At 38.6% G+C, this 68702-nt stretch overlaps 2 protein-coding genes across 3 annotated transcripts; both read left to right on the plus strand.

Moving 5' to 3' along the window:
* Positions 1–2807: 2807 nt before the first annotated feature.
* LOC146468885 (kinase suppressor of Ras 1-like) lies at positions 2808–31405 on the plus strand. 2 transcript variants are annotated; one of them, XM_085123950.1, is made up of 20 exons: positions 2808–3377; positions 8658–8843; positions 9623–9766; positions 11145–11289; positions 13902–14228; positions 14559–14726; positions 15615–15681; positions 16439–16525; positions 17726–17820; positions 18185–18502; positions 19503–19533; positions 20819–20909; positions 21120–21215; positions 23010–23042; positions 24386–24483; positions 25791–25964; positions 26484–26580; positions 27154–27425; positions 28095–28224; positions 29120–31405. In XM_085123950.1, exons 1-20 carry the CDS (start codon positions 3147–3149, stop codon positions 29276–29278), a joined length of 2949 nt encoding a protein of 982 aa, XP_084980076.1. In that variant the 5' UTR covers positions 2808–3146; the 3' UTR covers positions 29279–31405. The 2 variants fall into 2 exon arrangements, with proteins under 2 accessions (XP_084980076.1, XP_084980077.1); XM_085123951.1 differs by lacking the exon at positions 23010–23042 and having other exon boundaries at positions 2810–3377.
* Positions 31406–42742: 11337 nt separating this feature from the next.
* Positions 42743–52112, plus strand: LOC146468886 (uncharacterized). The gene is made up of 5 exons (XM_085123971.1): positions 42743–43040; positions 45796–45958; positions 47094–48054; positions 48792–48920; positions 50417–52112. The coding sequence occupies exons 1-5, from the start codon at positions 42770–42772 to the stop codon at positions 51149–51151; spliced, it is 2259 nt and encodes a 752-aa protein (XP_084980097.1). The 5' UTR covers positions 42743–42769; the 3' UTR covers positions 51152–52112.
* Positions 52113–68702: the final 16590 nt, after the last annotated feature.

A 68702-nucleotide genomic window follows, 5' to 3' on the forward strand; every position in this document is an offset into this window, starting at 1 on the left:
TCCCTTTCTTCCAGAAATTTATTTTTGTGAAAGATTGCATTGAAGAAATTACACGTTTTGTTGCCGCGATAAAATAATTTTCCGTGGGAAATAAATTCATCGAACACGACAGCGCAGCACGCCGCGCCGGTTGTACATTTCCTCGTGTCAGAAATAGATTTCAACCGCAAACTAACCTGAGGAACTACGAAAACACCATGCTCATCAAAATAGTTGCCGTGTTCAGAAACCTTTTAATCTCCTCATTTGATGCTACAAGCTAAAGAGGGCTTTCCACCCAGCCCTAGCTTCGCGAGGTTTTGCGAGTCACGTATTTCTAGTATTATTTATAGAGCGAATGTCGAAAGTAAGTTCGCGTTTGTTTCGGTTTTGCATTACTACGCTCTGTGATTGGTTAACAAAACTCGCGCCACTTTCTCAACCAATGGGAATCCAAACTAATCCAAAAATTCTGGGGGGGGGGGGGGGCAAGACCCCCCTGCCTCTCCCCCTGCTACGTGCCTGTTATACCATGCCAGCAAGGAAGAAAAGATTTTATGCGATTTGTTCAGATGAATTTCTACCGTGCTTTATCGGGGCAAAGAGGAAAACGCCAGTAATGATCATCCCGGTGCAATTGTGGTTGTCGAAACAAATGCAATTTATTATTATAGTTAAATCGACCTTTTTTCAGCACTCGTTTGTTTTGCACCTCTTGAAAGTCTGGCGAGGTACATTAAATCAAACGGAGTACATATTGTCTATTATAACCCACCGATTTAATTTTTATCTCTTTTTCTTTTCTCGGAGATATTAGCTTCCACAGGTATTCTGTAAGGTGATGTGATGTGTCACTGATGTGTCCACAAGCTCCTATTATTTTTTCCTAGGTGATCCTTGTATAACCCGCTCAGTGTTGTGCTTGTACATGAGAGGAGGGAAGATTGCTTTCTTCTCCTAAATTGCACTTATGCCTTTCTCTGACTTCGAAAAATTTCGGAAATGGTTCCGTTGAAATGAAATTTCAATTTCATTTTCTTTGAGACACAAACCTTCAAACAAAAAACTTTCTTTGTCGACCGATCCTAGCTCAAAAAAACCGTGCCTGATATCGGAAAGAACCGATATTCCTTGGAAAGTGAAATGAGAAAACGTTTTTGGTCTAATGCCCTCCTTATTACAGCAGTGACGGAATAGTTTATGTGAACGTATAAAAACAAGAACAGTTTATTAGACTAGCAGGGAAACGCCAAAGCAAACAAACCAACGAAAACAAAAAAGTCGGATATATAAACTAATTATTCGATATGGAAAAAAGACCTTTTTCGTGGGCTATATATACAAAAGTGAACTTACATCTTGTAGCCCCCAAAATACCAGGACTGTTCGCGGAGGCTGAGTTTCAACTTGCACTTTCGTGCCAAGGTCCCCCGCTTCCCATAAAAGATCGAATTGGACCGGTTCAAACGGAAGACGTACTCAAAGTTATGAAAAAAGGTGTCACTGAGACGCTATCACTTCCCTGCTAGCACAGGCCTCTTTTCCGTTGTATTCGCTGGACTGACGGGCGCGAGGAAAAGAGACCTCTCTTTCCTCTGTCTCTGGGTCGAAACGGACTTTGATTCAACCACTGTCCGTAGTCGTGGACAACGCTTACAAAACGCATGCTCCCTGTATTGTTTGCTGTCCGTGACTTGAGCCCACTGTCTCTCGCGCATTCGTTTACTCCGCTGTCATTTATTGAGCTCGCATAGTAACATGGTATCACGTGACGGTTCGATCGCTAGGACCTCGTGGCGCATGCTCAACACAGTCCGTTTCGACCCAGGGCAGAGGTCTCTTTTCCTCGTGCCCGTCAGTTCAGCGAATACAACGGAAAAGAGACCTCTGCTAGCAAGGAACGCTATCACGGTCTTTGTCGATCACTCGATTGACAATTAACGGCGACGACAACGTGACCCCTCGAAACAAAAAGCTTAACGAGCCCAAACAATCGCTCTGCACGCGTATTACATATTTTGGAACTTTTTTTGCCGTTCCCGCGAAACAACAACATGTACATGAAATTATCAAATTGAACCAATTGTGGAGAAAGTGTGCATATACGGTGAATATTTTCTTCTCTTCCTCAATTTCATGAACGCCGGTTGTTAGAAGGCCGTTAGTTCCAGGATAAAAGTGGCTAAAAGACCATGAATTTATATTTTCAAAGGAAGTTTTCGTTGGCTTTGCCGTCGTCGCTACTTAAGTTCCCTGATATTAAACCTGAAAGAAGACTTTGTAATTGAAAAGGGTCTGGGGCAAGTTACTATCTCATTCCCAGGCTTCACAGGACGGGAAGAGTAACAAAATTCCTGGGAATTAGTAAACTGAGTTGAGGGGTCCTTTTCTGATGTGATACAAGCTGGCAATGGGTTTTAAAATACAGGAGATTAGCCAATGAAATCTGTTTGTTAGCCTCAAATTACGTCAAATAGTTAATTATAGTCCAAATGACTTAATTGAATTTACATTCTAGGTTTTATAAACTTGAGAAAAATATTAAAATCATGCAAAATTGTTTGTCCGAAACCGGTTTCAATAACTGCAAAACTACTCATTTACCAGGCTTTTCAGTAGTCCGAGGATCGTTATTTACATTTAATAGTCGTCTGTGAAACTGAAATTATCCACCTTCGTGGTTACGTCAGCGTCTCTCCATTGCACCTGCCGGACTGACTCAATCTCTTCGACCAAACAATCGCTAATTTACTTTGCAAATTAACTTGATATTAGCAAAGTCATCAATGCAAGGACCGAAATAGGCTGACATTCGCTTACCATTTCCGCGACTTGCCATTTGATTAGACAGTAAGTGAGTCTTTAAGTCCTTTATCACAACACTCATCGATATATCATTTACTGATCTCATTCACTTTTAGTTGAAGAGAGATGTAAACTGTTTCGTGTGACACAGAGTTGATTTTACCACAAGATGCTGCGTCAGTTAAAGGCCTTTCATTTGCGGCAATCTCAATCTTCCGTTTATTCAAGCAGCATAATTAGTCCAGCTGTACCGACATAAAGATTCCGTCCTTCAAAGATATATAACAGTCGAACGGAGAACGCACTCTACATACATCGCGAGCAAGCGGATCGAGAAAGGAGAGGAGCTCCATTGGGAGCAGATGATCTTAAATTTAGGACGGCAACAGGAGTCACGACAACGTGGAAAGAAAAACGGCTTTTCGACGATGGAGGCGCTCAATTTATTTCACAGATTTGTGTCAGTCGGTCGTCGACAAAGACAATACAGTTTGAGTTCACAGGCCGTCATGAGTGTAAATCGTAGCATGGATAGCACTCTGGATGATCTTGAAGGCAGTTCCGCTCGGCGATCATCATACCCAAACTTCGAGGTAAGCAAATAAATAAAGCTCATTATTTGTTACCGTACCGAGTTAGTATATTGTTCCAGTATTCTATGATCCAAACTGACGTGATGCTTTAGCCTAATGTTTCTGACTGGCAGCTGTTTAAATGTCCCCGCTAAATGTATATGTAACTTTAAATGCATTTTTGCTGGCCTTAATTTTCACTGACATACAGAAAGACAAGTTTACACTAGAACCGTTGCGAATAGTAAGCGCTGGCCGGGTATATTGTGCTTCCTATTTTAGTATTCTAGTTGTTTCGAACCTGGGATTATATACTTAGTTATGATACGATATTTGCTCATTGTTGTTCATTTCAAATTTTCTGGTATCAGCTTGTACAAATACCACTCCAGGCGTACTAGTTTTGACCCGCGAAGTAAAAAAAATCGATTGAACAATTAAACTCATCTACTCACGTTAATGAACTTCATCGGTTTTGCCGCAAAAATAATAAAAACAAAGCGAGAGAAAACAATTGGACCTGACCAACAGAAATAAAAGGACAAAAGTGAGCCTTAAACATAATTTGGGCTTTAAATCACAAGTCTTATATGATATTTTTCTAAGTTGGATTCCATTTTCTTTAGCTCAAGTTTCCTGGTTCGGTTTGCCATATAAATGAGTACGTATACATCATTGCATTTTAGGTGTCCCGGACTTTCCTGAATTTATATTCCGAGTCGCTGCATTGACTTTCAATTTCCGATTGCGATTCCGAAAATAAATCCATTGATCAAAGTCGAGTCCTGTCCGGTTAATAAAATAAACCCCCGTGAGGACTCAGTTAGAGTTTGCAGGCCTTTGCTGACAGCTGTTTATAACAAAAAGGTCTTCAAAAGCCGTCGCCGCCGTTTACATGAAAAAAAATGATACCAGTTTCATCACACTTGCAGGATCATTGCACAGATGTCGATCTTTAAACCGCATGATTCACGCAGTTGCAGTTGAATACACATGTATTACAGAATTCAACTGCCTATTTAGTATGCAGGGTAAACGCGAGGTATACCGTGTGTGGGCACCCGCATCCATTCAGACAAACTTTGTCAAACCCGCCAGACTGAACTCATATAAACATTCATTTTTCATTAGGATAGTTAAGCTAAATTTCCGCAGAGCCAGCAGGCAGGAAATAATTTTTATGAAGTTTCATCCTAAACATTTTTACTATAAAAAAAAGTTGCAACCTTAATTCATAAAGATTGTTAAGCTATGGAATAATCCACCAAGAGACATTAAGCTGACAGCCTTCAGCAAGAGAGGCTATTTAAATCCAAGCTCAAATCGCACCTGAATGCTTTGCCAAGGATCTTTTCTTTCCTTTTTTTTAGAGGGAGTTTTCACATAGGGTTAATCTGAACTTCCTGTTCAAGATGCCTTTTTGTAAATTCTGTTTTATTTGTACATATATTTATCCGTGTCCTGTAATTTCTGCATCTTGAAACGAAAGTTTGTATGTTTATGCCGTGGTTCAATTTTATCCTTGGTTTAAATTTTATTTTTCAAACTCATTATCATACATTACCATACCCAAGAACAATTAAGGAAGGTAAAATTCAAAACAACATATACAAAAATATGTATGTATGGCATCACACAGCCGAACGCGCGGTACAGTGTAATTATAGAACGTTCTACTATTTTTGTGGCCCTGTTTGGTTTGTTTGTTTTTTTTCCTGGTTTCAGCTAAGTCAACAGAAAATTTGTCAAGAACGGTTTCTCCTATATATCCATATTAGCCGACACTAAATTTACACTGAATATCTTCTGCAGAGCAAACATTTTGTTGTCGCTTCCGGTAAAATAATAACGAATGAAGAGGTCGACTTGAAAATACATCGTTTTCTTGATTTACATGTCAAGGGTAATTTCGGTATTCAGAATTGCGGAGGCGCGAAGACCATCGATAAGCGAATAATGAACGAGGCCCTTGCTAGCTATCGCACATTTATTTATTAGAAATTCGATCATCAGACTGATTGCAATTCCAGAATTTTGATTGGTTTAGCGGCCATGGTATATGCATATATCAGAAATTATACCATGCCCCACAAACATGGTAACTGGCATGTACACGTCAGCAGGAAAAGAAAACATGTGATTTCAGTGAAATTTTTTTAACAAATCAGTAATTAATCCACTTGCGCTTCTTCGATAAGTTGATTATCACCAACTCGGATTCAGCTCTTGGGGTAATTGTTAATTATCGCACACAAAAGCTGTAAAAGCTCGGACTCACGATTACCATTTGCCTTAGGTCTAGTTCACAACTGAATAATTGCAGTAAGAAAAGAAAACATTATTTATTCCATTCTTACAAAAACAAAGTTAAAAGAAATTTCACTTGAGGCCTGTCGAAGACAAAGGGTGTGCGATCCGTAACTGTGATGACGTTCAACTTGAAAGTTTTACGGGGATTTAGGATTTAAGTCAAGTCAGTCTAGTAATCCCGAGTGTCAGTGGCTAGTGATCTAATACAAAGCTGGCACTTGGCTGAAGGGAAATCAATCGGCCGATATTTCCAAGTAGATCAAGGCTTTTAATTAACTGCTATAACGAAAAAGAAACTTGTTTGTATATATGTGATAATAATGGCTTCTAAAATTTGAATTGAAAATATACTGTACATAGTTAACCAACTGCAGTTAAATTACGAATCAATTACGTATACTACTTGACGTCTATCACATATCTATGCGCAGAATAGCCAGAAAGGCCGTGTTTACAAGCGTACGTTTTAATATAAACGCAACATTCAATCCCTGTCATGTCTCCATTGAAATCATATAAGTTGCACTGATCAACTAATTGATTCCTGTAATAGCTACGCCTCAATTCTCGTGTCATTGGGAACTGCAGCGTAAAAATTCTAGAGAAAAGGCTGCCCCCGTGTCTGGCTGGGACTTTTTTCGGTTTAGCTCGACTGAATAAATTTACGGCGGTAGGGCGCGGTATTTGATCTTTTGTAAGGGAAACTGGTCTGTCACCCTTCACGTTTAACGCAGATCAATCCGTCTTCCCGGCTCTTTAGATCGTCTAAACGAAATTTCAAAGGAACAACAGAGTCGTAGCTACAACAGCGGCCACTTGTGCAAACTATGATCTCGGCGCCTTTATTTTCTATCATTATGATAAAAAATACTGAAGGTGCCGAGATCATAGTTTGTACAAGTAGCCGCTCTCGTTACCATGGCCCTCAAGAAGACTGCTTGTCAAACACTGAACGGCCAACAAATGCTTATCACAGTTCTATTGCCATCAGCGGCCCCATTTTTGGTACCATTTCGGCGACTGTTTGCGGGTAATATCAGCAGCATAAATATGTACATGGCTGAGAGTTTTGGCCAAAATTAGGAACTGCGTTGTTTAAATTTGAATCATTGCATTCACTAATACTATATTTCAAATGTATCTCCCGAACAAGTGCACTCGGCCGCAACAATCTACTCTCGTAACATGGTGAAGTCGTGGCACGGTCAGTTTTTCAGCCTTTGCTTCAACATGCGTTCAACACTTTGTTGAACCAAGAGAGGATTGAACCAAAATGATCGAGGGTGTTTGAACAGGTCGTTCAACATTGTTGAAAGAGTAGAAAATGTCGAAAGCGTCTTGAATCAAATTTAAATTGGTTTAAATTTTCATTCAACATCCATAGAACATTTCCTTTGTTTGTTCTCGAAAAAGTCGAATCAGTTATCACCTGAGCCGTTTCACTTTGAACACTCCGTTCAACATTTCTCCAACATTTAGGACATTTTTTTCAACTTTTGTTGAACGAACGTTGCCGCAGATGTTGAAACCGTTTAAACGGCCTGTAATCCTCTGTTTTGCTGTTTTTGTTGTAAGCGATCAAAGCTTAGTGTCATTTATTTTTTTTTGTTTTTTGTTTTTCCAATTGGAAGGTCACGTGGTCTTTTGTGACGTCATTTTGTATACCCACGAAAGCCCTGCCCGGGACGAAACCCGAGGTCACATAAAAGTGATTCACTGCACGTGCGCGTACCTTGTACTGTATCAGTTGTTTATTTCACATCTCGTGTCATGCAGAAGATAAAAAACAAATTTTCTTTTGCAGCAATATTCACTGGCCGTGTTTTTGTAAATTTCCGTTTTCCGTGCAACTTGTGTCTAATTTTAGAAACCATCAATATCCATGTCTATTTCTAGAAAAGTTGACTCTAAATATAGTTCTTAAGCAGATATTATATAACTACATAATGATATCTTTTTCTCACTCTTGCATTGACGTCAGGATAATTCTCAGCTGTTTGGAATTCTTTCACAAAGAAACAATGTTTGTATTTCATTGGGCCTTTTTCGTTGTGGAAGAACAGGTGATCGACCGGAATTAAATTGGCAGTGGAAGGTTCATACTAAGGAAATAACATTATAAACACTAAAATTAGGGGGAACTACAGATAGCGCTGGGTAGTTTTAAAATATCCATCACCGTTTTATCGCGTCGCGCGATGTCGCTTCTTCAGTTTGCTCCGGACGTAAATGGCAAATTTATCCCCAGTTTTAGTAGCCAATCAGAGTGCAGGAAAGTCACACTAAATATTTGAAAACCATTTTTCTCCAAAGTGGAGACTGGTTAGCAAATAGTGTCCTGAGTTTGCGTAGCCAATCATACAGAGGGCGGCAGAAAAGCACTCACTATCCGGTGAAATTATGCCAAATGTAGTGATGCGGAAATAAAGATTTGTTTTCGTGAGGAAGTTACATGAAAACCCCCACGCTTTCTCTTTGAGCACTGTACGTTTCCCATTCAGGTAAGCTCCCTAAAGATAAGCTCCTAAGGTCCATGAAATACAGCTGTATGAAGCCATCTGGGCTCCAAAACAAGAATTTCAAGCGGCCGTCCTTTGACCTTGGTTATTTTGTCTTCCACAAGCCTGTGAACAGGTTCTGTATAGAATGGAGGTGGGAAAGGAACGCCTCGCTATCTCTTGTCCTTGTGCGGTTAGTTCTGCTTGCTGAGTTTCGTTCCTTTTCATGATCATTGCTGTAGTTGCTACTATAAAACCGCTATAGAGCTTTCCTCTCCCTCCCCTCCCTTCATGGTGTGTGTGAGTATCACGTGTCTAGAACCCAGTTTTCAAGTTGACCTTGGTTTTGGATCGCAGTCCAAAATTTCGTTCGAGGAATTATGAAGAGAAAGAACTAGTTTTTCAGGGAGGAAAATGGTTCTGTCCCCGGCCACCCGGCCGTGTAAGCAATTAATGATTTGTCTTTTATTTGTTTTCTATCTTCAAACATAAGCTTCGGGCTATCAAGAGGCTAAAAACGTTGAAAATGTCGTCGAATGGGCTGGCTGTTTCGAAGGTCCTCGAACAGATTCAACTTGCGCAAGGGATGATCGATATGAACGCTGCAAGCTTGAACAAACTCCGTACACAATGCTCCACGAACAACGACTTGATCCAGCAGGAAATTCGCACCCTAGAGGTAAATAATATCGCTTAAAATTTCAAGTTAAACACTTTAACAAATGTTCGCGTCGATTCATGATCATGTAAAGCATCTATTAATGATCAGCGGTAGCGGCTGGTGTTCTGAATATTTATATTGATAGAAGCTGAGCAAAATGTGACTACTTTCGAAACTTTTTCCTTTTACTTTCGAGTGTGTAAGCTTGTGTTTGGTGGAAACGTTTTCCATTTCTTTTTTTTTTACGAATCGTGCGCTCCAAAAGCTATTAGTCATGTTTTGCGGCTCGATCGCCTTTGCGGCGACCAACTGACGTAGTATTTGTAATTCGTTGCATGCAGTTCTATAATTTTTATTGATGTTTACGTTATTGGTAAGACGATCTTGACACGAATTCGCGAATATCTATTTGCTGTGTTCTAAAAGCAATGTAATTTTCGCCCAAGGCTTGACGTATGCTCACGCAAACTGCTAGATTGCCGCGTTAAAGTTGAAAAGTGTTCGCGTGTCCGATCCGTGTTCAATTAGGGATAAAAAAGCCGTAAGATTCTCGCAATCAATATCATTAACAGCCAACTCTTTACTTCAGACAATTATGGCATAACAAAAAAAGTAAGCTTGCGTTTTATTTTCAATCTCGTTTTTTATTTCAGATGGATTAAAAAGTGTATTTTTCAAACCCTTGTAATCATATGCGCTATAAAAATTATAAGTCGTTCGGAAACACCTGCGGAGAGGTAAAAGTTTCTAGTTTTTTATTGCACTGAATTTAGTAAACTCTGATCTTATTTATCCAGGGAAAGCTTGTTAAGCTGTTTTCACGGCAGTTAGTAGCTAAGCAAAAGTGTAATGAAGATTGGAATCGCTGTGAGAAACTGAGGTACTATCCTAAACTAGAACAATGGCTTCAAGTGGTGGGAATCAACGAAGAAGCTATTAAGGTAAACAACAACAATTTATTTGCAAATATTTACAGTTTCACAGTATTATGGATCTTTGAAAATGAAATTCATGACATACCATATGTAAAGTGTTGATAGCTACGATGGTGTTTAGTTTATTTAAAATTATGGATTTTAATTTAGTGTGTGATTCTGAATGTTTCCTTGGCTGTTTCATGCAAATGAAAAACATTTGATGCATGCAAAGCAAAATTTGCATTTAAGAAGCAAGGTGTTGCTGATTATTTTCAGACACATTTCTGCTTCCCCGACCATCGTCGCTTGCGTGTGCAAAATAATGGGGATATATTTCGGAAAGTAAAATTTCCTTGTGTGCAAGCCCTTTAAGACTGCTTCAAATATTTCATTTGTGCCATGTCAAATTCAATTAATTTATAATGTAGGGAATTTTATTTTAAATTTTATGAACTACACCTGCATGGTACATGTAAATTTCATTTGAATATGGTTCCACAGAAATTATTCTTTTGTACATTGAAATGTATACATTTCATTGGCTCATCATGACAGAAATCTACATTGAAGAATCATTGCTACATTTTTGTTGAACTTTCAATGCAACCAGTTAAACATATGACTGAAGAAAATATCCATGCCTCCCCCCTTACTGAAGGTTTTTGGTTTGGAGTCTGTACTCCCTCCACCCCTCCGGAAATTTCAAATAATCTTCATACCTTTATTTAGAAATTTGGCTTAAACTGAGACCCCCTCCCCCTGGGAATTTTCAATGACCTTCTACATGTATATGGAGAAAGGGATACTTTTTGGAATTGCAAATTAGAAAATGATGCAGTTTTGATGTCTAAAAGCTGCTAAATGCACTCAAATAGTGCACTCATGTATCCAATAATCAGGGTTCCTAATAAAAATCGGAGCAGCCATTGTTAGGACGTTTTCACCCATAATGTAGAATACACTGTGCATGGCCAAAGGCCAATTTAACTCATATTGATTGAATGACTTTTAGAGCTGTAAAATAAGCTACAATATGCATATGTTGTGATTTTAAAATTTTTCAAACCAGTTCGTTTTCATTTTCCTTTGTGCAGTACTCCTTACCATAATCTGAGACAAAGGGAAATAAAAATGAAACTGGTATGGAAAAAATTAAACCAAATAAAAAATTGAATCTCAACACAAACACTTGAAGCTGTAGCCCATTTCAGGTTACAGATTCAGTTGAGAACCTTCTACTCGTACTGTACTTTACTTCTGGGTCTCCAATCAATCAAAAACATTATTTTCTAATTGAAAACACCCCCCCCCCCCCACCACCCCCAAAGAAAAAATAAACATGTGATGCTCTATTTGGTGAGTAAATAATTCAATTTCAAATGTTTTCTTTTACCATGAACAGAATTTAGAAGAGAAGTGTAGCACAGTGGAAGGTCTGTTATCCCTTTCTGATGAGAAAGTACGAGCTGTACTTGAGAACTATGCTGATGGAGAAGAAGAGAGTAGGAGGCTCATTGCAGCTCTAAAGCATCTCCATGCATACACAGGTATCTAGAGAGTCCATTATCAACAGGCAAATTCTCTCCACTTATCTCCACATGCAACTTGTATTACTCAAGGCAGTGCACTGTATTTAGGAGATGTTTATAAATTACAGTCAACTCTCTTATAAGCAACCACCCTTGAGGTATGACAAAGCGGTTGCTTACGGGAAAGATCAACATAAAAAGCCTAATATTGGACTGATTAATTAATTATATAAAAATATTACCTAAGCAGCTAAAATTAGGCAAATTGAAACTAAGTTATTTGATTTTTTCACATCTATTCATTCTTTTGATGAAACTTTGTATAATATTTTGGAACAGATCACTGTAACAATTCCCGTTTACCTACAGATCTAATTATTTCCATCTTCTCTGTCTGTAAACTGTTATTATCTGTCAGTAGTCTGGGCTGGCATCATTAAATATTGAACTTTTGTCACTTTTGAGTGGAGATTTATTAACGATCATACGTAATTATGTTGGGTGGTCACTTACTGGAAACAGAAAACAAAAGCATCTGTGTAATTTCTGGCCAAAAAAGTGGTCACAGTCCCTTAAGAAATTTGAGTGGTGGTTGCTTACGAGAGAACTCTTGAAACAGTATTTAACTGAGAAAAAAAACCGGTTGTTTACGAAGTGGTCGCTTACTGGAGGTGGTCGCTTACGAGAAGTGGTTGCTATGAGAGAGTTGACTGTATTACAATCATGTACAGTAGGCATCAAGACAGTTTGTCTTGGGTGATCATTCTCTTGAAGGAGAAATCAGATGCTGATCACTATAATCAGAGCTACATGTCCATGTAATCAGTAAAGGGCCGATGAGTAATTATGATCAAGAATGCCCTTCAATAGTGAACAGTTATAACTATCATTACACAATCTGTGATTGTGTTATGATTTGCATTAATTTTTTTGTTGCAAAAAATATTTGTTTCCCATTTTAATCTTTTCCACTCTTTTTTGACATTGTGTTAAATGAATGCCCTTATTAGGGATGGTGCCTACTAAGACAGGTATTTTTTGCACAGTTTATGACTTAAGCAGTTCTTAGTATGGGCTACTGGAATCCAAAAAGAAAATTGGGGGTAACTATGCCTTTTTTAGAGATAAATAAGCAATTCTTGATGAGCAGTTTCTTAGAAATAGATTTTGTGATAAAAATACATGCTTAAAAGTCATCTGATGACGTTTTGACCAAAGGTTTTTGTTTTTTACTCGCACTTGAAAACGGCTTCAGGGAGGTCGAAACGTCGTGACATTTTAGCATGTATTTTTATCGCAAAACAAAAAAATAAGCAAGTGTAATAATAATTGTAAAAAGCGCTGAAACACAAAGCATTTGTATGGCAGTTTTTCCCAAATTGAAACTTAGTTATCTCAGAGAAATTTGTGGTTACCTCTAATGTTAGTTTTGGATCCAAATAACCCTTGCCAAGACCTTCTTTTCCCGCATACTTATAAACTGCGCAAAAGTATATAAGTTTGTTCTAGCAGGCAGTGCCATAAAGAAATCCGATTTTCTTGGACCATTGCAAGATGTGTGGAATGTATGTGCGCTGTAGCAAAAGGAGGCACCGTGCTTGAGAGCAATGCTGTCAATAAGGGCCAGTAGCCGGCCAAAACAGCCGGCTACTGGCCAATCTTCAGCCGGCTACTTTCGTCTCACTTTACTATTAATTTTGGTAAGAAACTTAAAATAAGGAAAAGATCCAACACAAAAAATTGTGAGACATCCCCCTCAAATGTCTGAGTCGAAATAAAGGCGCATTTCAGGAGTTTTAAACATGTTTACCTTTGCCACGCGGGATGGAAATTGATAGAAGGGGTCGTGGAATGCCTGCGACATTTTCAGAGAACAGGATCCAGCAAGAAACCGGCAAAAATAATTGTAAAACATCCAGCTCAAACGTCCGAGTCTAAGTAAAGGCACATTTCAGGAGTTTTAAACGTGTTAAACGTGCGATGGAAGTATAAAAAGTTGAAGCAGATCAAGGTGATCGAAGGGTTGTGGAACGCCTGGGACATTTTTACAGGACTAGATCTCAGGCTTTCGCATGTGCCAAAATATGAACTTAATACATTGAATGTATTTTTGTTTTTTGAATCAGCATTTGAAGATTTATCATTTCACTCTTTTCTAAAAGCCAGTGATTGAGATTTTGAGGAAAAAAAACGGTTGTAATAAACATAGAATATGGTTGATATAGTCTTAATTTTGATTGTTCTTAAGGCCCAAATACTGTCTGGAAAACATTGAAAATAGCATCTCCAAGCATCTAAATTTCAACATTTTCTGGGGGGGGCATGCCCCCACACCCCTCTAGGAAGCTCGCTCCTTCGGCACTCAAAAAGTAGGCTGCCGCCTACTTTCCCAGTGGGGACGTCTACTTCAAAACTTATTGACAGCACTGTTGAGAGGTGGCTTTTAGCCATAATACTGTACCTGTAAATACATAACTGAGTATGGCTCTTACCATTTAATTTTTTGTCATTGCTTGCTACAGAGTATAGGGGTCCTGACTATTGTGCATGGACTGTATGTATATATTATTTTCAAGGCTGTGACAAGCGTACACAGGGTTTATTCCAGGTTTTTTTTTCTTCTTTCAAAGAACGCCAGAGGCAAGGCCACAAAGACGGCACCTCTGACATCTATTGGGATTCCTGGGACACTGGAAAAACAAGAGAGAAAACCATTTCCACGTCTCTGTCAGAGCGGTCATCACGGTCCTCAGTCACTCTGGACAATGATATCCCTTTGTCTTCGCCAAGCTCAGATGCTGACACCGAGGGATCGAGACTTTCAACACTATCAGCGAGCGACACTGACACTGTTCTCAGTCCAAAGCAGCACAGTCCTCTTCCTTTTCATTACACTGTTCGTACTAATAGTCCATCCTCACCGCTGAAGAGAAGTGTCTCTGATGAGGTTAATCTAGGTAAGAAGCACCACTTAAAAAAATAATAACAGTTGCAGTATTGCAGGTTTTGTGTTTTTCTGTATGCGGATCAAAATTACAGTTGTTTGTCTTTTGCATTTTTTTTGCTAAATTTTTTAAAATTTCTCTTGGATTTCTTACTTTGTAATTAATTCTGTGGAAAAAATTGTGTTGCACCCAGGTGGAGTTTCTAGAACTGCACCCTTGTGAAGAAGATGGGTTGCCGTGATTTATGTTCAGATTATTCGAGCTTTTATGTACATAAATAGTTTTCAGCCCAATGGACAGAACAATAATATTGTGTCTGAATTATGCTCTATTTTCTGGCAGGAAACAGAATAATACAGATTACTTCTGAACATGCTAGTGCAACTGTTGGAAAGAAGCGAGGGAGAGGCAAGCTTGAACCAGCTATTCCAGGCATGACGATAGAGATCCCCAAGAGCATAAGTGGGGACATCTCACAGTCTGACTCAGAGTCAGATCATAACATTGCTAGTAAGTCAGATTTTCCTTTAATGATTGTAGTGAGGTTTACATGTGTATATAAATGGAAATGACCAAAACAACTGTGACCTTGCACAGGAAAACATACTTTAATGCTTATCCGTTAAATGGGCAATGCCGTTAAGTATCCATTAGTCATCCGGTAAAGAACTGGGTTACTGTTAGAGGCGTTAGCATACCCGTTGAACGTTCACATCAAACCGTTCAAACGGTTATCATAACCTGTTAATTAAAAGAGAATTTGGTAGCTGTTAGAATTGCTTAGTAAGCCATTAGGAAAATCCAACATTCATTTAACGGGTAACTCCCAAGTCAACTTGTTCTACAATGTGACATTGAGAAGTAAATAATGTCCCGTAGTGTGTCACAATTACTTTGATGTACTATTGACGCCGAGTCCGCGAAACAACAAAAAAATAAAAATAAAATAACAACACAACACCCCTCAGTTCGTAGGACTCACTGACCTGCTAAAAAGATGGTGGTCTTTGTTTCTTGTACCCAGTCATGTACATGTACCCACTGCATCCTTCATGTTGTTATTGCATAGCCAACCCTTTATCACAAGCAAGAACTGAGAAGAAGAATGATCGTACAACTTCCTTCTTCTTGATTAATTACACTGTCAGTAGTCACCTGGACCTCTTACAATAATAGACAACAAAATATCAATGTCCTACATTATATTTTGAATGTTCAAAGCGGTAAATTATTTTTAAGTTTTGTCAGATGGGCAGTGTGGTACATGTATGTAATCCCACACACATGTACCTAAGTAATGTGGTTCCTCATTGATATAGACTTGCTGTGGCTGTTTCCCTAACAGCAGCGGCTTTTATCTGAAAAATTTTAATTCTCTGTTTGTTTTTGTTATTCAAGGTTGTCATGCCACAAATTCCCCATCAAGGATTACTCATTATGGCATGGGGCACACAATAAAACACCGGTATGGAGCCCTATTTTTTGTTTGTTTGTTTTTTGTATAAAAAAATCAATATTCATTCAAATGCACTTGCTGCTGGGTTGAATCGGATTCATTACTGCATTTGCGCATCGCTGAAATGTGATATTGAGTTACAATGTACACAGACTACTGTACAATGCACACAGACTACTGTACAATGTATGTCACGAGTGTGTGTCTGCACTCATTAGTCATAGGACATTTAACTTTTATAAGAATGTACATGTAGTATAAAAGATAAATACTGTTACATTGTAAAGATAGTGAATTTGTGATTAGAAGTATGAAAAATGAAAATAATTTTGGGGGGTAAAAGTGTCATCAAGTTCTATCAACAGCCTTCTAGTTTGAAGCATACATGTACAATGTACATGTTCCCAAATGTTGGGGCATATTATAGAAGAAATAAAGAGCTGGCCCACATGGCTGTATTATTAAAAAAATAAACACTTTCAAGACAATTTTCAAGAATAGTCAACAAGTGTGGAGAGCGGTGGCTTGTGCTTCTTTAGGCAGTTCTCGGACCATAGTCCTAAGGAAACCTCCACTCCAGAAATAAAATGTCATAAATTCAACAGTTGCACATACACTGTACATGTAAATTCCCCAGGGTTGGAATGGAGAATGCCCCACCCCTCGGTGCTTAACATTGATGGGAGTTTGGTATTTTGAAAATGTTCACTACTGTGTACATGTAATTTTAGCAATTGCTGTCTATGTTTGTTTATTTTTTCATCAGGTTTTCCCAGAAGACCTTTTTGGCAAGTTTGGCTTGTGATCATTGCCATAAAATTCTTCTTGTTGGGGTAAAGTGCAAAGACTGCAAGTAAGTTCAGTCAAAATTAATTTCCTCACAGATACTGTGCAGTTGAATTATTTTCAATGAACTATACCCTTAGCCAGATCAGGTTACATTTTAGTTGATCAACAACTACAGCTGTACAGTTTTACCTGTTGCAGACAGCCATTAAAACTGTGCTAAAATGATTCAGCCTGCTCCACACACTGCTTGCTTCAACCTGTGTAAAAATAAAAAGAAATCCACTAGCCTGTGAATACAGCTGCCCCTCATTGCTCCTACCACTACAGGCCTTTGTGAGGGAGGGACCTCCTCACACTTCCTTATTTTGTCTACATGTACAATACATGCAAGGCAAACTTCCTCCTCGCACTGCCATTTTTTGGGTAAGTATCGCCTGTCACAGCAAGAGGCGATGAGAGGCAGCTGTATTCACAGGCCAACAACACACACTTTGTGAAGCCTCTCCTAAGCTACACCTTGAGACCTTCTAGCTTGGAAGCACTTGTACTTGTAGGTGTTGTTTTATGTAATGTTTAAAACACAAGCAGCAGTGTTTTATAGGGATTTAAAACCACGAGGCGCTGGCGAGTGGTTTTAGACCCGATAAAACATGTGCTGCAAGTTTTTTGAACGGCTTCAAAAGCATTCCTGGAAGAGCGTGTGTCAAGAGAATTCATAACAATGATGCTTTTGTGAACGTTGGAAATAAGCATACAAGAAAAACAGTGCATACTAATAAGGAGGAGGTTTTATCGGGTTTTAAAACCACTGCACGTGATGTTTTATCGACCATTTGATAGGTAAACGAGCTTATGAATTATTAATGAGTTTTTGAAGGGAAGTGAAACAGATCTAGGGTGGAGCGGGGCGGTCATGTAAGGACATAAGAGGCAGATGAAAGTTAAAATTCAGTATTCAATCTTTGGTCACCATGTCCTTCCTGAATGCTACTCCCCCCTGAATGGGATGCTAGTCCATTGCAGGGTTACCCCCAGCAGTATGTCGCCGGTACCCATTTATACACCTGGGTGAAGAGAGACAATGTGGATCAAGGTTTCATGACAAAAGTGACATTGCGATTAGATAAAACAGTTTAATTATTTATAATCTTGTACAGCTGCTTGGTTTACATGTACATGTGCATGCACTGTATTGAATTATGTACATGTAGATTGTGCAAGTTGTATTTATTAAGTTTCAAGCAATTCATGTTTCATTTTTCAGGATGAAGTTTCATAAGAAATGTGCCAAACGTACACCTCCTGCCTGTGGACTTCCAAAAGAATGTGGGGATTTTTTCAAGGATCAACTGCGGAGAGGTTAGTGACATCCAAGTCTTCAATTGGATAATACAGGTCGGGAATGTTTTTCCCTAATATGTAGCAATTCTCTACAAGTACGTGTGCAGTTTAATATTGCACAGGACTGAGATGTATGTGTTGTGGTTCAAATTTGCTTTTGGTTTAAAAACTTTGAAACTAGTTTGATTTTTGTTTCCCTTTGTCTCAGATTATGGTAGTGCATACTGGGCAAAGAAAAAAAATTAATAATTTACTTAATAATAATTAGCCAGGTTTAAACAAAAAAATCTTTGCTAATCATGGTAGGGGTTTGGATTGCTGGCCATTAATTTTCTTCTCATAAAATGTACAAATGTGTCATTATGTTGCTATCTTTTCACAGCATGGGATTACCGGTCTTTACCGATGATACGTCCCCCAGTAAAGAGAACCAACTCGGAACCTTCCAGTATTGCACTTCAAGTTGAGGGCCTGCATGAACAAAGGAGAGCAAATCGCAGCCATGGGGATCTGAATTCAGTGCGCAATGAAATTCCACCTCAATTTAATGCAAACAGAAGTGGAGATTCTTGTTCCACGTCATCATCAACATCATCACCACCATCATCTCCACTTCCCACTGCACCAGCTACTAACAGTGCCAGTTTGTCAGCTCAAGAGGAACTTGATAAGTTTCCAGAGTCACATTTTTCTTTTTCAGGTTAGGAAGCTGACTGATGTACATATACTGTATTTTTTCAATTAACCGCCCTGGGCGCTTATTTAATTTTGGGCCCATGAGGGTGGGTGCTTTAATTCGAGGTAGGTGCTACATGTACATGTAATTCAAGGGTGGGCCCTTAGAGGCCCTTAGAGGAAAACAAAACAAGGGAGAACAAGACTTGTTTGTTTCGCTTCAACAAGACAAAACAAAGTGCAAAAACTAACATAAACAAGCCATAAACAATGTAAAAGTTCATTGACTACCATATCTTAAACCAATTTTGGAACGCAACTGACTCTCCTCTTACTTCACACTGGGCTAGTACAGAAGTGTTTTTTGTTGGGAGGGGTGGGGTGGGCGCTTATTTACTTTTTGGGCTTTCAGGGTGGTTGCTTATGTGAGGTGGGTGCATATTCAACGGTGGGTGTGCGCGGTTAATCAAATAATTACGGTAGTCTTTATGAGTGATGTGGCATTTTGTATACACAGCATAATTTTCCAAATGTGCTGTTACCTACATGTAGATCATAAAATACAGCTGTACAGCTGTATGTAAATTTTAATGTTATTATTAAGAATGATGCATGGTTGCATATTGCACAAGCTTGGGATAAGGCAAAAATCGGATAGTATTTCTGAGACTTTCTCCTTTCGTCATCTAAACTTTTAAAAATTTTTCGGCTGAAACAAGATTTTGCCAGAGAATGTTTCACTGTGACTACTCTACAGCAGGTTCCGTTGTCAGTGTTAGTAGTCAAACTACTCGAAACATACAGTGTAGTTCATTTTTATTTTTTAAAGACTTTAACCTTGAAAAATCCTTCTTTCAAGTGAAATAATTTTTGAAAAAATCTTAGTCCCTGAAAGGAGTTGGACCGATGATCTTCAATTTCGCCAGTCTCATACTGCAGTTACTGAGTGACATGTATTGTATACAAATGTGATGAGAGTTTCTGCCTTCAAAACTGATTTTTTTTCCTTTTTCTTATTCTTTTAGATGTTTCAATAATGACTACACCCATGCAAAGGTATGTTACAAGAGTTACTGTACTGTATAAAACTTTAAATAAGTTGTGATGAACATTTTAGGACCACTAACACAACAGTTAAAAAATGGTATGGACCCATTGAAAAGTGATACGGTACCCATAATTTTTGTCTACCACCACTTTTTGCCTGTTGTGCAAATGGCTCTTATAATCTAGCATACTGTACAAAAAAAAAAAAGACTTGCAACACCAGTTCAGCCTCATATTGTACCTTTTAGTAACCTGTGAACTCTGAACATCAAGACTCCGCCAATGATTAAATTTTTCACTGTCATAAATCAAGATAGTGGAAATACATGTACGTGTACTTATATGTGCATGTAGCAGGGCCTAAATGCTATTAATTTTTCTTACACTGTGGTGAGTGGATTTTGATTATTTTTCGTGGTTTAGCTGTACCGTCAATTTTCAATTTTTTTTCAATTTTATTTTATTTGCCACACATAAAGAAAACAAAAATGACAATAACAGACACTAGGGTAATATAAATTAAGTTACAACGAAGAAAGAAAATATATACATCATCATAGTAATAATAATAATAATAATAGTAATTTTTAAAATAAATTAATCTCTTTATTAACATATTACAAGCAAATTGATATTTAGAAGTTAAAAGTGGAAAAAAGAACTACATGTAGTAATAGTAATAATAATAATAATAATGATAATGATAATGATAATAATAATAATAATAGTGATCTATTTTATTGAATAACGAATAATAAAATAAATTTTACAATCAACATGACTCTAAGCGTACTGTACAAGTATGGTAGCATGCAATAAAATTCAATGACATAACTATAATAATAGCAATAATAATAATAATAATAATAATAATAATTATAATAATAATAATAGTAATAAAGTGGCGGGGTAGACCATAAAGAAACTATAGAGCTTATTCGTGATTCGGCCTCTCCAATTAAGCTTAGTTACGTAGTTCCTGTAAAGTTACTTGTCCCTAAGTTACCTGTACAAATAGTTATAACAATTTTGTTCATGGCTGTGAAATTTGTAATCATTTGGTGGGTTTGTTATTTCAGAGACTTTTGCATGTTACTGTCACAACTTGCAATTTGTGTATGTAGTGTAACACAAATTTGGATGTCTTTCCGTTCCAAGTGAAGTGCCTGGCAACAGCAACAACAACAAAAAATTAATGTCTTCATTTCTGATCTTTTCAAAAGTAGATTATCTAGGCAGTTATGAATGATACTGCAAGTTTATACTGTAAGTTGATGCATTAATTTCCTTTCAGTGATGAAATGATTGACTCAACTAGCACACTGGTGAGAACAGAAAGTGTAAAATCACGGCAAAGCAACAACACTACAACAAGTAATGACTCGGTGAGTTGTCAGTCAACAGTAATTTTCTCTGCACCGTAAGTTTTGAATGCAGATACATGAACACAAGGAAGGAGACAGAAGACTGCTTGGTTGGTCTCACATGTAGCTTTTGTGTTCATGTACATTTTTAAGCAGGTAGGCGCAATTCTTTATTGATAGGCTTCACTGTGCTGGTACGTAACTTACTATATGTTTTCTTTTTACATGTAGACTTTATCAGGAGGTGATGTACCAGGAGGTGAGCCGGACCTTGACAGTCAGATATCTGATTATGACCCCAGCAGTGGAACATGGGGACGTCGTGGGGTAATGTTTAGAATCTTGATTTTGCATACATGCATTTTAACTTTCCTTGCTAGCAGAGGCCTCTTTTCCGTTGTATTTGCTGAACTGAGGGGCACGAGGAAAAGAGACCTCTGCCCTGGGTCGAAACGGACTTTGATTCAACCGTCATTGGTAGTCGTGGACGATGCTTACAAAACGCATGCTTCCTGTATTGTTTGCTGACTGTGACTTGAGCCCACTGTCCCATTCGTTTACAATTACTCCACTGTCATTTAGTGAGCCTCCATAGTAACGTGGCATCACGTGACGGTTCGGTCGCTAGGTAACTGTGGTGCATGCTCAACACCGACCCAGGGCAGAGGTCTCTTTTCCTCGCGCCCATCAGTTCAGCGAATACAATAGAAAAGAGGCCTCTGCTAGCAGGGAAATTATATCTACAATGCTCTCTTAGACCCCGTCCACACGTATCCGGATATTTTTGAATCCGCAACTTTTTCTTTCCGGGTACGGCTATCGTCCACACACACCCGGCGAATTCGCAAGCAAGTCCGGAAATTTCTGAATCCGCTGTCCAGAGTGGAAATTTTTGAATCCGATAACATTGTTGCGGATTCAAAAATATCCGGATACGTGTGGACGGTTGAACCTACACATACATTTATGGAACCCCACACTCTTCAAAATAATGTTTGACTCTAATGTGCAGTCAGTATTGGTACTGATCAGATGTACAGGTAAGATGCTTTGCTGTAGTAAAAGCATTTGTTTGTACATATGAACTGCCAGAAATCTAAGAGGCGTTGTGGCACCCTATTTAAGTGTGTGCTTAGCATAGGGGTATGCCATTGTTGTCCAAGTGCGAGAAGTTTAGTGTCAGCTTATTTGTGCATATTGCCACTATAACAGGAAAAAGTAGTAGAGTTTGGTTTGGCTTAACATGCCTTCTGTAATGACGCTGTATTGAAGAAGTTATTTTTCTCTTAGCTGGTTCTTTTTGGGGACATTTTCATTTTTCATCCTTGTGATCTTTAGGTTTTTATTGCTACATGTTTGTGTATTTTGAGATTTTATAGACTGGTTTAGCCTTCAGCACCTTGACTATGTGTTGTCACCTCTCACTACCCAATAACAAGGCACTTTTGAACATGTTCATATGAAAATACGGGCCACTTTAATTGCACCATAACTGTACCATAACCATAACCTGTTTAAGCTTAAACAATAATGATAGCATTATCAATGCATGAGAAATTAACTAATGACAATCACTTTCTAAAAAACTAAACATGAAAAATTTCCCAATTATATTCAGTAATTGTTAATTTTATCTTAATTAAAATCACCAATTCATTTTAATAAAATATGTTACTGGACATTTACATCAGTGCCTGCATCAGTAGTACCGGTAATACAGTAATATTTAAGTAAACAATAATTATTATAAATAAAATGACTGACCTGTCATTTACATTCCTGATATTCAATAATGCTGCGGTAATGCGGTAACTTCATCTTATTAATGGTGTTCAGTTGTCACTAAATATGCCATAATCTGGACTCAGTTGTTTAAACCTGATTAGCACTATTTCAAGATTAAAAGCTGCAGTGAAGCTGAAAGACTTTTAGGGCATCAAATTAATAATTATTGTTACAGAAATCTTCAACTGTATTCAAAGTGAATGCCTTTAATTTTGGAGTAGATTGGTCTTGTTTTGAGCAGCTGAGCTTAAGATAAAAGTTGCTCTGTAAAGGAGTATTGAAAATAAGTAAAGTCACCGCAGCTAACTAGAAATTTGTGTGCCTCTTTAATGAAAGGTTGGAAAAACACACATGCTCTGGGACTTACATGTGAGTAAATGCATTTTAAAATAAATTAATAGTGCGATAGTTAAATGTCATCGTGGTAGGTGTGGTTACCCTGTGACGGATTGCATTTCATGTAAGTTCTGAAAATCAAAAGATAACTATAACTTACTATGAAAGCAAGTTAAGATGATTTTAAGGACAGTAATAGACCTTCTTGTGATAAATGGCTGCCGATTTATCGTTCCTTAGATGTATGTTAATTAGCCCTGCTACGTAAAAATAAAAGAATAATGTGTTGGCCGCCATTTATGAAACTCAGAAAGAAATCTATGTAGTTATAAATGCAAAAAAAAAAAAAATTGTCAAGAAAGCGTAACATGGCAAATAAGAACTAAGTATAGCTTAAACTGATTACTAAAATAATACATGTATAAACTGTAGAAGTCAAGGTGGCCTTTAAAACCTGGTGCCACAAAGGTTTCTCGCTTCTGTGTTGTGTCTACCTTTGCAGATCAAATGAAGTTCTCTTCTTTGCAATGAAAACGTTTCGAAGTAACTCTTTTTTCTCTTAGCGATAGTGCATGTAAGTTTGAAGCAAAACACACAAACACACTTGATATGCGGGAGTAGAAAAGCTTGATCCCGAGATGAATTCATCGATGTTTATCAGGAATGCAAGGCTCTTGCATTCTGGATCGAATTGAACATTGTAATTTAGTAATGTTCTTTTTTGAAAATGGAAATCCAGAGTGCCCAGTGATGAAACCCCTCGGAGCAAGGAAGAGAACCTTAATGTACAGCAAACTTAACCCACACGCGTTAGGTTTGATGTGGTCCGTGCCCCGGGTGGCATTCGTGTGCACTAGAAGGTTTGGCTACCCGTTCAACTATTTCTGGGAGAATTTAGGGTCACTGTTGTTACATGTAGTCCGCAGATAGACCACATGCTGATAAATATACTGTCATTTTTGTGACAATGAGGAGAAACAACTGAAATAACGTATGTGTGAAGGAACAGGCTTAAAACTGGTGTACCAGTATGTCACTTAATAAACACACCCTGCCGCCTCCAACCCCGTTCTTTTCAAACAAGGGAGTTAGAGCAGGCGGTACCATTTGAAAATGGCGGGGACTGTTCCAACTTTGTGTCCAGCACAGGTGAAAGGATACGACACCACTGTTAAGTTATATTTTTAAATTTCTTTGAAAACGTTGAGTTGTGAGTGAATGTCATGAAAGTTTTTCTTGTGCTTCCACCAAGATGAAGGCGTTGCAAATGGGTCAAAACTTTAAGGGTGGTACATGTACATGCTCTAGTTATTCGAAGATTAGGGAACTTGTAATCTCGAGGAAGGAAAACTAAATTGCATTTTGCTCGCTTTTAGCAAAGAGGCAGCGTAATGGAGGAATGGGTGATTCCATTTGAAGAGCTCGAAATCACGTGGAATCCCTTAGGTGCTGGTAGATTTGGTCATGTTTACAGGTGAGACATAATCCTTTATTTCTTTGGCCATAGTCTTACCAGAGATCAACATGCGAGTTATTTGGTCATAAGAAGAAAGAGTTGTTAGGCCAAAGAAAGATTCGCTCGAGATGCAGTTACTTTCGTTTAGCAACATTTCCGTGTAGTATGTTCACTATGTTGTTCGAACCTAATAGCTGTGTGAGTATATTGGCTTCTCGAAACTGCTAAACACATATTGTTGCACAGAAGGTATTACACAGGAGTCGCTAAATAAATCGTTTGTCCAGGATTCAGTGGCTTAGATGTGTATCGCCACGCTTCCACTGCTACACTGCTAGTTAGGTATCAAACTACTGTGTTGGAGTGGTCCAGCCAGGGTTTGAACCTGAGTCCTAACCAGGGACTAAAAGGGGACAGGTTACGATATTTTGGGTGTTCGTGTGCATTTTTGGTTAATTACGAGCTCTAAACGTGAAAACAACGATGCAAAATTCATTTATTGATGAAGTCACGGCCACATGACAAATAAGTACAATTTCTGGACATTACAGGATCACGCTTTCATGAAAAGTGAGATAAACATGAAAAAAGTCAGGCCATCGTTTTTCAAGTTTACCTAAACGAAATCTCTTTTAATCTTGTCTACGTTCGCCCATCCACGCTCCTTTTTAGCTTCCTTGTTTTTCTTTGTGTTTTTCCTAAAGCTTTAAGCGGCTAGTTTGAAGCTCCATTCAATTCTATGACCAGTTGGTCCTAGCCCCTTTAAAATAGCTGCTAACATCATGCTGGCTGTGCACAAAGAACTTTGTTCCAGCTCAGACGATGGCTTCCTTAGGCACTAAGGACATTAAGCTGGTTGCCTTGTCTCCTACACCTTGTTTGGTTTGGTCTACATGTACGTGAAAGAACACACTACACTCTTCGCAAATAGTAGGGGACCTTGACTCTCTTTTGGCTCGTCACGCAACCTTGTCTCCCCAACGTTTGGGGGGAAAGATTGCGTGACGAGTCAAAAGAGCGTTTGCGTCGGATGCTTTACGGTGTCTGCGGTCTGGCCTTGTTTTCGGAAAGGGGGAATCTGTTACTAATTATACTTGGCTCTGTTGATTTTGAACTGTAAGGTTGCAGTTTGCCCCCACAAGCAGTCTAGTAAAGTCCCCCACACAGTGATGTAAAGTGCATTTGAATATTTCATGGACAATGCGCTATATAAATTACATTTCATTATCATTATCATCGTCAGGATTAATGTTCCAATGTTGAGCCTAAAGTTCATTGTTAGAGCACGTTTGTTAGAAATGTTTCCGTGTTTCTTTTTTATGCAGAGCCCAGTGGCATGGCGAGGTTGCGGTAAAGATCATCGAGATTGAAAATCCAACGGAAGAGCAGCTGAACGCATTCAAGTTCCAAGTGGGAACATTTCGGAAGACTCGCCATGAGAACGTTGTGCTGTTCATGGGAGCTTGTATGCACCCACCGAGACTTGCTATCATCACCAGGTAACATCATCGACGGATAATTCAGTTCACCCTATTGTCAATTCATCTTAACCATTCTTGCGACAAGAGAGCAACTTTTAAGGATTGATCATCTTGGAATTTTGAGCACTTCCAGTTGAGCCAAAAATCCGGAAATTTTCTCTGGAAATAAAAGGTTTCAGAGATTTACCAAACTTTCCTTTGAGAGGTTATGGAGTACCTAGTCTCCTCTCAAGGAGAGTTCCGTAAAATTGTAAAATGATAAACGTGATCTCCTTCGTTTGGTATGCTGATATTAGAGGAACCGTTATGTTATTTCATTTTCAATGTGTATCCCGAAAAGTTTTTTTCTGTAAACGGGGAGAGGCCATTGTTTTAATTCCTTAAAAGTTCGCTAGAGCGAACTAAAACGATTTCAAGCTCAAATTACACCAAAAATAGTTGACGTTACTCTCCCTTGATAGAACAAACGACCCCTTTGCAGTTGGCTGATCTGACTCGAGTTTCCTGTTCAGATGTATTTTGTGTTTGTTTTTGTAGTATGTGTCGCGGGTTTTCCCTTTACACTCACGTCCATATTCGAAAGGACAAGCTTGCTCTGCCAAGAATCGCTCAAATTTGTACTCAGATTTCTCAGGTAAGGACTGGCTTTTGCGTGTTTTTAACATGATTGTTTGAAAATTGTCTGGGATTTTTCACTGCTTCGGTCCACGGTGCTTGATTGGCAACTGGTTCAAATTGGTGGTTGTATCAGGAAGGTAAACGAACGAACGTGTGCACGTACGAATAGAGGGAAGAACAAAGGAAAAACGAACGGACGAAACAGCTGACAAATGAACTAACAAAGCAAAGAACTAGCGAGAAAATGGAACATGGGCCAACATGGAACGCGGAAGTGAATGAGTAAATGAATGTTCTTGGCATTTGTTTGATGTATGTACATATATGTTAATCCAGCTCTAGAAGGTTGTGGTGCTATTAGGTTTTAATGAACACATTTCCATAACGGGCTAAACAGCCAGCGAGTGATCGAGTGAGCGAACGAACGAATGCCCTTAAATGAGGACAAATCTTCTGATTTATAAGGACAACTAAATGCCTGTACTGTTGAAGAAGACCTTTTAAGAGTGTGGTCGCTCAACTGTCACTGTAATCCTAGCATGAAATAATCGTACCTGATTATACTGTTAATGTTCGTTTCAATCCATAGGGGATGGGGTATCTCCACGCTCGAGGAATCGTACACACCGACCTACGTTCAAAGAATGTGTTCCTTGAGTCCAGCAATCGTGCGGTGATCACAGATTTTGGTTTATTTAGTGTGGCTGGTCTGACCACCAAGTCTGTCAGACCAGGCTGGCTCATGATTCCAGAAGGGTGGCTGCCCTACTTAGCTCCGGAAGTAATTCGCTCCCTCACAACCCAACAAGATGCTCCTGATTCGTCACGGTTTACCATGGCAACTGACATGTATGCCTTCGGGTAAGTTGCAGTTTTTTTTTTCTCGGGGTACTCTGGTTTTCCCCTCTCTTCAAACACCAACATTTCCAAATTCCAATTGGATGTGGATTGTTGTGAAGCACTTTATCATGAGCCTCTGGCTTGGGAGATTGCGCAAGCACTCCCCGTGTTATTGACATTAAATAAATTACTTTACTTTTACTTTGCAAGAGCCGAAAAAGCGTTTCCTCTCACAGGCTATATATAGTTACGTAATCATGTGCACAGGAGCGGATACAAGATCTGGGAGTTGCAATTCCTTCTCCCCTCCCCCTGAATCCGTTCCTGGTGAAGTAACAAGCATAGGAGTATTTAGAAACCAATCAACTCGCCTCGCCTACCATTTAACCACAACGATACATTAGCATGTAAATCACCTAGCCAAACAGTTTACAGAACTTGAGACAAAACGTTCATTTCTTTGCAAATCGCAGGAACAAAACCATTGTTAGTTTATTGGCCTGGAAACACGCTAGCTGTTGTCATGACTGTAAGATGAAGCCACGTAATTCTCCTTTGTCTTCCGGGTCCTCTCTTTGTTTCCTAGTCAGTGGTGTGTGGAACCTTAGTTTCATTGGTCGAACTGTATCTTAAAATATTTTACATGTATTGATGGCAATATTGAGTTGATGTTGTTTTCTTTTTCTAAAGGACTGTGTGGTACGAGATGTGTTCTGGGTCGTGGCCTTTCAAGAAGCAAATTCCAGAATCCGTTATTTGGCAAGTGGGCAAAGGCGTTAAACAGTCGTTAGCGAATGTGGATGTACCACGGGAAGTAAAGGTAGGCATTGGGGGTGTTACAACCCAAGTGTAGTTGGAAGCAGATATGCTTTGGGACAAAACCAATCTTTGACGAGGTTTGCGCAGTCTTGAAAAGTCCTTGAATTTTAGAGGGAGTCCTTGAAAATTCCTTGAACTCCATTTATTACCCAAAGTCCTTGAATTCCCTGAAAAGTCCTTGAATTTTGTCAACCTTCAAACGTGGTGGAGTCGAAAGCAAAGTTGCTTTGCATTATTACTCTCTTTCTGACGTCAATGAACTTGCAAACACTGCGAAATAAGCGAAGATAACAGCGAGCCAAAAACAAATTGAACAGCACTTCTAGCGGGGATAGCCGGGATACGCTTAAAATAGTTGAGTGAAGCGAGGGCGGCGGAACCTGCAGGCTTCCTTTGAACTGATGCCTCTGTTCCGCCATGAAATCGGAATCCGATGCCCTGCTCGTTCAGATCACTGGCTGTAGACATGTTTGCTGAAAATGTTGTTATCCTGACTGGCGTGTCTTCGTAATTTGCGTATCGCATCTGAGATTGTAACTGGAAAATGGTCGCGATGGTTAGGTGAACAGATCTGTAGCTCAGTGGTAGAGCATCCGAACTAGCAATCGGAAGGTCTTAAGTTCGATTCCTGATAGGAGCACTCGGTTTCCTTTTTCCGAGTATGCCCGTCACTCACTGAATAATACGTTGATCATTCTCATTCATTTACCAGGCTTAAAAATATACCGTCACATTTATTCCTCTGCGCATATGCCACACATTGACATTCAAATCGTAGCAGTATGCAGGATGTTTGTCCCATGAACCTAGTTTCATGGCCTAAGCTCTTACGAGTCTCCTGTAGCTCAGTGGTAGAATATTCGAACTAGTAATAGGAAGTTTATATTGTTTTTCAGGATACTCTGACGGTTTGCTGGGCATTTGATCCCGAGAAGCGGCCATCTTTCAGCAGTTTGCTCAGAACTTTAGAAAGACTACCTAAACAAAGGCAGCGACTACATAGAAGCCCGTCTCAGCCCTGTACTGTGGGGAGAGGGGCTGAGGCGCTCATATGAAATGAATCGATTGGTGATTTAAATTAATTCTCATTACGGGAAGACAGAATTCTCTACTCCAGAGACGTGAAGGAGTCTGGGTTCAAGTTCAGTCGCGCGGGCGCTTCTGGGATCGTTTGGGTGGAAATGGCTGCGGCAAAGAACTACGGCAACGCCATAATTGTACGAGTTAAAAGATCCAGGCACTATGCGCATAAATATGTTTTCGTATTGTTTTATTTGAAAACGGAAAACGTCTTCTTTCACACGAATTCGCTATTCACTCGTTAATGACTGAAAACGATCGAAAGCGCTACTTTACTTTGCAATGACTATTTCTCCTTATCTCTTAATTTTTTTTTCTTTTTTTTTTTTTTAATTTAAAGCCGCCGTTTTTTTATCGCTTTTGTTTACCGCAGAGCTGTCTGGACACAAGGCTTACCCGTCACAAAGAAATCTCCATTTTAGGAAAAGGTTTTGAGAATCTCCGTTTTGGGGCCGGAACGTTTCAGTCATTTACGCGCGGAAGGAAAGGCGAACTGGATAAAGAATTCTCCGTTTTCAAATAAAAACCATTCGACCACGAATTCGTGTGAACATCGCTTTAAAATGAGAGTGCTATACAAATACAAATCACTCGTGATATTGCTAGCTTGACTCGTTACTTCCTAAGAGCGAATTATCCAATTGTAAAGTGCTACGTAGTAGCTTTCATTTGAATGATCACACGTAAGGGTTTTGCCCACAGACTCAGAAGTTAGAACCACTGTGTACAGTGTAACAAACAGCACCAATGAAATGTACGAACCAATAGTCCCTTATCACTCGGCGGCCATGAGAATAAAAAGCTTTGTTTTTGCACGGCAAGCCTCGCCCTGAATTCGCGTCTGGCCGAGGCTTGCCGCGCGAAAACAAAGCTTTTTATCCCCCCGAGACTTAACATGGCCGCCGAGTGATAAGGGTCTATCGCTTTCATTTGAATGGCCACACTTAAAGACTTCTTCGTCCACAGACTCAAAGTTAGAACCACCGTGTACAGCGTAATAAACAGCACCTCGGGAAAAGACTTTTCAGTATCTTTCATTTGAATTGGTATCCATAGCTCCACTTTTTATCGTGTAATATAAGAATTTTGTAAATAGATTAAAACTGCACGTGCTTCCCCATGGGATCAAAACGGTGTACTTTATCACGTGGACAAAAAGTACTTTTCTGTTTTTGTAAGTAACTTCTTGACTTTGGGAACCTCAAACAATCACTATGGCGCGGGCCACGAGAACGTCAAAGAATGAAACAGTAGCGTTGAACGTACGTCAAAGAACAACATGAAAAGACCAAATTCATGGCTTGTTTGCACGCGAAATAACTTGTATTATCATTCAACGCATTGTTACACTGCCCGTCGTCCGTAGTCAACAGATATCCTGCGATATACGTTATTTCGTGTGTTGGGAAGAAAAGTGACAAAATAAAGATCGTCTCCAGCTTTTCGGCAATAACACTGTGCTTTGTTATCAATGTGTTGAATAATAAAACAATAATCCTGGTCAATCTTGCGGAATATCGCCTAAATTTAGCCAACTCGGCCTACGACCTCGTCGGCTAAGTATCAGGCGATATTCCGCGCGATTCCGCAGTAATTGTTTAACAGTTACTACGAAATCGCGCGGAATAATAAATCAATAATAAGTGTACGCTATGGGTTATTTTATTGAGAAAGTACAAAACATCTTGTTTGAGTGTCGTAGAATTAAACTGAAAAAAAAAAAAAAAACACGCGTAACTCGTGTTTGCACCGTTCTCCAAAAAATGTACTGGTGTGTCTTTTTTTCCATGGAATCACGGAAATGATGAACGTTCCGATCGAGCTTTGCCCTCCTCGTAAGATTAAGATTAATTGGCGTCTTCGTTGGCTGTTAGCCCCTTGGTTGCTTTAGGTTCCTAATAAAAAAGGTAGGTTTTGTTGGTATCAGGCGACCTACTTTCGTACTAGCTGGATCCATACGTGTCGGCTTGCACTCTTAATAGGTACTTGCTGTTTAGGGAACGAAATAGCTTCCCTGAATGGTACCTTTAACCTCTGCACGTGGTCATTCAATCTGCAATCCTGGCTGAGATTGTTTACCCGTAATAAATGGATTGAATTAATTTGATGTGGGTCGTAAAATCCGGGTTTGAGTTTGTTTTGTTTGTTTTTTTCATAGACGGTTTTCCTGAGTTCGATCGCTCATTTTAAAGGGTCGTTGTCATGGAGATTTGCTGTGTTTAGGTCAAAACTGCACAAATATACCAAGAAGTTTTTATCAAACGTGAAATTGTTCTTCTAAGAACAATTTCACGTTAGAACCTAAAGGGTTCTGAGAAGAACATAAAGGAACTTCTAAAAAAGGAATAAACAGCTTTTGGCGATTTTCCAGTGGAAAAAATGGCAATTTTTTCTAGTGGCAATCGATTTTCATCGTGATGCCCTTCTGCCAAAAGCAATTATATAATTCAGTGAAACTGCTTTCTGTGAACTGTTGAATTGAGACCAAAAGTGAACATTTATTTTGGCTTTTTTTGGCTATTTTCAATATACACGAATTAAGCCATGTCATTACATCAAATAATCTTCCTAGGAGCCGTGTGAAAAGACAACACTGAACACAGATGAAACAAGCCTAAAATGCAAACAGAAAACATTATTATAATGCCGGATAGTCTTCAGTGCCGACGGAACAAACCCCTAAAATACTGAATGGCCTACCGATCCGCTACAGAGTGTCTTCCGCAAAAAAAAATCCTCCCGAAATCAGCGTCTCAAGTGTGACCGACGCATCCGGGACGTCCGCTTAGTGTAAATTTAGGTCGCGTTCGATTGACCGTATTCCGGAATAAGAAAAAACGGAATAGATTTCTCTTTTTAAGGAATCTAAGAGGACATTTCTGCAAACTTTCGGTGACACATCGATTTTCTGCTCCAGTAACTCCAAAAACTTCTATGAGGGATTTCTAGCTATAGTCATCATTGCATGTATGGGGTCAATCGAACGAACCCTTAGCCAAAACAGTGTGAATACTGAGGGCTTTCTGGTGCAGTCTGTACACGCATCGATTTCTTCCTCGGCACAAAACTCGATAGACTGAATAGACGTAATGTGCTTTTTGGAAACTATAGTTAACTTCTCCAGTACTTAGTTACCAAACCATTCATTTAAAGAAAATATTCCTGCGCACATTAACGTAATTTCTGTATAGGCCTTATCACGGTTTTCGACGCCATTTTGACGGATAGGCAAACAGGCTTGAAATAACAGTGTTTGTATGGAAATCCGATGTCAAATAATTTTCGTAAAACATCGCTTCTGAAAAATTCATGAATTGGAAACTTTTGGCAGTAGGAAAGGGATTTTAAGGAAAAAAATTGGAGGGATGTATACGTAGCTGTGACAGAAAGCGTCCTGTCGTGTTTTGAACTTTCCATACATTTCCTTGTATTTTTTCCCGCGAGCTATTTTTAGTAGCAATTCACGGCTGGTTCGCTATACAGACAAATGTATGGAAAGTTCAAAACACGACTGGGCGCTTTCTGTCACGGCTACGTATACATCCCTCCAATTTTGTTCTTAAAATCGTTTTCCTAGTGCCAAAAGTTCCCAATTCATGAATTTTTCAGAAGCGATGTTTTACGAAAATTATTTGACATCGGATTTCCATACAAACACTGTTATTTCAAGCCTGTGTTTGCCTACCCGTCAAAATGGCGTCGGAAACCGTGATAAGGGCTATTGTACAGTTGATGATTAAATTATGTGCGCGAAAATATCAGTTTTAAAATTTTGCAGGGAGGCGAAAATATGTACTCTTTTTAACAAATCCAAACACGATAAAGGTGCGGTCCAATTGATTTTAGCACCGGCTCTCCCGCATCCGTATTCCCATGTAGGATACTGGTCCAAATCTCTTATCTTTGTTATACATTGTTCAGTTCAAAATTCTTTTTTACGCTTAATAAGGTATCCCGTATTACCTGAGGGCTTACCTTCTGCTAGATATTTTACTGACACGTTAATAAAGTTTATTCATTCATTCATTCATTCATTCATTCATTCATTCATTCATTCATTCGTTCGTTCGTCCGTCCGTCCGTCCGTCCGTTGGTCCGTTCGTTCGTTCGTTCGTTCATTCATTCTGTAAATGTTGTCTAAGACGAGGCAATGTTTCTGTTTTTTGGTCTCTCAACCATAGCTGTAAAACCTTGCTTCATCATCCCATTCCCAGCCCCGACATAGTGTGGATTGCCAGTTAGTCAACGATATTTTCTCCGAGTTTGACATAGTTTTTCTTGGTAAGATATAGCCAGCTAAATTAATGGTCTGAGCTTAACTGGCGAATGGCATGTTAGTAATGCAGATGAAGATGAACATAACGGGATCTTTCCAGCAAATCTTTGATCGTCTTGAGACTTCATTGGAGTTGTTTGGGCCGGAGTTGCTTGGAAAATTTTCAGTTTGTTTCAATTTTAGTTTATTTTTCATTGGAGTTGCTTGGAAATTTTTTAGCTATGTCCGGAACTGGCTTGGCCAATCTTCGGAAAACTTCTCAAGTTCAAAAGCAACTGAATCTTTCGAAATCAGTTGCAAAATACTAAAACATCTCCGCCCGTAACTAGTGTACTGGAGAGAACTGGGTTGGAAGAGGACCAAGTGAACTGGGCATTATCTGTTTGGCATAGGTAGGTCCTCGTGGTGTACGTGAATGTCTCGATTTCTTAAACGAAGGATTGTAAGGAATAAAGCACGGTGTACATTAGGCTTTTCAATTGTCCGGTTCTCTCATTCTTCCGAAGATTCATACGTTGTATGCAATATTGATATATTTAGGGTGATGAGAAGTAAAACTTGGAAAATAGCATTAGCTTACAACACAGTTAAAAGCCCTTTGCTCGCTCCTAAATTAAGTCAAATTTTGAATCTGGCGTTCGTTTTTCTAGCCTTTTTGAAAACACTGTACTCACTGTAATATCAAATAAAGGAAAGTGGGACTTAAAAATTTAATAGGTTTAAACTTACGAGTAACGCTTTCCTTTGGTGCAGTTTTATGCATTGTGGATAATGATGTTATTAATAAATCTTTTGAGCTTGTAGGCGAGATCCCATTTAAAGTGTGACCACCGGGTGATCAAATGAAAGTTAACGAGCAGTGATTTTAAGTAGTGTTGTTTCTTAACTGTACAAGGCTCTTTTCACTTTTGAGTACGTGGATGAAATCCTTAACGGTAAACCCGTTTAAATATCAGATAAAAGCTAGTGAGCAGGCTCTCCGGTTGTTCACTTCATCATTCAAGGTTGGCTTGCACAGGAGGTTATAACTTTTGAACTTGTGTATGAAATCCTATTGTGACTGTGACTATTTCAAAAAAGTTGTTGAACTATAAGATTTTGTACGATAATATTCGTTTTCGACGTCAAGATTACAAAACGAGTATTTTAGAGCATTTGACTTTTAATTTGTTCAATTTACGAGCTCTCGATAGTCGTCGGCTTTTTAGATTGCTACTTCAGTATCCTTGCATATCTGATCAAAAACAACAATCGTTTTAGGCCGTTTGAAGGCAAACAAAAGAATAAATTCTGAACACAAAAGGGACATATAAATTTCCCACGAGAAAGGTAAGTTTGGCCAAGTTTCAACAGTAGTGAGTGGTGGGATATTAAAACATGCGGTTCAGTCATTCGTTAATTATTCGTAGCACATAGCCCGCAAAAGAAATTTACACATGAAAAAAGAGGGAAAATTTTAGGGCTAAAGAAGCGAACAAGAAAAGAATCAAAAATGAAAAGTACAAAACCTTTTCAGGAAACATGGCCACTGAGCGCAATCAATATATTACTTACAAGGGAGGTTTTAAGCAAAACAACAACAACAACCGGCGGACGTCACCACAAATTATGTCATATCGGCCTGCAGATAAATTGCAGTTTCTCGCATCGCAGAATACATCTGTCCTGAAAGTCCTTTGATGTTTTCCTCTGCTTATAGCCGCAAAGTGTGTGTTAACAGCTAATACAATTCAAATCAGTACAAAAAGTATTATGGCAATAGGTAGTACAGAAACGTTTACTTGTCGTTCAAATAAAATCCCTTTTTTCAACTACGCATTGGGTCAATGTAAAATGAAATATATATTGGTCGATATCGCTACACGTTTGTGTACCGCCCTGAGCGAATTGTTTTATTTATACCCTTTCCTTTTCAGTTTATTTTAATTTGCGAAGAGGGCTCCAAATTACTCTAGGTTAAGGAGACATTAACAAAACGCTGTTTTTAAAGAGCCGTGTTCTGGTATTGATTTGACCTGATTGCTAGGTAAAGTCATTGTCTTATGCGTATAAATAGACTCAATTCAAATCATTTTTCCGCACTCAAAAGAACTTGACATATCTCGAAAACTAAACCAACGCAAGCTGTATTTAAACGACTGTTACAAGGCCAGCTTATTAACTGCATAACCTCTTCGCATATTCCACAAAAACAATGCCGATAAAATGACGCACTTCGATTTTCCACCGATTCTGTTTTTCTAAAGATTCACCAGCGACAACCATTAAGAATGAAAAGTTATAGCGGGCGTAAACGTTGCTATGTTTCACTGTGCTGTTAAGCGTGACAAGTATTTTGTTTTCCAAACTATTTTAATATTAGCACATTCCAATAAATCCAGTTTTAGCACATTCCGATTGAAATATTGACAAAGAAACGTTTCTATAAAAATACGAACCGTTTAGAACTCCAAGCTTTAGTTTATATCAATTTTAGAGCATCACTACATCTCAACTTGAATTAAAAGCTCTGGTAACGGATTCAGTCGAACCGTAAAAGAGCAAGCAGCAACCTCGTTCCCAGGGTCTCTCATCATCCCGCCCCCTGGAGCTCCAGGGGGCGGGATGATGAGAGACCCTGGGAACGAGGTTGAGCAAGCGGCACCTTATGCTCTGTTCAGTAATGCTCAGAAAAGTCGTTATAAATTTGCCGTTTTGTTCAGACATTTTAATCTTTGGACTGAAATAGAAATGAACAATCATAGCTTATTTCAGTTGCATTTAAATTCAATACAAATTGCCTGCCTAGAGCTGATTGCTAGAACGGCCTGCCAAGAGATGACTGCAAACGGGAAATATTGCTTCCAACCTTGTTCCCAGGGTCTCTCTTCTTTCCGGACCCAAGATCGAATAGGGACCCTGGGAATGAGGTTGGTCATGTTCCTGGATTGCGGAAAAGAGTTGATACGTTTGGTTGCTAGGTTGCTAGGTTGCTAGGCGAAGGACCGAACATACGTACATACGTAGATGCATTTCAACTGGCCGCTGAATATTTCCTCCTGAAAAGAACTTGAGATGTATTGAACTGAAACAAACAGCATCAACTGTTTACAGCATCTTATTTGTATTAAGAGTTTAATCAGTGGGCATTTTTAAATATACGAGAGTACTGCTTTAAATATCTTTCACCTAATCGGTAAAAAAGGGCACATTTACGGATTTCATTTCGGTCTCGAAAGCACGAAACAGTGCTGGTCTGCGTAATTAATATTGCAAACGGAGGTGATTGCTCAAAAGCTTTCCATTTCACTGAACAGGATTTTAACCACAGATTAAGAAGTCTGGGCCACATTTACTGAATTTTAATTCATCATAAAGTGCTGTTTAACGAAATTATCGGTTAAAAAGTGCTTCATAATGGCTAGATTGCGAGCAGTCCTACTTTTTTCCTTAGATCACGCGCGCAAATTAAAGTGACGGTAAAATTATGCAAATTAGAAAGGCTTGATCCATCGCGCGCCGCAGAACTTTGGAGAAGAAAAATACTGCTCGCAGTCTACATAATGGCCTGAGCTGCCATGTATGATTCGGAAAACAAACTTAGCTGTATCATTATGACACTTAGAAACTAGCTGGGATTAACACAAGTAGTTGCTCAACATAAGAAGCTCTTTGCGGTAAAACCAAGCGGTCAACGTAAAAAGGAACTGAGACAACCTTTCCGGTTGTTGGACCCTAATTACACAGGACACGTTGCTATCAAACGTGAAACATGATTTTTCAAGTGCCACTTGACATTCACAATTTACAGTGAGTCAACTGTCAATTAAAAGCAATAACCCTAATTGCATAGAAACAAAACCCTGCTGTTGCGAATGGAGAAAGCTTTTGCGGCTTTCTGTATGCCTTCTTCCTTTTAAGGAATTTTTAAACCAGGTCAGCATCCAAACATTTTGTCACCAACAAAGCTTTTCAATAGACAAACAGTATTCACGAAATGTGTCGTTTGTATTGGTCAACAACGGTTGGCTTACGCAGAAGGAAAATCTTAGAATAGATTAAGCTTACGACGAAATATCGGTAGAGAGCAGGTCTGTCCAAGCGTAACCGATTCAAAGAAATATGAGTGTTATCGCAGTAACGAGCCACGAACAAAGTGCGTCAAGAACAAAAACAGGAATAAAAACAAACTGAAACAAAGGAAAAACGTGTTCAAGAAACGAAAAACGAGTAACGAGTAAAACCAACCACGGATTTCAGAAAGGATATCTAACTGAAACGATGAAAATATATTTAAAAAATTGAGGTGTACTGTCTCACGTCGATTGAAGTTCATCAATAGATCAATCTGATCATTGGCGGTTTTTTAACAATCCACCCACGGTTTGGAAACCAGCCTTTCAAAGCTAAGACCGCACGCAAGCCCTAAGTGTTCGTCATTTGAGTCGATAGTATTTTTGAGATTCCCAACATATGAACACATATTCAAATCTCAGTTTTGTACAGGACAAACACAAATTCTGACTAGTAGACTTCACGGTGTTTAACTGGGTCGGGCGCTGTCAACGCTTTCAGTTCCTCTTGGCAACTTGGCCCCAGTTCAGTGTTCAAAGACTTTATCTAGTAGATAAGTCACTATTCAGCGTTTTGCTTTATTGCGCACTTGCTGAGTTGGCAAAACCCCCGTCAGTTTCTCGACCATGCTCGCACGCGTTTTCCCACGCTCAGCGCCGGGTACATGAGTTTGCAGGGTACAATGAATTTTGTGCAGCACTAATGACACAAATGATAGATCAGAAAATTAGCTCTGCAGTGTAAATTGTAGTACTACGTGAACCTATTAACTTCCCACTGAGCACTTGCACTAGCCCTAGTAAGGAAATGAATGACCACACTATTCGAACCAATTAAGGACCTCCAGATGTGGTCACCGTTGCTCTACCGACTGAACTACGAGGCGAGACGGGAGCAAGTCGTGGGTGATCAAATCTGGAGGTCCTAGGGTTCCATTCCTGCCGAAGCCAAAGATTCTTTTATTGACTCGTGCAGTCTCCCATTTTACACTACATGAATTTGCTTTGAGTTCTAATTGGTTCATTGCAAGGTTTACGTCTGTTGTGATTAGCCAGAGTAATTACTGTGGTTTTCGATTTTGCTCCAAGGTAGTAGGGAGTGTATCTAGCCTGGATTTAGAACTAACAACCTAGCTAGTATTTAAAAAAAAAATGCAGGATAAGACAGTTGGTAAATTGCTTAATAAGTCTTTATTTTCCCTTTATAACATGTCGAATAACTCAGGACAGGAGTGAAAAAATCATTGCATCGCGAAAATGTTGTGGCCTCGTCCCGGCGCTAGTTTCACGATCGTGTTTTGTTACCATCAGCCCTTGTGCAATTTTGCTTATACAACCAAACTGGCCTTGCGACGGTTTACGGAACTGAATCAAGCATTCCACATCACAGAATACTCCACGATTTGTGAATATTTGGCAGCGTGTCTCAGTGTCTTCTCCGGGGACGAGGTTGAATTAACCGATAGTTGAGAAATGGCCGAAATTTTAGCTGATAGTATAGAAATAACTGGAAGCTGAGAATCTAGCACAGTTATGTAGGCCCTCTGGATAATAATATGGTTCCTATTCACACAGAGTTTTCTGCTGCTCATTTTAGTCTAAAAAAGACATATTAATGCGAGCCTTAGAAATCAATTTTGCAGGTGACCCCATGTTAGGATTTCATGTTTATTGCAAAAGACGTTCTGCTCATAGAGTTAACCAAGCAGAACACTTCCCTTTACGTGACCAATTTAGCCAGAATTTTCCACCTCTTACTGGCGTGATCACTATTTGATGTATTTCAATTTGGTTGATGCAGTTAGGATGAAGACAACTGGATCCTCGTTTCATAAAAGAAGGACAAAGTACCTTTAAGACTATGTCTTGTTATCATTCAGTTTGGTGAGAGGCAATTAAAATTCCACCCGAAAAGATCAATTGAGTCGGTTCACTTTTTCAGGCATGGAGTAGAACAGAATAAATAGCACAGTGTGAATTAGCCATTCTTTGAACGTCAAATGGGCTAGGTTGCTAAAGGGAATAAAGTGTTAAAAAAGCACGTCCCAGTAAGACGCCGTGAAGTCTACTAGAATTTATGTCAAATTTTGTGTTCCTGCACAAAATATTTCAATATGTTTTCACGTGATGGACATCTAAAATTCGTTTCACTTAAAAAAAAAATTCTAACTTAAAGGATTGTGAAGTCAACCAGCAGTTATTCTTGAACTTTAGGGCTCGCGTGAGGCGTCGGCCTTAAAAGGCTGGTTTCCGAATCTGTGTGTAGGTTGTTATATAATTAATAAACCACCAACGACGAGAATTGAATGCAAACGCAGTAAGGCGTACATCCTCACGTCACGTTTTCCATTCGAATTTTTCAAAATTTATTTTTCTCTGTATTAACTGAGATTCTGTTGGTCTTACTCATTATTCGTTTGCTATGCTTTAATTCGTTCTTCTGTCGTTTTTTGTTTGTTTGTTTTCGTTCCTGTCCTTGTTGCTCTTTGCTCGTTTTCTCGTTACTGCGATAATATTCCGTTTTCTCTTTGTCTCGGTTACGCCTGTACAGACATGCTCTGTTGCAATATTTCTACATCCTCTTGCGCAAGCTAAACATTCTAGACCATTATACAATGGCACGTTTCGTGAATGTCAATACTGTTGGTCTGTTGAAAAGCTTTTGTTGAGCACGAAAATGATCTCATGCTGAGCGGATCAGAAAATCCGGCAACACCAACAATATCATAAAGAAAACCGCTAAAGAAAAGCTTCCTTCGTTTGCAACAACTGTTTGTTTTGTTTCTATGCAATTAAGGTTATTGCTTTTGTTATAAAAAAGTTTTCTTAGTTATAATTGTCCATGAGAAGTGGCAGTTTGAAAAATTATGGTTCACGCGATTAATTAGGAGCCAGGAAAAAACTTTCTTTAGTTTCGTTTTTTTTTTGTTTCCTTGTCTTGCTTTTATCGCAAAGAGCTTTGATAGTACTTGAAAAGACTTCTTCAGTGTGTTGATCCCTGCTAATTTCTGAGTGTCATTATGACACAGCTTAAGTTTGTTTGCCGAATGATACAGAGCAACTCAGAGTCATTTTGAATCATTTTCAATTGATATTGGTTGTTAAACAGCTTTCAAACACGGCCAAGACTTTTCAGTCCGTGGATAAAATCGTAAATTTTGTCCTGTTCAGTGAAATGGAAAGCTTTGAGCAATACCTCCCTTTCAAATGCTAATTAGTTTATTAATACACACCATGTGCAATGTTTCGCACTTTTTAGACTGGAATTAAATCTTAAATGTGTCCTTTCTATAATTAAATAAAAGCTATTAGCAGCAAACTCGTGTATTTGAAAATGCTAAGTGTAAGCTTTACAAATAACGTGTTATAAACAATTGATGCTATTTGTTTCTGTTCAAAATACCTCAAGTTCTTTTTAGAAAGAAATATTGAGTTGTTTAAAATGCGTCTATATATAGCATGACACTGTTACCTTCACTTAGCAACTTAGGAACCAAACTAATCAACTCTTTTTCCACATGAAAAAAAACCAGGCTACACCGTAAGCAATATTTTAAAATATATTTCTTAGGGTCGTCTTTAGGCCGGCAATTCTGGGAATTTGTGTTGGATTCAAATGCAACTGAATTGAACAATAATTGCATAAAGTACAGTCTCTTATGTTTAGTACAAAAATGAAAATTTCAGTCTTAACCCGGGTCTTAACTACGGCAAATTGAAAACATTTTTCTGACTATAATTAAGCAGAGCTTACGGTACCTGTTACTGTTTTACAGGGCGAGTGAATACCGTCAGTGGAGAATTTTAATCCAAAGATGAAATTTTGTGGTGCTCTAAATTCTGATGCAAGCTATACCTTGGAGTCTGTTATTTCTGTGCCTCAAAAATTCTGTTCTTCATTGAAAATTTACTATGTTAATATTTCAATCGGAATGTGCTAACATTGATTTTATTAGAATGTGCTAATATTAAAATCGTTTGGCCGAAAAACAAAATACTTGTCACGCTATCGGCCCAATGAAACAGCACTGAATTTTAGGCCGCTACAAAGTACGTTTATGGAAACATTTATGTCGGTCAATTTATTGTCGGTTAATATACTTTTCAGATATTTCTAAAGGACGCGCTTTCAGTGTAAAGTGTTTCCTTTTTTTTTTCACTGAACTAAATAAAAGTTATCGATGAACACTTTTTCTGTAAGAAAAATGCCAAGATGTTTCTGACGCTATACAGATAAGGTGGTTGTTACTATTTAAAAACAGTTTGTGCAATTTGATTTTCCACATAAAACGAATTCTGTTAAAAGCGAGATGGCGAGATTGGCTCTATATATAGGCGTGAGACACTTCTCTTCAACCTTAATCTAGTTTCTCATACTCCTGCTCGCTATCACAAAACAACACCAGGATACATTGTAAACAAATTTGTGTTGTCTCTTTCTTTGAAACATCTCTAGTGCAATTCTGGGGCTGCTTGGTAAACCGTTTCTTTAGATTTATGTTTCAAAATTTGTATTGAGTCAGCCTGTAACTGAATTGCAAAAGATTAAACATCGTAAGGAATCAGTAACAAATAACTGCGAACTTATATACAGCTCATTCCTGGCATGCGGGAATTTCCAATCGAAACGACAGGTTGAATACAAAGTTTTTTTTTTCTTTCGACGAAATGGTGTTACTTGAACTAGCTAGTGAATGATAACATGACCAATCAGATTTCAGAGCAGAACGAAAAAAAGGGAAATTACAACTCGGGTTCAAATGTTGCACTATACACTATCTCTGATTGCAATCTCAAGCCTAGAGTCCGTTATTTCTTAAAAGATTCTGATTTTCCGGTTTTAAAGGCATCGGTTGTAGAAATCGCGCTCTGAAATCCTTAAAAATAAACTGCTGAAAATTCATGTTGAAAATATTTCGATCGGAATGTGTTCAACATTGATTTATTGACATGTGGTAATATTCGGACGGTTTGAAAAACAAAATACTTGTTACGCTACTGCCCACACGGATATTCGTCAGGGTAAGTGATCTTAGAGATGCGTCATCAACAGGCGTTATAAAGTCACGATCAGCTTTCAAAATTCTTCACTTCAACTCCGCATTTGCCAGGGTAACTGAGCATTTCGGAGCTGCACCATGACCAGCCAAAACACACCCGAGCCGAAGGTGGAGTTCAGTGATGAACCTAAATCAAAGCAGTCTTCCCGCAAGACTAAGGTACGTGTAATAGCTGCCTTAGCTGCGGTTTTACTGCTTGGAGTAGTGGTTTCTTTGGCTGTTTTTTTCACGTTGGAGGAGACAAAGCCAGGTCCCCATTTGGCAAAAGTCAATTTGAAAGAAGACGACACTCTAACCTACCGAGTTGATCAGGACATAGAGTTCAATACGGGAAATGCGGTACAGAAAGGTATGTGTTTTGCAATAAAATTTTCCGGTACACGCCACTTTCAAGCCAAATTAAAAAAATGACATATAGTAAGTTCAAATATCAGCTCTAAAAGTTTCAGAACACCCTTGAAAATTTAAAAAGAGAAGAACTTTCAAAGTTTTTGATCATGTTTTTCGTATCATGGTACCATTTCTGTGAAAAAATGGCTGACAAAATTTTCCCAGCTAGTGGCTTTGAACTAAACTTTAGAAAGCTATCACCGTTCCCAAAACCTTATAGCTGTTTTCTTCTTCTTCTTCTTCTTCTTCTTCTTCTTCTTCTTCTTTTTTGCGGCTAAAGATAAGAGTTTTGATCTCTTCCAACTTCCAAAACATAAGGAATTAAGCTTTCCAAACGCGCTAGGCGACTGTTTTTAAGTTCTTTTGCCATCTGTTACGTAAAAGCCCTTGAAAAATTTGTTGATACATGCTTTAGTTAAGAGTTCGGTTTTTTATCGCTATATTTACGTTATTAAATTATTAAGTTCTTTCCTGAACATTAGAATTTCTATACCCGTCGTGATTGCTACATTTTGCAGTGCGCAAGCTCTACGTAAGGCAATCGATAGCTATAGATTAAAAAGATGAAAGTTTTTGGTCTTAAAAATTCTTGGGCCCTCTTGAAGATTTTGCTAAGACAAGAAGAAATGTTTAATTGGGGTTTGGTCAACTACCGTCTCTACGTTGTTTCCATGAGCTTCTGAAAAATAAAGACCGTTAAAGACCGCTAGTGTTTTTTTCAATGTATGACTGATAATAGCACCAGTGGACCTTTTAAGAGCCTTACTTTGTCAATGAAAGTTCTCCCGACATCAGAACAAAAACCTAAAGCGGCATGGCTCAAGAAAAATTTCTGGTGCGACACTTGTTTTCATTTGGCAAAATCTTCCCATCCATAACTAAGAGTCATTTCAAAGGAAGGGATCTTCTTGTTTTGTGATTCATCGCCACATAAAATGTTCTCATGATTGGTTTTAAACCGAGTCTTATTATAATTACAACCGCCTCTAGTTGATGGAAGATAGCGATAAAAAAATATATGCATGTACAAAGATAAAAATGTGTTTGATGTTGACAGTAAGGTTTAAAGTCATTGGATCGAAAGAGCGGGCTCAATTTGCGTACGAAATTTAAGCTTTTTAGCGGTCAACAAAATTACTGAATCAACCTCATTTACAATTAACCGAATTAGTTCACCATATCTGTAGCTTGAGTAGTCGAACGAGTGATTCGTCTCACCATATTTTTGCAAAGCCTGCGCTCCCCGTGCGGTGAAAGGCAGAGACGGAAGTTAAGAAACCACAGAAGCTTTCGGCTTCGCCACGCACTTAAGAATTTCAAGTGGCACTTTGGGTAATTATGGTTCTCATGTGATGACAAAGCGGTTTAATGAAACTATCAATCACCTGGCAACAAAATCACTAACTAATAATAACCAATATTAACGGTTCTGTTTGCTTTGACCACAAAAAGCTTTGTTTATTACGCCGCGCGTCAGTCAACTGAGTTCCTTCAATATAGGGTGACGATGAAACAAGAAAGTTCGATGCACGTGCACTAGGTCAGCTAGCTTCGTGTATGGTCACGCAGTCGGAGAAAAAATCACGTGGTCCTTAACTTCAAAGAGGGACCTCAGCCAATAAGCGTTACGCAACAATTTCATGTACCGGTACCTCTCAATATCAACCTTTTTGAAATCTTTATTATCGATATATTTTCAATTAGTCAAAAATATTGATGACAATACTTAGAAAAGTCGTGAGGCGTCTCAGTCTATTTTTAACAACTATTTTCAATTATGTATTGAATAGCTAAAGCTTATAATTGCACCCATGAAATTCATAAATTTGTTGTCAGTTTTTGTTAAAAATAACAATGAAATCTTTAAGTCAGTGGCTATGAGTGGTAAAAACACACGATTAGGAACTCTTTCAAACTCAGTAAAGTTTCGCATAGTGACATGCAAAAAATGGTTTATGGCTTGTTCAGCAATCGAGACTTCACTTGTTATCTTTCCCTTCAACCGTTTTGATTTCATTAAGAACCAAGGGAACGCGAATCTTTTAAAACAAAATTTCAACCACTTCTTCCTCTCCATGGCCCGTATGATAGGGTCACTGAGACATAGCGTCGGGTTATGTCACACTTTTGATGGCTTGTGCGGCTATTAACGTCGTTCTGTGTAAAAATAATGTACTTGTTGACTGAAAGTTCGCTTTCTTACAGCGAAAAAAAAAATTCATTTAAGAAGGAGCGATAAATAGACATGTGATTTGTATAACAATAAGCATTACACTACACGAACATTGAATTTCAAATAAATAGTTTTTGAAAGGTGAAGCTGTTTGAATTTATTTATCTATGTCTTTATTTGTTTATTTATTTATTTATTTGTTTAATTACTAGTGTTTTTACAAGTAAGCCTTTTCACAAAAGTGGGTTACAAAGAGGTCCTCGTGGGAAAAATAAATCAACGAAACAACAGAAAAATCTTAAATGAATATCCTGGTAAATATATAGATAAATTCGATAATTTATAATCCAAAGCCAAGCGGATTACACAATAGAGATGTTAAAAAACCTCGTTGAAGTAGAGTTTCTTACGCGCAATGGTTGCGTACATAACATTCGAGCTTGAAATTAAACGTAAAATTCTCTCACCCTTAAGCTATTTCTCAATGAAATATAAGAATGGTTGACGTTTTTGACCGTTATTGTTTATGGATTTATTCCAGCTACCATCCGTGTGATAGTCAGCATCCGGGTTCTTAACAAGACGTCAGAGGAGTACTGGTTCCTACTGAAATTCAACGTGTCTGAAGTGGATGGAAATGTTGATATGAAAGTCGTTAACGTGACAGTAGACTACTTCCTGGTTCGACTAAAACTTGATGCGAGGTAATGTTCCAAATTTGTTTACATCTTTCATGATTAGCAACGGTTCAAGTAAGAGTCCTTCGTTCTTTTTGAAGAAACTTATATTGGAACCTCTCGTAAAAGTAATCATCGTCTGAACTTGTGTTGTGTTGAATACGGTATGTCTGCGTGTATACAGCTATTTCAATTAACGTTGCCTCAAGCTCACGCGAAAAGACCGAAAGATAGTACATCGCCCAGAATGTTATTTTAATCTCAAAGAAGCGGCAAAATAATTTTTGCGTTCAGAGCGAGTCGGTAGATCTTGTCAAGAAAATCACGTCAAGAGATTCATTTTCCGATATTTTTCTACCTCGACGAAATAGTACTCGGGTATTTTTTATTTTTATATTTTATTTTATATATTTTATTTTTTATATAGTTTTCAGTACTGAGCGTGAGAGTACAATACAAAAATCAGGTCTTGGTCGTCGCTCTATTTCTGCTCGGCATGCTAGTTCTTTCTACAGCGCCTGCAGGCAGCTCTGAATCTTCTGTAAATCGGCTGTAATTTCACAGTTGGCAGTGCCAATTAAGATCCGGGGTGAGAATCCTATAAAAATTTTCCTCTGTAATTTATTTTCTGTAGGAGTGAGACATAACTGAGTTTGCTTTGAAAGTTTATCAACAAATTACTCATATCACCTTGCGATCTTGTCGCTGGTAAGCTTTCCGACAATGTTGATTGAAATAGCTGCAAATCAACCGTCTGAACTAAACCATTGGGCTATTAACGACTCTGACCTTCGTTCACGATCTGGTCCCAATTGCTCAAAGAGCGGATAACTCTATCCAGTGAATAAATCGCTATCCAATGGATAAAAAGTATTCCGCCAACCAATACATTTTATTGCCTAGATAACGAAATGCCCGCTGGATAAAGTTATCCGCTCTTTGAAAAACTGGAGCCAGGTGTTCAAATGTCTTCTTGTAACTTTATGCACTCAGTGACCTCGGAATAGGAGGTCTTTTATAGAGATGAGATACGACCAAGAAACAGGGTTCGTAGGGGACGGTGCTTTTTTTATTGTCAAATTTTTCATTGGCTTATTTGTTAGCTTCACCATTTATTGCAAGTTGAGAAATTAGTGCCTAACGTTTAGTTTCCTACGTTTAGCCCACCAAACCAAGAATCTGGTGAGTCATTCGAAGTCTATGGGGATAATACCACGGATGAACAACAACTGCAACTTTTGTTCAGCGTCCTCCGGCAGCTTCTGCCGACTGTGAGACGAGATCTTTACGAAAAGGTGGATGGAAAAGAAACGCCTGGCTTAAAACCTGAAGAATCTTCTATGGCGCCTGGCTCCGTCAAAATGCACCGAGAAGCAAACACGTCGGACAAGGATTCAGTTTTGATCAAGAATCATTTTACCCGTGCAGATGTCCCTGGTATTTCATCGGAAGTCGATCTGGACCTCAAATATGCTGACTCTGCGGTCATTAAAAAGAGCAACGGAATGGTCTCTGAGAGCCAAGTCTATTTTTCTGAGCAGTTGAATCTCGGTGAACAGATTCGTGGTGAGAGTGGTTTTGATGTTACTATGATGAAAATTACTGTGAAAAGCCATGCCTCACTGATTGAAACTCTCTATTTCGGATACAATGATTCTCAAGCGGCTTCTTTTCAACTCTTCGTGAGGCTGATTGTTCCAAAACAGGAAGCTGCTTCCCTCTTGTCTGTTAACGGCACCGAAAGCCAAACGTCGTCAAATGTTTCCGAGTCGAGTGAAGAACAAATAGCCGCCCCCTTGCAGCGCTCTCGGAGATCAGTGTACCAGAACGTCAGCAACGCCAACGCATCCTTAATTGCCGAGATCTGGAGAAGAATCGGTCCTGTATGTTTAAATGTCAAAAACGCGTCCACACTCTTCAACAGGAGAATTCTTGGAGTCAGAGTGAGGGTAATTTCCCACTTGTCGGTCCACATTGATGAAGTGGGTATGCCTCTGATACAGGTTAAACTCAAGTTGCAAGTTGGAAGGCTTAGCTTTACTGTGCTTATCAGGAACTTCACGATTCCACCGCAGGAATTAATGGGTTTTCATTTGCAGTTGCCTGTACGGACACTACATCTGGTAAGTAAGCTGTCTCAACAAACATGAAAGCTTAGGCATGTGCTTTGTTTCGTTTAGAAAGAAGGCAATGGAGTAATGAGAACACACAGGCGAGCATTTGTCTCTACTTAACCTGCGTACCCTCGTTACCTCCTGACAGGGGCGTTTTGTAACAGGAAAGCTATGCTTGTGGTTTTCTTATCTGTTTATAACACAGTTTTAGGTACATTTGTAGAAAAATTTGCCTGATTAATAAGACAGAAAATCTAAATATAATAGATGGGAATTTCAGTGGATTCCACGTAGTGGCTCTTTTCTCCACTGTTTCCAGGTCGAATTGGAATTTGGAAATGAGCCATATTGGTGGGGAGCGAGTGCTCTCACCACTCCTCCATCTTTCGTTTTGGTTGCTTGGGCCATTAATAAATCCTATTCAGAACTTTCTTTTGCTGGCCATCGTTGACTTTACTTTCAAATAGCATTTATGGTAGGGCACAAGTTGGATTGGACATTAACATTAACGTCACAAGCAACAGTTGTGACATCAAAAGACGTTAAAAACGACAAAAATCCGCCATCTTGGGTTTTGTTTAGTGTAATCGATTTAAGAAAACCGCCTTAGTTGAGCCAACAGTAAACTAAATGGATAGATAGGATTTAAAATTGAGCTAATGGCTTATGTCTAAATTACTGAAAGAGGGTTAAACATTTTCAGCTAAATGGAGAACTAACTTTGTCTTCTTCGTTCCTCTCCCCAGCGCTTTGGCGGCTTCCGTATTTGGGGCGTCCGATTTGTGGGGCGTATGGTTCTTACAATTAAAGTCCGGTTCTGGCTGAGTGTTCCTCTTGATAAGAATTCTCTGGTTCCTCTGAAGTTGTTCATCAAGGTAATAAACCCTAGCTATTATTCAAATGATGTTGACTGAACAAAGCTTTAGGGAAGTAGTCATGACTTGTAAGTGTACAAACAGTACAGAAAGATTAAGTTATTTTTTCTCAGTTTTTGCCCTTCAAGTATAAAGCTGTACTTTCAACGTTTTGCAGTTTGGTGGGTTCGACCCTTGTTGACTGTAATAATATTGAGTCTATACCTTAACGTTTACGCGACATGACCTCAAGACGGCGGTTTTTTAAAATAAGAATATGTTTCAATCAGTAGTTTCTTGTACGTACAAATGACCGCGACACGTAGGTGGATTTGCAACTGTGTCCCCGAAACAATTGTGACTAATCGATCCTTCAAATTTAACTGAAATAGTTATTGCCTGTCTTTTTGTTGTTCTCTCAGCATTTCAAACGATGTTAAACGAAAACTTAGTTATATCAGCCCTGGAATAATATGGTAACCTGCGCTTTTAAAATGGATCAGTTGTTTGGAGTCGGCCTTTTTAAAAGATATTAGCCGGATCGTTAGCTGGCACAGAATTACGAGTTTAAACTATAGGGCTTCTGCCACTTTAGAAGTTGCATCGGCCGATCTTGTTAAATAATAGATCCTTTCAATCGTTATATACTATCTGTTTATCGTTGTCCGCGGAAATTAATATTTGGTGGTTTTTCAGAACAAATACTAGCCCTAGAAGCGAAGATTTAAGAATATCTAATTTTGAATTGAAACTTTTGGACTAGTATTTTTTTGAAACAGAGATACTTGTCGTTTTTATTGTTCATCACGAAATTGTCTTCCAAAAAAAGTCCCTGATGAAAGGCATCTAAAACTTTCAAATCGCCATTTAGATCTTTAAGCCGAAAATTTGAAATAAAAAATACGAGTAAACACTCAGGATATCAATTCAATGAAACTAACCTATTCTTTTAAGAATTAGAAAATAATCAAGCTTTTAATTATCCTAATTTTGTTTTCAACAATGAATTCTATCCTATTTTGTTTTTGCCTCATTTGATTCATAAATCAACATAATGCTTACTTAATTCCAGCGTCTTGAAAGTAACCAGAAGTTGCTAAGTCGCGCGCATGCCCAGTCGCTTGAACGCTGTCAAGGATCAGATAAAGATTATGACGTAAAGTGGTTATTTTAAGAATTGGCTATGATATAGAGTGGTTTATAGGGCTTCGGACTGACGATGCGAACGCGAATGGTTCGATGCTGCTCTCCACAATCTCTTTCTGTTCTCCAGAAGGAAACTGCCTTTTCTTTGCGTTCCTTCACCTCCGACTTACAAATTGGCAGCTGCAGAGAGCTGTGTATCTCATGCAGGGTCGGTGGAGAACTAATCTTCCTGGTAGCTTCGTATTAGATATTTCATACTACCAGTGAGCTAATTGGGGGTGCACAAACTGTTATTTACTGTTATTGTAATTTTGGACTGTTCAAACTGTTCCTGGAATGACTTTGTTCTCTCTATCTCTTTGCATGTGCAGATTACACCTTCTGCTGACGTCCAAGCAAGATTTGAAGCATCTTTTACGTTCGACAGATTCAGACAGCAACTCAGTCTAAACGGCACATTACTGCGTGTTAAACTCCCTTTGACTTTGTCCTTCTGTGACGGTAAACTGTGTGTGAGCCTGTCCGCACGCTTGGACGCAGTGCATATCAAAGTCTTCCGTTCACGGTATTACCGTCTGGTTTGGTTTAGGTGGAGGCGGAGATGGTTGGGCTGGGGCTGGGGCTGGATACGGAGAAGGTTTTCGGTGTGGCGTCTTGTTAGGCGGAGAAGTGGGAGATTTAGCTTTTACCAGCAGAATTTGACGCTAGTTAATGTGTGCAACATGACAAAAAATGTAACTACTTCAAGTACACCAACACCAACGAGTACACCAACAATATCAATGACACCTACTATTACACTAACTACTTCGACTGCTCCTACTATCTCGACGACACCGACTACATCAACTGCACCAACTTCATCAACTGCACCAACTTCATCAACTGCACCAACTTCATCAACGGCACCGACTTCATCAACGGCACCGACTACATCAACTGCACCAACTTCATCAACGGCACCGACTTCATCAACTGCACCAACTTCATCAACGGCACCGACTACATCAAGTGTGTCGACTGCACCGACTCAATCGACTACATCACCTCAACCGACTGCATCTTTAGTGACTACTTCAGCAGCGTCAATGTCAATGTCAATGTGATAAACCGAGGGGATCACCTAATCGGTTATATCAACGGCATAAGCAATACTTAAACTAAACTAAAAACTCCATTTAAAGTACAAAACATTGAGAGAAGCGAAGGTGAAAACCAGCAACGAGAACTTTAACTTTTTGGCAGGGCAAGGAGCCACTGCGTCATTAGTTGCCATAGAAGGTGAAAGCCTGCTGCGGTTTTGACCTCGTTTAAAAGATGTATGGTCTTTTATAAACAAGTAAGTAAAGAAAGAAACTAGGAACTATAATTGTATAAACTTTCATAATTGTCTGAAGACCTTTTGCTGACTGTTTCGTAACGTAGAGTACAACAATTCAGGTATTTAACTGTTTCAAATTGGTAACTTCAAAGCAGAAACTCAAGTTGAGTGGACTTCGAGGAAATATAAAACTCCTGAATGCCTGGGCTTGTGAAAACAATTCAATTTATCAGTGCCAATGATTGATTGACATTATACTAAGTGGGAGAAGAGAGAACAGTTCTCTACAAAAATTCGTAAGACCCTCTAGAATAACAACCACCAAGGCTAATGTCTGTGCTTCCTCGTTATATACCCATCTTTCGTTCCTGCTTTTATTTTTATTTTTATTTTTTCAGTTTTTTTAGTCTCTTTCCATGGTTTCTTGTAAAACCAAACCAAAGCAATTACTCTGGACAATCGCAACAGATATAAACAACACAACGAGCCAAGCACGGGAAAACGCGTGCGGCGAAAACACGATTGGTTTTGGGTTGGATTTCCATTGGTTGAGAAAGTGGCGCGAGTTTTGTTAACCAATCACATAGCGTAGTAATGCAAAGCCAAAGCAAACGCAAAATTACTTTCGACGCTCAATTAGAAACCGCTGTAAATGTAAACTCTCCTAAAGCTTTTTTTAAAGTTTATTTTTCAAAATTAAAAGTGAAAGTATTCATACTAGCATTAATTAAGTAAGCTTTAAGTTTTTTTTTTGAAAGCTTGCTATGCATGTAATTGCTTAGTATCTTAGAATCAACTTTCACCAAGAGCATTAAAATGAAGTTTGCACCACTCTTCAATCTTACAGTCATTTGTTATACGCTTAGTACTTATACGAATGATGTTCCCGCTTCAATGAGTTACGCTATAACGGCACCAAGTGGCATCATAGTTAATAAAAGGCATTGGTTATATATGAAGAATGACCTTTTAGTTATGTTTTTGGTAGAATTTTTGGCCTTGACCGTACACAAACCACAATACTTTGAAATGAGTTGGAGCAACTAACCAATAGAAACGTTCCTGTTAAGATATTCAACTGTAGTGTGAACTTCAAAAAACGATTGTGCACGGTCGCGGCCCTTCCAACATAAATTGAAGCATCATTGTTGCCATGGCAAGGTTTCATAACCAGTCCCTCAATTAACTATGATAATATCATGAACCAATAATTTGAGCTCAATGGACCAATCGCGTTCTATAATCACACATCTCGGTTTATTAGATTAAATAAAAACCTTGCTACTCCCCGACTGTCGCTGCCTTTAACCTTACTCCTGTTTAGATACGAAAAATTATCATTAAAGGTGTTGTAATGAAAGTTCATAATTAATCGTTTGGCTCAGAATTGTCATTAGGGAGCTTAAGCAGCAACGGCGGCAACGGCAACGAAAACGTCGCCTGAAAATATAACTTTATTTCATTTGTGCTAGTTGGCGATTATTTCAACTCGCTCAACCTCACAGAAACGGCGAACTATCCAGGAACCAAACTGGTAGGAGTGGCGTTCAAGTTAAGAAAGAAAATGAAAAATTCACCGTCGTGTGCTCACGTTCTCCAAAAAATCTAGAATTTGGTCATTTTCGTTATTGTTTTGCAGAGGACAGCAAAGAAATGAACCAAAATGAAAAAGCACGTACAGAACGATTGTTTTTGCTCATTAAACCTATTATTTTGTGGCGTTGTCGTCGTTGCTTAAGCTTCCTATTATATTGCCTTACAGTCAGTCAACACTATCGCCAGTCTTTTTTTTCTTCCTTCTCCTCTCTCTTCTATTTCCTTTCTTCTCTCCTTCCCCTCATTCCGATCCTTCTCGACGCCAAAAAAAGAAAAGGAAAAAAAATAGTTTAACGGTGTCGTTTTCCATAGTCTGTGCATAAACAACACCGAAAAACATGTCTGTTCTCAGAGGCTACGTGGCGAGTTTAAATCGCCCACCTTTTTCGGTGAAAATTCACCAAGATACAGAAATGCCTTTTGCATATAGACAAAAATATTACTTCTCTGCAAGGCGTTAAAACCGTGTCCAGGTAAAACTTTGAAGTCGTATGAGCAAAAGGATCGGCTTCAAAAAATGATAACAGCAATTTTATTACCTGCATGATAGTATACAGCCAGCTTTCTTTCTTGAATGACCCCTCTTGACAAATATCTTTACCATAATTTCAATTCTTTAATGTCAAAAAAATATATATTATCGGCCACAGTTGGCCCCAAGTTTTTCTCTTCTAAAACAAGATAGCTGTAACAGCTGACAGCTTGGAAGAATCACTAAACGGGAGGGGGAACTGGCATGAAAGAGAGGAGAATATTGGTGGATGATAACAGTTTCTGTTATGTTATTACATTCTTGTGATGTCTATTGGACAAAGCTAATAAATAAAATAAAGAATTAAGAGCGAGTCCGCGTAAGAGCCATGCCCTCACTCGGATTTCGGTAGAGAATACATTTCCTTCATATTTTCTGCACAAAACAGGCAACATAGAGAATGAACAAAAATGGTGTTTATTTGGGCAGATTCGCTTGTTTTATTTATTTATTTTTTATTTTATTATTTTTTTTTTGGGGGGGGGGGGGGGGATTTTTATAGCCACCTCAAAAAGCACAAAAAAATGAAGATTAAAACACAAAATTTTGGGGTAATACACATTCAGTGAAACAGCTTAATTTTTTCAGAATTGCTAAATTATTGTTTCTTCTTTCTAATTACTTAAAAGCTGTTTGTCTTTTAAAAAAGGAACTCAAAGTTTGGATTTTTTTTGTCTCACCCTCTCAAATCGCTTCTATCATTTTTGCCAATAGAGCATTTAAATAAATTGATTTTTTTGAAAGGTGGGACCTCAGCTTGAATAATGACTTTTGTCACTCTCTTATACTAAGGCTAAACAGCAAATATAGCAATTAAAAGTTGTGGGCACTCTTCAGTTTGAAGTGCAAAAAATTATTAATAGTAATTTACCGAAAATTCAACTTTATGTTTAAAAACTCAGAAAATTCGCTTTCGTTTTTAATAAAGTGCGATGAAGTTTTCGATCATTATGAGATTAATTTAGTACAAATAAAACCTAGACTAAATCGTACACCAAAATGTTGTGCCAAATAATCCCGTATTATTTGCTACCGGCTTTGGTAAATCGAGTCATGCTTCACGCATTTTTGGTCAATATTCATTATAATCGGTACATAGCGTGAAGCACTGTTCGAAGCTTCGCATCCAGCTTTTAAAAGCTGTGCAGATGCGATTGAACTGATTAAATCGGTCTTCTCCTAAAAATGAAACATTAGCATTGAATTCAAACATGAGAAAGATTATTTTAGGGGTACTGCGACACTGCTAATACTCTCTACCAACGAACTAATTATTTTTTTTTTGGTCAATGCGCTATCATGTTATGTATTAACTGTTTCAGTATTCTCTGTCTTAGTGTCCTGGATTAGTGGTGTAACGTCTACTCAAGTATGAAAATTAATGAGGTTATTATGTATTTTGACCATCGCCGCCATCGTGCAACACATTGTTACTTGTTACATAGCTGAAGTTTTTCCCGCCAAAGCACACGCATTCATTGGCTAGTTCATAGTCACATGACATGTAACAATAGAACTTTTGCCGGAAGGAAACTACAAGTCAAATTTCAATGAAATTTGGCCCGTCATTTACGGAGAGCACTTCGAAAACCTCGCTAAAACTTGCTTGAAACTTAAGCTCTCGCTTACCTGCCTCGCCATATGGCAAGAAGGATGATGTGCGGTCCCTCCTGGGTAGCTCATTTACGGAGGAGTTCATTTATTGAGACACAGGCCTTCGTTGAAAACAAAGTTCATTTCAAATCGGGTGCCATTCTTGCCGCCGACCAAGCCGTGTCCCTGGAATGTTGGAACAAACTCACGGTCAAACCTAGGCACGAGTACTAAAATGGCCCAGCCGGGGAAATCCACGGGAAGCCTTTGGCACGTAACAAACCACACACACCCCCTCCCGGCTAAGTGCAGTTCTGTACCAGCCAGCCGGCCTTGTTGTGACCTTTATCAGTAACGCGTAAAACATTATTTTGTTCATCAGTTAGCCTGCAACGTGGTATAATTGAGCTGGGTTTGCATTAACGTGACAAGAGAATATAAATAAATATACAACTTATACCGAATTACCTCGACATATTTGCTCATCCACAAAAGTGACTACATCTTCCCGCGGATGTAACTTTGTACCAAAATTTGATTGTATTGACTGTGACCTACCGAAACGACTAAACACTCATCGCCAGATCTTGTCAAACGACTTAGATTATTTTTCCTTCCTACCCTCCTGCTCGCAATGAACTGTAAACCGGTAATGAGAACTTCGAAATACAAAAGGTTTAATGAGCAAAACATTGACCTTACACGATTTTTAAAAAATGTTGCCGTTCTCGGCAAAACAACAACTTTGCGAAATTCAAGGTTTTTTGGAAAGCGTGTATACAAAGACAAATTTTCAGTTTCTTTCAGTTAGCTTTTATTCAATAAAAGCCAACTCGTAAGTTAACGAGTTGGAAAATCGCGAAGTCAATTCATAACAAAAAAAATTAATAATACAAAAGTCAATTCATATTCTCAAGAGACGTTTCTTGCTTTCACGAGAAGGGCCTCATTTTAGCAAGAGCTGGTCTTTTCTCACTAACGGAATCACAAATTGAAAAAATGTTAGTTTTTCCAAAGTATAGTCATTCCTTGTTCAATCTGCTTTCGTAGAATGAGACGGGTAGGCAATATGTTAAACGATAATCTTCGATTAGTGGAGTGGAAACGCTTCTATATTTTGTCAGTCAGTCATGGTTAGTGCCCTCAATTCAGGTCAATTACATATTTTGCATAATTTATAATTAGTAGTTACTTTGCGGGCAATTTTACAGGAATGGATTCGGATAAACTAGCTCAAGATCGTTATGCTGATGGCGGTAACTTTATGAACACGTCTCTTGTCAGCAGTAGAGCGAAGCTTATCACTATCTGAAACTTAAAATAAATACTTGAATCCATAAAGTCAATCAAATTCTGGCGGGAAAATTACAATGTAAGTAGTGTAAAAGCAAATAATTTATACAAAATGTTTACATTAGTAGTTTGGTTGTGTGACTTTTCAGTATCTCCGTATAATCACTCACCGATGGCCAACTTTTTTATTAAGTAGGCCAAACAGCACTACTAATTTTGCTTCTAGAAATTCGAGCTAGCTGGTTAGTGTAAAATCAGAATTACCTTACTGATAATTTCTATTTCTTTAGGTTCCTGCAGCGTTTTTATACTGACAATTGAGGCAGTTTTACGCCGCGGGTCGTACTGCAGGAAAACGTGGCCAGCCGCGGGAATCGAGAATAAGATTTGAGAATAATAGACAAGGCTGGATATCAGCAACAAAACTGCGTCGAACGTGAGGCTCGCGTGTCTGTGTTTATTTCTATTTTTCCCATTTTAGGAAAGTGTTATTTTGTATAATTCGATACGAATATCGGAGCGCACATACACCCGGGGTATCGGACATTCGAAAATCGAACTCAATCGAACACAATCGAACGACTGCCTGAATTCGAGTTTGTTTCTGGACAAAACTGCGTCCTTGAACTTGTACTACAAGATCATTTTCCCGTTCATAACGTACGGCATTCTAACCTGGGAAGGCCGTAATAACATGGATCAGGTAGAATCTTTAGAAGGCCTGCATGGCAGAACAGCGAGACTGATCTTTAGCCTTCCTTCGGGCACACCGTCAGATCCAATACTGCAAATTTCAGGATGGGAATCGATTTTTCATATTTATAAACTGATCTCATAAAGCTCTTTTATAATATAATTAGTAAAAAAAAAAAAACCTCCCGCATTACTCTCTTGCATGGTAATACACAGGGATACAAAATATGCGCTTAAGAGAGAATGTCTGTGAAGACCGCGTGATATCAGTAAAATGTGGCACATGCTTCAAAAATTCAAAATCTTCATATTTCGCTCAGAGATACCCTATGATAAGCCAACAAACGTGGTATATTTTTTTTGTTCAAAGCTGGCTGTATTTTCAAGAAAATTCTCAAAAACTGTAACGGGCGCCGACCGTCATAAAATGGCGGAAATTAGTGCGTCGAGTAACAACACAAGAACTTCGCTCGTGTAAAGGGCAAAAGGAAGCACGGTTTTTTCAAATTGGTATATTTGTGTAAGAGACATTGGCAAATGATTCAAGTCTAAAACCAGGATTGTTTACCTAACTGGGAATGCACGGCACGAGTTTAAAAATCACCAATATTTCATTGTTTAAAAATCTCATTTTGGAGCAGTTTTTCAATAAACGTTTTTCCCATGCGGTATAACTCAGAAGCGCTTGAAATTAAGGCTGTGACTAGTGGAAATAGTCTTCTTTTCAAGGATATAAAAATTAGTCTGGGGCTTTTAACTTCGACACGGAAAAAACACGCTCTATGTCGAGAAAAATCACAAACTCCACTTGTCAACAAACACAAATAATCGAATAAGAGTCTGTTATCGAAGCCAATATTCCAAGCAAATCTTAGTGCTTAGCCCCTTATTTGATTTGAAAGTCAACATTACAAGTTTACCTTGCAAAACTTGTGGCTGTAGATTGCTTTTCATCGCCACTCTCCCTTCAAAATTGTTATCTTCCCTTCGACCATGTTTACCAAAGCACAAGTAATCAACAACCATACGTATGACTCCTGCATGAAACATTACAGTTCCTGACAGATTCAACCATATTTGAGTCTCCACACAGCTATAGCAAATAAGGTAACTCAATTGTACGATTAAGAACGATGATGCGATTATCTATAGTCGCAGAAGAAGAAATTTTGCAGCCCGAAGACGCACACAAGAGGAATCGTCTGTAGAATGAGACGATCATCATGTTTGTCACGCAACAAGACCGAGCGCGCAGGACACCCAACAAAATTAACACCCAGATTATATTTTTTCCGCGTCAGTTTGTCTGCGTCCGACTTCAAGCTTAAAATCCCCTAGCTGACATGGTACTAAATCTGTTACCAGCTTTTTATCTTTTAGGATGGGATTTTTTAGTACAAATGTTTTACAAGCAGAAGCTTTGTACATCGTGCACGTGCAGTGGACAGAATGGTACCACTGGGGGGGGCTGGTGTCAAATGGGCACACCATGTCCAGCTTAATAGCCCGGCCTTGCCTGACATTATCGACGAGACTAAAACAACAAAAGACAACCGCATTTAAAGGCAATTACAATTACTTCTTTACGATAAGAAAGTTCGCGCTTTATGTAAGCTACGCTCAAATAATCAACCATTTATTAAAATCATCTTTTACATTATTCAGATGTACACTACCCGCGTTTAGCGAAAGCTTTTCAAGGCGGGTAGTGTAACACGGGCCGGTGGTGTAAGTGTCGCCTGAAGGTTAGCCTAACAGTGGTATAAATGCCACCAATGCTTTTAGCACTCAGCTTGCAAGGCCAATGAAGAACATACTTAAAGCAAAAAGCAGGTAAGAGCCCGGAAAACGAATCTTATTGCTGGCAGATGCAGCCTAGACAAAGTGACTGAATCTTTTTCATGTAAGGCTGTTTGCGATGAACTGATGTGTCAGTGACATGCCAAAAGACAAACAAATGACCTTCAGAAGGACAACATTTTCAATGCCCTTTGTAACATCAGCTAGGCTTAGCTTGAGCTACACAGTTCCATATGGCCGATGAATCCGAATTAATTGCAATTTACAGCCACGGCATATTCCTACCCAAAGCAACGATAATTATTAGGATAACTGTGCTCCTGAAAATAGAAAAAACAAAAAGTTTCTAGAATAATATTAAGCACCGCAGGGTTCTAACCACAGCCGCACCCATACTCATGGTCAGAAATATTTAGAGAAGAAGGTTAGACCCTCAAATGGTTCGGATGGCCACGTTGAAATTTTTATGGCGGCTCCGTCTCCAATTTGGAGATGTAAAATAACCACTGTAATGAGCCCTGGATATGACCACTCTCAGTACCAGCGATTAGTCTGAAGGGCTTCTGAGGGAATATAATGAGACTACAAAATTGTGTAACTGTCAGAGTTCAATTTATTTAAGAGAACTTAACGGAGTTCTTCACAGATTAGTAGCTACGGCTATAAAAATTGTCCATAATAATAATAATAATAATAATAATAATAATAGCATAAGCGTTGCATTTATAGTTGGGTTTCCTGGAAAATAAGCATGTTGGTTTCATTTACGGAAAAAAAATTTAAGTTCGTGATAAACATTATAATTAAATTATCGCACACCAAAAACAGGCCAGTTATTAAAAATGCGAGCTTCTTGTTGCAAGTATATGTTAATTTTTTTCCGACTTACGGCTTTTCGCTCAGTTTGAAAATAAGACACAACTTTTAAATTTCATATTGACCTTCCCCTAACATGAATTAGCAAAACTACGTTGCCTTACAGGAAAATTTGTACCTGTCGGCTCTGGTACGTCTTAGATAGTCTCCGAAAGCGCCTTGTTAATACCGCGGTCAGCCTTGCGCGATTTCCCTTTGGCGTAGCTCGATAAGGTATCGTAGGGAACCTCTCCACCACCCAATGCCAAAAGAGGAGGGATGAGCTGGACAGATGGTCATGCCCGAAATGTCACAAGGTGCAGTGAAAATTGAAGCCCGTGCAAAAATTAAGTTGATCTCCGACTCAACATCACTTACGCCGACAGATTGTGTGTGTGCTGAGATGCTTTTTCCACATGAAAGCAACGGGAGGATAAGGGCACTTTTTTTCTTTTGCTCGTCTTCGTTTATCTTGGGAGCACTGTCCCCCAGCTAACCACTGAAAAGAGCAATTGATATCCATTTCATGTGTTATCCGGAAGGACGTGGCTGCGCGATCATCTGTTTGTTTAAAAATTTTGAATGACGCGATGGCCATTATATCATTAGGATTGGTTCACCTTATTAAATTTGGTTTTCTTTAGTGTTGAGCGCTCCCGCTTGTTTGTTTCCTTCATTTCCTCCTTTGTTTGCTTACAAGTTCGTTTTCTTTCTTTCTTTTTTTCTTTCTATCGTCCGGGCTGCTTGTCTGTCTGTCGGTGGTTCTTTCTTCCTTAACCTATCTCGTTCTTTTTGGCGTTTTTGCCATTTGTTTTAAGAATTTTAGATCACAGAGTGTCTTTTTTAACAAACCAAAATTATTTCCTTATCCGCAAAGCTTGTGTAACACCTGAAGGAATATTGGTAACCAAGCCTTCCTTGTAAGGAGTGTGATATGTCATTGCGTGACATACAAATGATATGCATGGATTGAAGAAGTCAAAACGACAGTGTCGCTCAGTAATCGAAAATCTCGCTCAATGGTCATTTTTTACGATGAAACAAGCTCAGTTGTACGTTAGAGAAAGATAGCAGATATGGTGTATTTGAAACTGCGAAGAATAGCGCCGATGTTTGTACAAGAGCCACCCAGGTATCGTTCAGATAGTTGTTGATTTCGTAAACTCGCTGTCAGAGGGAAGATGGTAATTTTGAAGAGAAAGTAGGAATGAAAACCAATCTACAGCCACTGTTTTAGCAAGGTAAACTTGTAATGTTGACCTTCTAATCAAATAGGTGCTAAGTTCTAAGATTTGCTTGGAATATTGGCTTCGATAACAGACTCTAATTTGATTATTTGTGTTTGTTGACAAGTGGAGTTTGTGATTTTCTCGACATAGAGCATGGTTTTTTCGTGCAGAAGTTAAAAGCCCCAGACTAATTTTTATATCCTTGAAAAGAAGACTATTTCCAGTAATCACAACCTTAATCTCAAGCGCTTCTGAGTGATACCGCATGGGAAAAATGTTTATTGAAAAACTGCTCCAAAATGAGATTTTTAAACAGTGAAATATTGGTGATTTTCAAATTCGTGCCGTGCATTCCCAGTTAAGTTAACAATCCTGGTTTTAGACTTGAATCATTTACCAATGACTCTTACACAAATATACCAATTTCAAAAAACCGTGCTTCCTTTTGCGCTTTGCACGAGCGAATTTCTTGTGTTGTTACTCGACGCACTAATTTCCGCCATTTTGTGACGGTCGGCGCCCGTTACAGTTATTGGTAATTTTCTGGAAAACAAAAGCAGAGCTGAACATAAGAAATACACCACGTTTATTAACTCATCATAGAGTATGTCTGAGCAAAATATGAGGGTAGTCAATTTTTGAGCCCTGTGCCATCACTCACTCGGTCATGAAAAAAAGGCGCTCTTAAGAGGTAACAAGAACACAACTCCGTGATTTTGTTCGTACCATATGAAAAACTCCATCAACTACCGGGATGCTGTACTTTGGAACATTGCATCCAGTTACTATACTGATAGTTCGGCAAGCTATTTTATGCCAAAGTCAGAAAGGACGATTATATCAAACAATTAGACTTCTATGTCAACCTCGATTCAAGGGCAAAGAAAGAGCTTAAAGGATTTTGCGTTTTACTAATGTGTGATTATGTATATAATTAATTTTAATGCATGTTTTAAACTTTAGTAAGATACAAGACCCCACAAGCAATTCTGTTGCTTTAACTGCAATCGTGTTTAAACAAAGGATGAACATTGTTGTTCGATTCAGTCGACAACAATCGAACGAAATAGAACTCACAAAAAAATTGCCAATCGAATACAATATATTGATGATTATCCATATGTTTCTCTCCGCCTCTCAGTACAAACTGTCATTGAGGCATACGAAACTACCATTGCGACAGCTATTGTTGATGCTATTTCTTCTAATAATTGAGAAGTTGTATGCATATGCCCTTACCTGTGTCTCAGTTCTAGAATTAGTCAGCTTAGTGCAGTTTGCACTTATGCCTCGTTTAGAACGAGACACTGAGGTACTCTAGCGCTAGGGTCTCTTTCACCGTCTTTGTTCCGTTAGCAATCAGTAGCAAGGACTAAATATAGGCGTGTCTGTTGTATACTTCAGCCGGCCCACTCGTACGATCAGAGAAGGCACAACAGAGAGAAATTTTGAACTCCCTGGACAACTACAAAAACGAATTTTACATTTAAATGAATACATCCTGTTATATTTTAAGTAAACTGTGGTATGTCAAACTATGTTAATAGCTTTTCGATTGCTTATACAAATATGAATGCACTAATTTCCAGCCATACCTAGAAGAGTTTGTGAGGCAAACTAGAAGTTTTAGTTTTGTCCAGCCAATAGAATGACTGTATGTAAAAAATTGATTAGGTTAACTTCCCAACAAGACTTTTATACGAGTTTAAAATTTTACAGCCAGCTCATTGTCAATCTGTGAAGCGGATATTTCAGATAATTTGTGGAACTGTTCCGTACTTCAGCATGAATAATTTGGCAGATGCTGTTGGCACGTTTGTGAGCGTAATTATGATTCCCAGTATTCTTCTTAACATTACACGTGAATTATAGTCTGTAGAATATGAAAGTTGCCAATAAATTTCTTAATACACACAGATTTCTCTTCTGGTTGTCCTCAAGTAGCTGTTATTTAACTGCCTCTTCTCACTGTCTATTAAAACAATGCACAAGGTCTCTTAAGTGCACTATTGGCTATGTAGACAGTTTGTCTGAGTGGTTAGTGACGGACTTGTAATCTGGGGTCAATCTGCCCGCTAGCTAAAATGATTTCTCGGTAGCACCGAGTTCAATTACTCAGCCGTGTCTATAATTAACCATGCCGTTAGTGTGGATAATATCATGGTTGTCAATAGGCCATTGCCGAGTTGCTGTGAACGTCACTATGAAAGCGAGGCTAAGTGCAATACTTTTCATATGAAAATTAGTTTTGTTTGCATATGAATGAAAACTAATAGGCCTTTTCACGGTTAACTCTGTTCATTTGAATTACAATGAAATCTAACATGTATGTGAGGCAATTTCGGGCTATTTTGTAGTTTTAGCCCCGAAATTGCCTCGCATCCGCGTTGGATACCACCATAATGCAAATGAGAAAAATCAGCCGTGAAAAGGGCTATTTTCATGACAAAAACTTTGCACTTACCCTTGCTTTCATAATGAGGTTCAAGGCAACTCGAAAATGGTCTATTTAAATTACCCCTTAATTTTGGCGCGAAATTTCAGCGTTAATTTATAATTTCACCTGTGAAATAACAAAATTGCTATGGCAACGTTTCCTATATCTCAGTGCCAAGATGGCGTCCAGTTTTAAAGATGTTACGGATGAAAGAAGCTACGGCATTTAAAGAAGCTGCAGAAAACCTAAATGCGCGAAAGAGCACAACTTGAACTGGGCGAGGGTTTCGAGAATTGGTGTGATGAAAATGGCCTTGAGTAAAATTCTGAGACGGTTCGTCCTGAGCAGTTGGATAAAGTATTCGAGCAGTTTTTTGCCTGCGCGTATAAACAAGACGGAACAGACCACGATTGTAAACGTAATTTGTCACCCATGATATTGAAAAGTAATCACATGGTATACTCGAAAAATTAAAAGGCGAGGGAATTACTAGAATCTGACAAAACGCCCGTGGAATTTAAATTTACTAATTTCACTCTTCACCATTTGGGCTATGTTCACACTGGACCGGTTCCAAATGGTTCCGATCTAAAAATCGTGACGGATAGGCCTTTTTTTTCACACGGGACCTGCTAACCGTACCGTCAGTCCGTTCCCGATCAGGTCCGATAACTGGACCTTCAAAAAGGCAGGTCCAATTTTGGAACCGTTTCGGTCCCAAATGGATCCGTTACCGTGTAAACACCTGAATCGGTTCCTTTTGATACTAGCAGCGCAATTAAGCTTGGGTACTAGTTTAATTTATCGTACTCCGTCAGTCTAGAAAAACATGAGGAGGTAAATAGTCGTTGTTTTGGTCGGCATACTTCTTGGTTTAACTGCCTTAAGGCAGCTGACCGTCCTCCAAATGGCTGTTAATACAGTTATCCATCAGACATCTCGGAAGAATATCTTTCGAGAAGACTTTCATGTCTTCATATTATTTCCTTTTAACAGTTTCCCAATCTTTTCCGTTTGAAGCCTGGTAGGCTTTGTAATCAAGAATAACTTTTAAGAGAAGGGATAATTCATCGTCCGTCCAAATGAGGACTTTATCTCCTTCCTCTATCGATTTAGCCTTCTTCGGCGCCATGATTTTGAAAGCTTCAACGTGAATTCTGCGCATGCTTAACAGGCCAGTAGAAACAGCTGCTTTCAGTTCTTACTTCGACTCACTACCGAACCATAACAGACCGATCCCGTGTGGTCAAACGTTGTGCTGTGTGAACAAAAATGGTCCACGGCCAGGAGAGGGTCGGATCCATTTGGGACCGGTCCCGTGTGAACATAGCCTTGATTACATTTACTTATTCGTTTCTGATTCTTTCATTGGAAAGTGAAAATAGCGAATATCGAAACTTCTTTAAATATATATCTACGAAACGAAAAAAAGCAAATGGCGAAAACTACATTAAAAACAAACTTCGAAAGTTAAAGACCAAACGAAACGCGGTCTGGGCGGTTTTGAAAAGGCGAAAACACACTAAAAACAACTATATATTTAGACCTGCTTATTTTGTTAACACAAAGCGTAAAAAACCAATATGAATAATAATTAAACAATAGACAATTAGTTGAGAATGTTGTTTGTTTCTTGCTTCTTATTCTCTAGCCAATGTGAACACAGTGCACTTCGACTATAAACAACGTTACTTGTTTTTAACACTATCTAGTTTCAGCAAAATGCAACTGTGGATCCCATCATGGTAGCGCTAATCCACCTCTGAATGAATGGCCTTGAAGAAAACTCCCTGACATGACAAAATTGTGGCCTGAAGCGGGGATACGACCGGGTTACGAACCCTGAACTCTTCTAAATAAACTTAGAAGTTAAAGGTGCTGGTATTGAGAAAAGCCGTTCGACATAGTCCATTATAGCGGAGCTCCACGCGCCGGAGGCGCGGTGCGGAGCCCCATAGCTAAGAGAATTTGGTAACCCGTGAAAGCGAAAATTTTCGGTTTGGTTATGACGTCACTTGTCCATCCCTACGACCGTCCGACCGTACGCAATCCCACAATGCTAATGCGCCCGTGTTTGTTTGGCGGGAAGTTGCATGGCGAGATGCGTTTACAACAGAAATGATAAAGAACACAAAATACAAAGTCAATTTATATGTTTTCGTTGGATATGTTGACAAACGTAGAAAGAAGAGAAAGAAAGAGTAAAAGAAAACAGAAAAGCGGGGACGATTAGGCAAAGTTCAACGTGAAAGCGAGCGATAGATAGCAAGTTAGAGCAGGCCGGCCGGAAAAGTAAGTTTAAAGAAGCCTCACATTTGTCTATATCACCCGCTTGTGATCAGTTATGGCAACTTTCAGAACTCTAAAATAGCTTTACAAAGACACTTTAATCGCTTTCGATATCACTAATATTCGAGGAGAAGTTAATTTTTGAAAAATATATTTCGTGGCCGTGTTTTTCATTTGCACCGCACGGCTCTCATGTGATTGTGAACACACGCAAGTTTCAATTCTACCAAAACACCAATGAGTATTTTTCTGTATTCTCCTTTTGTTAACGTTTATTTAGAGACTAGAATTATTAATAATTAGGAGCAGAATGGACACAGTTTTGAATTTCCAAACATTTTTCCCCGGGAGCTATTTTTATTAATAACTTGTTCTCGCAAAAAATACCATGTTTACGTAATTCCGACGGCCGTTTAAACAGATCATTTATAAATTAAAATAATTTCTTCCAGGCAAAAATCGATAATTTATCATGCTACGTGTTTGAAGGTTTACACAGATACTTTAATCGTTTATTAAATTCTCGATACCTTTGATATTCGTATAGAATTAATTTTTGAACATTTTGTTTCATGACGGTTTTTTTTTTTTTTCATTCGCTCCGCACGGCTCTCACGTGTTTGTAAACACACACAAGTTTAAAAGCTCTGAAATAATTGTACCAAAAGCCAAAGACTATTTTCCCGTATTCTCAATTTGTTAATGTTCATTTATATACTACAACTATTACTATAGGAGCAGAATTGACACAGTTTTGAATTTCCAAACATTTTCCCCCGGGAGCTACCTTGCTCTCGCAGAAAATATCATGTTCACGTGATTCGACGGCCGTTTACGGGTCATTTGTAAACAAAATTCCTTTTTCCAGGCAACAATCGATAATTTTTATTTATGTTACGTGTTTAAGGCTTTACTGACAGATGCTTTAATCGTCAATTACAGTGCAACACACTGTAAATTCTCGATACCATCGATATTCAAGTTGTGTGGAAATTATAAATCAGTTTTGAAAAATATTTTTTCGTGGTCGTCTTGTTTTCATGGCACCACACGGCTCTCATGTGTTTGTAAACGCACGCAAGTTTAAAAGCTCTAAAATAATTTTACCAAACACCAAAGACTATTTTCCAATATTTTCCATTCGTTAACGTTTATATAGAGACTAGAATTATTGCTATAGGAGCAGAATTGACACAGTTTGAATTTCCAAACATTTTCCCCGGGTCGCTCAGTTGCTCAGTGCACCAAAAATATTATCATGACGTGTAATTCGACGGCAACCAACCAGGCAACAATCGATATTTTTTCTTTATGTTATGTGCTTCAAGCTCTACACATTTTACCCGTGATACCACCAATATTCGCAGAGAAATTGTTTTTTGAACATTTTGGTTTTGAGCTGTGTACATGCAATGCATTTGCGCCGCTCTACCTTCATGCGCTTGGACTGTATAAACACGCACAAGTTTTTTTTAAAAACGCTCTGATATTTCGCTCTACAACCAAGCGTTAAAGTGTTAAAATTTTTGTTAAGTCCAGAATTATTTTAGTAGGAGCGATATTGACTGAGTTATGATTTTTTCAAACATTTTTATCCGAGCGCCAAATAAGTCTGGGAACACTGTTAAGCAACGACGACGGTAGCAACAACATTTGAACAAAAACAATCACTCCGCATATTAAATTTTGATACATTTCCTTGCCGTCCTCCGCAAAACAACAACGTGAAATGACCTAATTTAAGGAATTTGTGGAGAACATGAGCAACAGACGGTGAATTTTTCTTTCTCTGTTAACTTGAACGCAACTCCTACCAATTTAGGCAACTTGCTAGCTGTTTACTAGTCTAATGCGTTTCTCAGCAACAATCAATGTCTTTTTCTTTATTTTACGTGTTTCAAGCTTTGCAAATATACTTCAATCGCTTCGATAGGATAAATATTCGTAGAGAAACTAATTTTTGAACATTTTGTTTGGGGGCAGTTTCGTTCGCACCGCACGGTTCTCATTCAGTTGCAAACACATTAAAGATCTGTGCCAAGCAACCAAGAGTGATTTCCCCGTCTTCTCCGTTTCTTGACCTTTATTTGGATTTCAGTAGGAGGAATATTGACTGAGTTGTAAATTTTACACATGTAATGAAGAGAGAATATAAGTTTAATTCAGGAGTTAACCAACAACGATAAAACTTAATGTCAGGTTATTGTTCATCTGCGCTGTGAAGCTTCCTACCGCTTGAAAATCCGTTAAAATAGATCGATAAAAATAGCAAACGGTGGATCTAAAGAAGGAACTTACGGAGTAATTTCTTCCACTGAATTTGACCTGCTCCTTCTTCCCATCAAAAGGACACTGTTATGCTCCGTTATCATTCGTTGTAAGAAGAAGTAGCGGGGTGAAAGCACTTGTTCGCCATGACTGATTTCAGTTTCTCAGCTGAGGCTTCTCCAAAGAACTTGAAAGAACTCTCGGCGGATACGAGTAAAAATAGAGCTGTAACCAGGATGAGACATATTAGGTAAAAATCGTTCTCTGGTTAAAATTTTTTAAAAACATAAGCTTTCGGCTATCAGTCTATAGGCTATAGACTGATAGCCGAAAGCTTATGTTTTTAAAAAAATTTTAACCAGAGAACGATTTTTATCTAATTTGAAAGAACTCGTTGTTTTTGGACACAAAATAAAGAAACCAACGAAATGTAGAACTGGCGTGCTCAGCCAATCTGGAGCGAGTATTTTCGCCGCTCGACCTATCAGGAGTATGTAATTTTGCCCTCTGTATTACATTGTTGATGGACAGTTTTTGCTGCATATGCACTAAAACTATTTATCACTGCAGAAAGGATGAGGTAACGTTATTACGTTAGGAAGTGGTAACGTTATTATGTTCATACGCTAAGCAGATTTCTATAAATGCTATGAACAAAAATGGAGCTCCGCTTTTAGGCTTAGCTAAATATATATATTAGTAATAATGACATGTACAGTAGTTTGTCTTCCATGGTTGATAGAGCAGCCAA

Source organism: Pavona decussata, unplaced genomic scaffold (genome assembly GCF_977016875.1).
Source record: "Pavona decussata unplaced genomic scaffold, jaPavDecu1.1 SCAFFOLD_128, whole genome shotgun sequence".
Lineage (NCBI taxonomy): Eukaryota > Metazoa > Cnidaria > Anthozoa > Scleractinia > Agariciidae > Pavona > Pavona decussata.

Coding starts and splice junctions, on each gene's coding strand:
- LOC146468885 (XM_085123950.1), top strand. CDS start 3,147: ATGATCTTAAATTTAGGACGGCAACAGGAGTCACGACAACGTGGAAAG. Junction 8,844..9,622: donor AGGAAATTCGCACCCTAGAG/GTAAATAATATC, acceptor TTATTTATCCAG/GGAAAGCTTGTTAAGCTGTT. Junction 27,426..28,094: donor ACTGACATGTATGCCTTCGG/GTAAGTTGCAGT, acceptor CTTTTTCTAAAG/GACTGTGTGGTACGAGATGT.
- LOC146468886 (XM_085123971.1), top strand. CDS start 42,770: ATGACCAGCCAAAACACACCCGAGCCGAAGGTGGAGTTCAGTGATGAA. Junction 43,041..45,795: donor GGGAAATGCGGTACAGAAAG/GTATGTGTTTTG, acceptor GATTTATTCCAG/CTACCATCCGTGTGATAGTC. Junction 48,055..48,791: donor CTGTACGGACACTACATCTG/GTAAGTAAGCTG, acceptor TCCTCTCCCCAG/CGCTTTGGCGGCTTCCGTAT.